The 69,933-nt window shown below is 37.2% G+C and overlaps 1 protein-coding gene across 1 annotated transcript; it reads left to right on the forward strand.

Moving 5' to 3' along the window:
- Nucleotides 1-48,420: 48,420 nt before the first annotated feature.
- Nucleotides 48,421-60,733, forward strand: MDFIC2 (MyoD family inhibitor domain containing 2). Its single transcript, XM_035703123.2, has 3 exons — nt 48,421-48,496; nt 49,388-49,609; nt 58,082-60,733. Exons 1-3 carry the CDS (start codon nt 48,421-48,423, stop codon nt 58,339-58,341), a joined length of 558 nt encoding a protein of 185 aa, XP_035559016.1. The 3' UTR covers nt 58,342-60,733.
- Nucleotides 60,734-69,933: the final 9,200 nt, after the last annotated feature.

The following is a 69,933-nucleotide window of genomic DNA, read 5'->3' on the forward strand; positions in this document are numbered from 1 at the left end:
CTGTATCTTCAAAGCTAGCACAGATCCAAAAGACTCAATCAAGAACTTTAGATCAGCACCTGCTCATCTATGTAGAATGTTATTTTGAAGATACTGATTATGGAATCAGAATTCAGTGCACTGTATCAGTTGGATATTGCCATAATAATACTGTATAACAAATCTCCCCAAATTTCAATGGCAAGTGGCAAAGTGCATTTATTTCTTGCTTGCATATCTTTGAGTCACCTGCAGTTTGGCGAATATAGGCCAGGTGCAATAGGGCTCAAGTCAGAGCTGCAGAATGGGTCCAGGTCTGCCTCACATGTCACTCATCTTTCTTGGACCACAACTAGTTACACATGATATTCTCAGTGCAAAAGGTAGGAATTCATATTTGCAAGTATACTGCTCTTATTATAGTATTTATCTTGGCCACATCATTAGACAACACTAAATTCCCAAAAAGAAGCAGGGATGTACACCCCACCCAACATGAGCCAGAGCAAGGACTTGCTATTTGAGGGAGTGAAAATTTTAGACCAATACATCAATCTAATATACCAACTATTATATAAAAGCAGACAGAGACCTGATATATCTATATTCTTAGACCTCAGAATGCATGGTCAGATAAAATAAAATTCTGGTGGTGCCCCTAATATGGCAAATATGAACTATCAATGTTGGATATGTAGATCGAAAACTGTGGTAGATCACTTTACCTTCTGGACATTAAGTTCTAAGAACTCAGATGGTAGAACTGAAACTCTACAGAGCACAGGCATTTCAAAATCCTGAGACAGCAATAACCACAGAACCTGAGGAGTCATTTTGTCTCCAAAGATGTGGGCAGAAACCACCTTTTTGCAATTTCTCTAATGGAATTACAATTAACCACAAGCTTGTTGTGGAATAAGGCTCCACTGGGTATTACTAGTTTGGCTTAATGAATACAATTCAATAGTGTACAGCATATTCTCTACATCTCTCTGACAAGGTATTTAAATGGTGATTTCACAAAATATTACTTTTGATCAAATCACATTGGGACATGTCATTATTTTATAGTTTATCTTTCTCTAAATAGACTAAAATTTATTAAAGATCACTTTTTCAGCCAAGTGTGCTATAAAGTTTTGATAAAGCCTTCTTATTATTTGACAATATGCCCATTAAACCTAAGCTTCTTCTGCAAAGAACTGTGCGCTGAAGAAGAAATGCATATGTTTATGTTGATAAATCCAAAGGGAACACACTATTTTCTTGGTCCCAAATTGCAAGATGCTTCCAGGACAAACAAAGAATTGCCAGTGGAAACTCTGGATATTGGTATTTGAAGTGTTGTGAGGAAGCTGGAAATTTTTGTGAAATAAAAACATACAGTAATTTAAAATTACACACATTCACAGAACAAACCTTTGCCAAACTGGCTGCTCAGAGACTATTTTTCCACCCAAATAGTTTAATGGCTTTTAAGTATTAGTTGAAAATATTTACCACCAAGTTTAAGGAATGTCCCAGAATTGATTAAATTTGGTTGGAAAACATTTTCAGTTTTTGAAAAATTTATTCATTATGAAGGAAAAACAATGTTTTCTTGTGAATAACAATAAAATCTGAAACAGGCTATGGCTTCTTTTCAATTACCTAAAAAATGTCATTGACCTCAACAAAATTAGAAATTATTTACAAATTGTGGACTAAGAAGAATTTTAATAAATGAGAGATTTAGAGCTTTAGCTATAGAAGATAAGAAGAATTAAGAGACCCAACTCAAGAAATTGTGAGAAAGTGCTAAAACTTCAAGTTCTTCAAAATATTTATTGAACAGAAAAGATTAACTAGCAACAAATTGAGGAGGAAAAAAAATCCCTTGGCTTTAATCTCTAAATAGAAAAGGGGACATAAAATTTGCAGAACCTGATCATTCCCTCTGTTTAAAAACAATAATTTAATTAAAAACAAAAACAAAAAACCTCGAAGCCAGCTCTCTCTTGATTTTCAACTGAAATAGCTCAACATCAGCTGGACTAGTAGATCTAATTATGTTCTATAACATATTCCACTTGGTGTACTGTTCTTTTTTTTTTTTTTTTTTTTGCCAAAAACTCCCCAGCCCCCTCAAGAATGTTTTTCATTAGAGTTAGCAAATAAAGGAATTTTAGTTCTTTATTTTATGACCACTAGCATCAGTGGTTACAATTTAAATAACTACCGTATCTTAGCAACTCTAATCTTAACAAAATAAATACAGCAAGGAGCAAACAGGCTTCATGCCACACTAGTGTCTCATCAACATCCAAAAAAGGGAAAGGGGGAAATAAACGGAGGATGACTCTCATCGCACTGGTACTCTGGGCTTGGCAGCTTTCCCTGTGACCAAAAACATTACATTTTTTTCCATTTTCACAGCAGGGGCACCTGCAATGATATATTTTAGGAAAAAATGTACTTCGACCTATAGGGGCAAGCATGAAAGAGGTAGAGAAAAAGGATGATTAATCAAAAAAGAGAGATGGGAGGGGGCTGAAATTTAATTATTTTCTTCTCCCTTTTCTTCTGGGACATGGTTGTTACAACAAGGATAGCATCTGGTAGCTGTCTCCCACAATGCATCTACACCAATGCTCATACTTGGACAGCATGTTAAGTTCCTTCCCTTAGACCCTAAAACCTGAAGTAGCAACAAATTATGACTAAAATAAGAAAGAAGGCATTTAATACATCTTGAGTGAATGAACGAATGAATGAAAAACAGTTATGTCCTTTCAAACTGGTTAGGAAATATAAAGACACAAAATTCTTGAAACCATTTCCTAGTCCTGGATAGATTACTTAAAGTGTGCCTGGTACAGAATTAAATCCTTGTTAACTTGGTCCAAACATGCACATCAGTCTGAAGTCAACCTGGTACTATGCATTTTAAAGGGAAAATCAGGAACTTTGTGCTTTGATGGGCTTAAAAAGAGACCTCCACAGCATGATTTCCTAGCTCTGTGAACTTATGACAGTACATTTAATATTTCAGAGATTCAATTTCTTCTTCAGCCAAATGGGATAAAACTTCATAGGAAAAGAAGATGGCTGTAAAGTTATCCATTGGAACAATGTATGTAAAGCTGCCTTGTCCACTTCCTTATAAGTTGATTTATCATCAGAAAAGTTAGCTCACTTTCCTTATCTTGATTTCCTGTTATCTGAGTCATGAAGGCCACCATCAGCAAACACATCACCATATAGAAGCCACTCAATACAATCCTGTTTTATATTAACCAGGTTTATCACCACTCTCCAGAATGTTCAGCTGTTGAATTCCTTGGTTCATTAACTTTTGAATCTGTTACATCCAGTCCATCTCTAATTACAAATTGACACTTTGCTTAAGCTTTCATTACCTCTTGCCTGGACTACTGATTGTAAGAGTCCAAACATTGCTCTTCTAATCTAATCTTGTCCCTTCCGATCTGCTGCCACCATTCTCTTTCTAAGATTGCCCATATATTTTCTTACTTCAAATTCTCCTTTTTTATGAATGTTCAAGGTCTCCAAGTTCTGAGTGATTTGTATTTCTCAAATTTTATTTCCTGGAATTCTTTCCACTCTGACCTTTACTCTCTAGTCAAATGAGTCCGCTTTTAATGCTGCTTCTCGACTCAACACTCTGGTAATTGTACCCTCTATATAAAATGTGGTTTGTTTTATCTTTTTACTTTTTTTGACTAGTTGATAAATTCTTTCTGAATAAAACTCAAGCATCATCTCCCCAGTGAAGACCCTTCTGCAGTTGCATTATAAGCTTGATAGCATTCTACCTGAGACCATGTCCTCACAATATCCTGTCTTCATAACACTTTGTTAAAATTCATTGCAAATCATTTACTTCCTAGTGTGTTTCTCCCATTAGACCATGAGTCAAAAAGTCCTGAGGTCATGGGCCACCTAGCTGGTTCAGTCGGTAGAGCATGTGACTATTGATCTTGGAGTTGTGAGTTTGAGTCCCATGTTGGGTGTAGAGATTACTTTAAAAATAAATAAATATTAAAAATTAAATAAAACAACAACAGAGTCCTGAAGTCAGAGATATGGTTTAGTACTCTCACTGCCTGGCAAAGTGCCCAAATATAGGAGATGCTTGATAAATGTTAGTTTATCTCCCCTATCAGTCTCCTCCCTACTCTTTAAATAATAAAAAGATGGATTAACTTGGCTCTTTTGTATGTTTATTTAGCTCATTTTAACTGAAAATTCTACTTTATTAATGTAAAGTCTAATCTAAAAATAAAAGAATAAACTTCTCTTCACCACACATACACAAAAACAAAAATTTACACTTAAAAAACCACAAATTTGATGTTATTTTTGTGCTTGATGAATACTTCTGGTTTCTGCTTTCTTGATAACCATACTCCTATTCTGTGCATTGGTAATCTTGAGTCTTTAAGGATCTATCTCACTCTGCTTCTTGTTACACTCATTCCACACCTCTGTCACTTTACATTTCCTAAGGAAATGTCCACACATGTATACAATAAAAACAAAATCAATAATAATGAGGAGGAGGATGAGAAGACTGTTTGCTATTAAAGCCTCATAAAATTCCAGATTTCAAAAAAGATGTAATTTTATATATCACAATTTTAATACAATGGAGTTGCAGGTTGAATCTGCTCTTCGAAAGTTGGTTCAGTACCTAGGATAAAAATTCTATATATTTAAAGTCCCTTAAGAAAAATTTTAACTCCTTCATATAGTAGATAATATACATTACATAATAAAGAATACATATGAAGTGCACAAGAGTATAGATTAATTTCTCAAGTTTAATGTTTCTATAATATACCTTTCCTGTGGGGTTAAAAAAATGCTTCACTAATTCTCTCCTTATCCAGGAGGATGACTCTCAACCATCCAGACTTAATCTAAGAAATATTTGTAAGAAATACTACCTATATTTCACTGTTAAAGTGGTATGACATTTCATCCTGTGTACAGTGAAGAATATCTCAAAATAGAAATTAAAATGTAGAGAGAAAATTATCATTATGTGTGAAAAGGAGGAAAAGGAGAAAAGGTTAGAAGAAAGAAGAGAAAATAAATTCAATGGTCAGAGAACAAATTCACTGAAGCAATGTGGACTGAGCTCCTACCATCTGCTTGGTACCATACCTGGTTCTCAGAAAAATAAATTTAAATAAATTCTTTGTCCTTCATGGGCAGTCAGAGAGGTACCCAATAATTATTATAATATAACTTGAACTTTATATTGTTCAAGAATATTCTGCCAAGGGCATACACTCACAAACTTTTTAGCAGTTATATATAAATCTAATATTATGAATTATTATTCTATAAGGAGAAAAATATTTTTATAAAATTATAAGTTGGTAAGTTTGTTTTAAGAATTACAAAAAGATAAAATGCTATTGTTTTTTCTCTTAAAACTTTCTTTATCCCAATTACACAAAGTCTTGCTTTTATAGTTAGGATTGGTAGATTAAATAGAGAATGCCTCCTTAAATTTAAATTTCAGATAAATAACACATAATTTTTAAATATTAATATGCCCTACATATTGGATGGGACATACTTCTACTAAAACTTATGCATTGTTTATCTGAAATTCAAAATTAACTGAGCATCCTGTGTTTTTATTTGCTAAATCTGGCAACTCTATTTTTAGGGGTGCCTGTCCAATCTTCAGACTCTTCACTCTGAGTTTACTGTGTGTGATTTTAATGGATACAATGGATCCCACAATGACTGAGATACAAAGCAGGCTACTTGACCTTGTGTTTACAACTGCACTGTTTTTCAAGTATGCAGACTCACACAACTATGTTCCCAGCTTACTTTCCTAAACTGCTTCTGGCTTATCACACAGGTAACAAAGCGTGACCTTTATCCTTTTCTTTCTCCTGAAGAAAGCAGAAATTTTCTAAAGGGGGAAAAATTTCAAAAATTAAAAATGACTATGAACTATTCTAGAATCCTAAGGCTGTCAATACTTTATGCTTTTAAATAGTTGCCATGGTTCACCCCAGAAGCATCTGCATATTTCTGTGGGTTTTTTCATGGTGTGTAGTGAACTTTGATATCTTTGGGGAATAAAAGAACTCTCTGTCTATCTACACATATATATTTAACAATGCAAGTTATTGTTATATAAATGTAGGCTGTTGTCAATTTCAGTTCCCTGCCATATCAAAAGAACAAAGCAGGCAGGAAGAGCAAGAGGATGATCTAATATGCCTACGCTAATAACAAAGCCAGTGTCCTAAATTGGCAATGGCAGCCCTCTTCTGCGGAGATTGTTTTTAACACCAGCAGTAGACATTTAAAAAAATTGGATGGTGACAGGAAGAGTACATTTTAAATTGTCAACCTTCATGATGTCCTTTTGAAGAATAGCAATTACATAACTCAGGGAGCTTTATTTTGCATTTGAAAAAAATATATATATAAAGCAGTTTGCAGTGTTATGCAAGACTCCATATTCAGAATTCTTTGTAGAAATCAGTTACTTATTCTTTACTGTAATCATTTGTCCTTTTATTATCCAATTGTTAGTTAAGTTGGAAATCAATATTAAGTATTAGTACAGAATGAAAATTGTTTTCTGTTTCAGTTATTAACAAATTTACTTAAAGAGGCTGTCGACCATATGGTATTTCTTAATTATAGTCGAGGTCCAGTTTGTAATTTCCTAAGGGTCACCTACCTTTCTTCTTCTCTATGACATTAAAAGAGTTTGCTAATAATATTGTAATATTTTGTTAAAGTTTTAAGTTGCTTCCTCTTAAGCAGTGAGAGGAAAATGTTATGCAAAAGTAATTTTATATCACCAAAATGTCATTTGGTCTTTTCTTTTTCTAATTCTCTTCTTCTTTTGAAATAATTTTAGAAAAAAAAAAAAAAACTCTTATAAAAATACAGACCTAATGCCAAGAGAAGCGCATTGCAAGTACCCTAAATAGTTAATGTATTTTCTAAATGAATGATTTAAAATAGCTATTAAAGGAGAGGAAATGAGCTTAGGTTTCTAGTAATGACTTCTCCTCTTCAAAATGAAATCTGTAAATCCCTGATTGCAATTCCAAATCCCCAAAGGACCAGCAGTTCTGGGACCAGGGCTCACTGGCTTTATGTCTAATAGCACCAGATAAGTAGCATGATTTTTATATATGTAATTTGGGAGAATATTCGGAATTTATAGACCTGGAGACAATTTATGAATGAATTTCCTTTTTAAAGTACATTATTCTAAAAATCAACTTTTCCACCCAAATGGTAAGCAGAGCACGCACATAGGAATGTGAGAGGCATGGATATATACGTACAGAGACATATGTATATGTATTTATATATGCATGCACACACATGCACAAAATATAAGTAGCATCTTATTCATAAGAGCATAATGATTCAGGCTGTGATTGTTAATAAAAATGCATTTCTAACCATCAACTTTGAGTCTATTATTCTAAGTTAATTGCATTTGCCCTAAAGAGACTTACAGCTGGCTGCCAGCCTGTTTGTGTCAGTTTCATTTTATTCATCAGTCAATCTTGTCTTTTTACATCCCATATATTGATCAAATAGATTTGTTAGCGTACCTCCCCAGCTTTCACAGCATTTAAAAAAATAAAGAATAATCTCGGTTTTATTATCAGATGAGTTTGATTACTTCATTCGTTTGCACGTTATCTTAATTGCTATTTCAGTAGCACATAGATGCCCTTCTGACAGGCATATGAGATCGCCATTAAAGTTAACAGATGTAACACTCAAGGAGGCACTGAGAAAAAGTTAAACGAGAGTTATGTATAAGTCTACACTGCAGTGGTCAGTGTCATCCCAACTTTTCAGGTGGAACAGAGCGTGCTCATCATGGCAAACATTCATTCTCTACTGGAGTGCATCGCAGAACAGAAAGCATCCTGTTAAAATTCATCCTCTGAAGAGGTGTATTATTAGTTGGAGAAGTGGATTAAAGAAATAAATGGGCACCATGTTCCCATTTGAGCCAAAGAAAACGGGGAGGGGGGAAGAGCAGGGAGGTTAGGGTAGAAAAGTAGTTAAGGTGGAAAATCTGAGAAGAATTAGAATCTTCCTTATGTGAGTCAAGTTGCATAGAGGGGAGATAAAAGGCATCACGGGGTGAGGAGATAATTAGCAGATCAGAAGCAAAGCAGTTAAAAGGTGACCCTTACCTCCTCTGTTACTCAGTCTAAGAAACTATAGACAATTATTACAGTATTTTCTCCAGGGATGTGTGATACAGTTCCTCCACATATCCTCCAAGATACAAAGCTCTCTCAGCATTGTCATTGCATTGCTTGAGTTCAGTGCTTTTTATGGAAATTCCTTTACATCACACTAGCCTTGTCTTTCAACCTTGCTTTAGATCAGTGATTCTCAAATGGGGTGATTTCACACACACACACGCACGCACACACACACACATACACACACACACACACACCACCCCAGGGGACATTAGGAATACCTGGAGACGCTGAGGGAAGGTGCTACTGGCATCTGGTGGGTAGAGGCCAGGGATGTGCTGCTACACAGCCCACAGTGCACAATAAAGAATTATCCAGCACCAACTGACAATAGCGCTGAAGTTAAGAAACCCTGCTTTAGATGGATGACTGAAATGCACTTAAAGCTAAAAAACAAAACTACATCACAGTTCAGCAGCAGTGCAGTGAGTAGGATTTAAGCAACTCTGAGAGGCAGAGAGCAGTACAGCTGCTGCACAAAGAATTTCACACTTGCCTATTAAATAATACAATTCATTACCTAGACCCCAGGAACAGTTGAGCAAAATACAACCCCAATTTTGAGGAGAACAAAGAAAAATGAAAATCATTGCTTGATAGAAGACATTTCAAAGACCTCCAAGACAAACCAACTGAAAAATCCCCAATAAAAAGACTCAGCAAGAAAATTGTGTCACAGCCCCTAATCCTCAACAGACCTTAACAAGATGCTCATGAGCCAAAGACTCATGTCTGCAGAAGACAAAAGACATAGGAAGCAATGTAGTCTGGAGAAGGATTATCATTAAGAGGCAGGAGAAAGATAAAACAGATTCCTAAACCTTACAATTAGAACTCCTAAAAATAATAACCACAAATGTGCTGAAAACCATGTCACAATAACTGTTATATCTTTCTGCTCCTAGGGAAATTAATATTTAGGTTAGGCCTGGGGCAATGTTTTTAAAACCTTTATTTTTGATGGATGCTTTTTACCCCACCTGACTAGACACCCCTGCCACCAAACCACTCCCTGGCACAGATGGCCAAGACATTTGCTTTTTCAAATACTCCATATTTCCACAGCCACCCACCAGACAAAAATTAGATTACCAATGCTTGTGTAAACTTTCCAAGCTCTGACACAATAAGATTCCAGGAAATGTACATGCACAGCTAAAAGCAGCATTATACATAATGCACTGTAATTCCAACAGACAAGTTGCTATCTTCGATAGATATATACACATTTTCCATGCCAAACACATGAACGTCAATACATTTTTCTCAAGTTAAAATGGAAACCATTTAACAGATATAATGGGCACAATGAATTTCATTTTGCATTACTAATGCAGCAGCAGTGAAGGAGGGAAGCTCTGGCAAGGATTGCAATGAGACCAAGAAAAACAGGAAACAACTTAGAAGCTGTCATTGCTGTCCAAGTTATTGCCCCAAAGCATGGTCATGGAACCCAAGGGATACTGAAATTTCATATCCTCAAAAATACAGTTCCATATAAACAAATTTTCTATTTATGAGGGGGGAAAATGTAAAAAAGTGGACAAAATAGTAGCTACATTTACGCAAAAAGAGCAAGAGAGCATCCTCAGGTATTTTCCCCACTGTTCCTGAAGAGATGTTACACTCTATTCAGGAGGATAAAGGAGAAACGTATCCCCCAACACTCCTATTTCATCGCTGTTAGAAAAATTGCCAAAACAGCAATACACATCATTGGTCCTTACCCTTATTTCAAGTCTTACTGGCATCTTACTTTATTTAGTCAATACACAATGAAGGATTTCGGGACGGGGGTTATTATCTATTACATTTAGGTAATAAAGCTCTAAAGCCCTAAAAAATGTTATCATGCCATTTAGAATGAAGGTTTTGAGCATCTGGTTATTGGAATCAGGCAAATCTCAGTTGTAAGCCCATCGCCGCTATTGACAAATTGAGTGAGCTGGGGTAAATGACTTTGACAAAATTACGGTTTTTCCATCTGTAAAATGGGTACATGATAGTTTCTAGGGAGGATTAAATGGGGTCATGTGTGTAAAGCATTTGATATCTTAATGTCCAGCAGCAGCAGGGACATGATTAAATATTCTGGCTTTTCCTGGGTTCAAATCCCTGCCACCATAGTTTACTGACTCTGGGAACTTCGATATGCTAGTTAGCCACACTAAATCTCAGTTTCTTCATCCCTGAAATGAGGATAATAATAATAATAATTACTCAGAGGATTGTTATGGGGACTGAAATAATAAAAATAAAGGGCTTTGTAATCCCTAACACATTTTAGTCATATCCACTCTTTCCATCATATTTACAAAGGGGATATAAACATCTTTCATATTAGACTCTGCAATAACCGGGGAAAGTATCTCAAAATGTAAATGTACATACAGAGAAAGACTTGGAAAGAAACCAACTGGATGAAGAGCATGAGCCTTTCTTCATTATATTTATCATGAGTTCCAGCAGTGATTTGCCTTTCTCGGATTTTATTTTTGCCCTTAGAAAACAAAAACACATCCCTCCACAGTCAAGTTTTAAAAGTGGAATATGACAATATTCAGGAAGATCAAACTGAGCAATAGTTCCAAAATATCTCCACTCCCAGCAACTGATGACTTTTTCCACTAATGTGCCATGTGGTACCTCATCTAATTACACAAGTCAATGCCATCACAGTCAGTCCAGTGGTTAAAAACATTATGACAGCAAATTGGTTTCAAAGTGTAAAAAATTGTGGATGCAAAAAAATGAAGAACATCTTTGGCTGTGAAAGGTCAAGATGAGTTAGTAAGCTATTAACTTAGCTCATTTTTCAAACTTTCATGAGAAATATTCAGTGTTTCCAAGCTGCTTATCAAGATCCTAATTCTGTCATTTTCAGGCCTATATTACTGAAATTTTTAGAACACCACTTAATCTTAATTGTTAAATTACAGTGAGGTGCCCTGGAGGATGAAAATAACTCAAACTTTTAGCTTGTTTCCATCTTCCCATGCAGAATAAACTTTTCAGAATGAGGGGCTTCTGAGGTGCACCATGTTTAGCCAGATGAAAGATAAACCAGATTGGTATGACAGTCAGCAACAGAAAGACAAACAAATTAAGTACTTATAATTAAAGCTTGAGGAATGAAAGAATTCACACTTTCTTAGAGCTATTATTTCAGACAGTCTGGTGTCAGAATTAAAAGCCAACCAGTGCATCTGTTTATATTGCCAAGGATTTTCACAGTAAGAAGGGCTAGGAAACACATATTTTTTAATTAGGGTCCAAATTCCAAAGAACACCAAAAAAATAGTATGTCAAAAATATATGTTCTTGTGATTTGTATTGTTCAATGTCTAAACAAAGACAAAAAATTATGTTTCTTCCTTCTCCTTCACAAACACAAGTGAAAGAATTAAAAAAAAAAAAAAAGTAATTCTGTTGCTTTGGCCACAGACTCCTTTTTCTGTTATCCTGCTTGCTTCTGGCTTAGCTACTGCTTTTCTTTCCCAGGAAGAAATAATATAGGAAAAGCCGATTAAGGAAGGTTTCATTCACACAGAAGGTTCACCAGGATGGCTCAGTTACCAAGCCTTAAAAGCTGAATTACAATGGCCACCTAAAATGACCATTTTACACTTTAAAGGATGTCTTTTATTTTAAAAATTTGAGTTTGCTCTTGGCTTATATTGAGCTTTCAATTCAAAGAAAGTCCTCTTTAAAATCTATGCTGATGTATACCACATTGTAGTACTCAAATCTATCACTAACCTATTTTTACCTCTCACCAGCAAAACCGGAAGTATTTTAATTATCACTCTTTTGGTCAATTGGGGGGGAAAGTCAAAATAAAAAGTAGTATTCTGTACACAAAAGTGAATAAACTTCATTCCCTCACCTATTTATTCAATAAATATTTATTGATCATCTACTACTGTTTGCTGTACTCTGGGCTTCCTGTTGGGAAATACTGAATTGAACAAGACACTACTGCATCTAGCATATCATCATCACACAGGGTGATCCGATTTCCAACAGAAGTGTTGAATTCTAGGGAAGCATTTACCAGGAGGAAGGTGCTGGCAAAGACTTGATAGATGATTGGCCCTTATCTTTTACTTGATGGAAAAGGAAACTAAGATTTAGAAAGCTTGGGCCATTTAATCACAGTGCTCTTTAGTGGAAAAATTGCAGGACTAGAATTCATGTCTCTAAATTCAAATTTCATACTCTCTCTATAGCATATACTCCCCCCTCCCAAAAAAATGACTGCTAGCCCCCAAAACAATAATACCAAGCCATTAGTGTCAAGACAGTCGACCACAAGTTGGAAATGTGCTTTGAGAACAGAGAACAAAGTTAACATCCATCCTAATTTTACAGCATTCCAGATGGTGGAGAAGGATGGTTTAGAAGTCGGACCCAACTGGATTCTAATCTTAAATCTATTAAACCTAACCAGCTAGAGGACATCGGGCAAGACTGGAATTGTGAAAATCATTTGGATTTTTAAAATTTTTTTCCAATCAGGTTAACAATGTTTACATGAGAGGAGTAAATTTGATGAAATAGTGGGATTGAGTAGATGGTAGTCATTATATATAAACTCCTGTGCCCTCTTCTCAATGATGTAAATTGAATAAAACTGATAAAAGACCAGGTCAGCAGAAACCACATTTCAGTTTCTTGATTTCTAACCAGTCATTTTAGCATAAGATCCAGCCTCCAATTTTAAGCCATTTTTGGAGATCATTTTTGGCATACCTTCACAAAATTAAACATTTCCATTCTGTGAACATTTTGGGAGTTAGAAAGCAGAGACTAAACAATTAAATTTAGAGAATTTCATCACCATACATCCTCTAAAAAGAGATGGGAAGAAAATAGAGTCAGAAGAAATATTTAAAATTAATTAAACCTTCTCTATCATTTTCTGAGTCTCTCTTCATTAGAAGGCATTCAAATTCAACTAGCCTAGGTAAAGGGAATTTGGAGGCTTCGCTTACTTATCTAGGATGTCCAGGAGTTGACAAGTGTCAGGAGTAAGTAAATCAAGGGACCCAAATGATGAATTAAAGGTCCCACCTGTACCTTCTTTTTTCGTCCATCTGGCCCTTCTGTAGGCTTTACTCTCAGACTTCTTACCCATGGCGGGAAAGTGGGCTTCTGTCAGTTACAAGCCTACATTATCTTTCCACCTTACAAAAGAGGAGGGAAAAAAAAAAAGAGGAGAGAACCCTCTACTCAATGCACTTATTTCAAGTCCCAGGGAACATCCTCATGGGTACAACCTGACTCCCATAACCAGCCCACAGCAAACTGCTGTGGCTAGCTCATGGAGAACTCGGGTTACCACATCACGGTGCATAGACCAGGGGCAAGGCCATTCCACTCAAGCTACCCGCTGTAGGTCCTCCACCAAAAGATGGGGTTCTCTGAGGAAGGATTGTGGAAAGGCAGAAACAATGGATATCTATGTGAATAATCCCTTTTAATTTTTTGTTCTTTAGGACTATCCAGCTCAATTCAAAATCCTCTTGGAGATCCTGGTAGGTTCTTCCCTATTTCTTTATAATGGCTTCCTATATGGACTGGTGGACACTTTGGATACATGATAAGGGAAGAATTCCATCTTTGCCCACATCCACAGTGCAGTTAATATAGCACTGGCATGCAAATCATCAAGTATCTGCATTAGTCAAGGGATGCTGAGATATGTTCTTGCCTTGAAGGTGCTCAGAGCCTCTCTGTACATATATGTTAGCTAACAAAAAGTTAAAAATCATGTATTTGTTTATGCAATATGTGGATTCAGAATCTCCCATACATAGGACGCTATGTTTAGCTCTGTGGAAGTATAAAAACCTCAGCCTCTGTCCTCAAAATTGAGTAATCTCTTAAAGATATTGCTTTCGGCTGGAGTTAGCAATAGAGGACTCTGTGTGTAAGTTTGCATATGAACTGGGCTTTGGAGAATAAGTAGAAGCTTCATTGCAAGGAATGGGGAAAGAATAACATACACAAAGAGGCCAAGAGAGAAGTGTGAAATGTGTTTTCTCGTTTGGTTAAAAGATGATATATCTGAGAGGGATGGGACATAAATTGCAAGGTAGCTTTTAAGGATTCATCAATAAAATCTGTGTTATGGCACCTCTGTATGAGGCAATACTATGCAGTAGATTTCGAGATCTAGACGAGCACTCCTCCAAGACATTAAAAGAGGAAAATTCACATTAATAAATACCGTAATGTGCACTTGCATAAAATAAAAATCAAACACGCATGTGTTCATCAATATAGGCAAAAGGTCTATAAAAGAGTTATCCTGAACTGATAATAGTTCTTTATTATTCTGTAAAGAATAGTAAGACTGAGGCAAGCATCAGGTTGAGTGAGGATTTTGCTTTTAATTTTATACTTCTGAGTAGTAAACATGTATCTAATAGTAAAGATGTATCTACATGTTGCTTCCATAACAAATAAATATTGTTTACATAAAGGAAAGTTTTCTATTAAAATAGGTCAAATTACTAGCAGGCTAAAGAGTCTGGTCTTTTAAAAATTAACATTTTTCTTTGTTTCAATGGGAGCAGATAGCTAAAAACTTGAGGTACAAATTAGAAAGAATACTACTTTGCAGGTGGCATTATCTTAGAGCCAATAAGCAAATAAACAGGTAGAAGTCTTTGGAGGTTATTACAAATATATAATACATATATTTTGTATGTGTATATATATAGTGATAAATTAAATATACAAGTTAGACATATTTTTATATAGGAGGCTATTCTAAATGTACATGTATAGTAAATATAATAATTATAAATATATACTGAATATATATGAATGAATAATAAAAGAAGGAAAGAAGGCGAGTTCTTCTTAAACATAGGGATTTAAGGTATCAAAAAGATACCTTGAGGATGTTCTTTTGGGAGTTATCTTAAAGATAGGAAATCTGGATCTGGGGTCATAATGAGCTGAGTCTGGTTTCAGTTTAGATTTGGTGGTGGCCTACGTCAAGATGGTTGGAAAAAATGAATGTGGTCCAAAGGTCCTCAGGGATTAAATGAAGTCAGCAAGGGAAAGGGTGAAGAGAACTGAAGCCACAGCTTTGGGAAAGATCGTTCATTAAGAGGAGAACAATGCATTTGCTCACTCATTCACAACTAATATTTTTCAAGAACCCCAAACTCAACACTGCCAGTTTTGAGGACAGAAAGAATTGGAGAAAAAAAAATGGCATGGAAACTGCTCACAGGGAGCTTATAGCCATTGGAATGCAAATACTAACATTAAAGGAGCATTTATTGTCTTTGCAAGGGCATTAAGTGTCACATCAACCTCCAGAACAACACTATTATCACCTCCTTTCTATGGATGAAGAAATGGGCTCTTTGTCTTACATCTTAACAACCATGAAGTATTAGGGACTTGATTTGCACCCTAAGAGTGTCCTCTACCACAATCCAGAAACATGAGAAACATTGCTTCCAAAAACGTGGCCAGTCAAGCATCATACAAGAAACATCAGAATGAGAGAAAAACCAGAATTCTGTTCAAGAGAACAGAGATGGAGTCATAGGCCGGACTAACCATGTATCAAGGAGGAGGAAAACCGATTAAAGATCATGGATTTGGTGATGAGAAAATCATATATTCTTTTGTTTATTCATTCTATAAAGATTTATTAAGCACATAGCATGCAGTTTCAAATGAGCTTTGAAAGAGGAGTTTCATTGAAATGGAGATGGAAGTCAATTGTGAGGGATGAAGAAATGAGTGAATAATGAAGTAGTATGTGTTAAGGACTTCTCTAAGGAATTAGATGGAAAAATTCATGCAGGAAGGATTTGAGGCTATGGTACATCTAAGCATGCATGCAAAAGGAGGAAAGTGGCAGTAGAGTGAAACTCAAAATATAAGGGAAGGGGATATGGTGGATAAAGATATGTCCTCAGTATGGTGAAGAGATAGGGATGCAATTCCCTGATGCATGTGTTCACCTTTAAAAGGCCTCTTCTCTCATAAGGTATAGAAAATGTAAAGGAAGAGATAGATATGGCAGTTAAATACAGTCATAGCAAATTGTACCAATAAGAGTTTATTTACATACTTTCATTGAAGATTTTATGGTTTTAATTTTTTAAATATATTTTTGTTTTTTACTTAAGAATAAGTGACATATGACACTGTATTAGTTCCAGGTGTGCAACACAATGCTTCTATACGTATATACATTATAAAAGGGTCACTAAATAAGTCTAGTTACCACATGTCAGCATACAAAATTGTTACAATATTTTTTACTATACTCCCTATGGTGTACATCTCATTAGCATATTTTATTTGTTTTATCACCAGAAGATTGTACCTCTTAATCCCTTTCACACTATTTTGCCCATACTGATACCCCTTCCTCTCTGGCATCAGTTTATTCTCTGGGTCCATGAACCTGTTTCTGTTTTGTTTTGTTTGTTTGTTAGTTTTGTTTTGTAAATTCCACATGCAAGTAAAATCATATGGTGTTTATCTTTCTCTGACTTATTTCATATAGTATAATATCCTCTGTGTCCATCCATGTTGTTGCAAATGGCAAGATTTCCTCCTTTTTTAGTGACCAAGTAATATTCCAGTGTGTATGTATGTCTCCGTGTGTGTGTGTGTGTGTGTGTGTGTGTGTGTGTATATATATATACTACATTTTCTTTATCCTTTCATCTACTGATCGATTTATGGATTTTTAGGTTGCTTCCACATCTTGGCTATTGTCAATTATGCTGTAATGAACATAGGGGTGCACATATCTTTTCAAAAGAGTGTTTTTGTTTTCTTTGGAAAAGAAATATATATGTATATATATGAATATATATATTTATGTATACATATAAAGAACTGCTGGATTGTATAGTAGCTCTGCTTTCAATTTTTTGAGGAACTTCCATACTGTTTTCCTTTGTGGCTATACCAATTTATATTCTCAATACATAAGGGTCCTCTTTCTTCCACATCCTTGCCAACATTTGTTATTTTTTGTCTTTTTAGGGATAATAGCCATTCTGACAGATGTGAAGTGGTATCTCACTGTAGTTTTGATTTGCATTTCCCCGATGGCTAATGATGTTGAACATCTTTTCATGTGCCTATTGGCCATCTGTAAGTCTTCCTTGGAAAAATATCTATTCAGGTCCTCTGTCTACTTTTAAATTAGATAGTTTTGTTCTTTTAATATTGAGTTATAGGAGTTCTTCATATATTTTGGATGCTAACCCTTCATTGGATATATGTCATCTGCGAATGTCCTTTTCCAATCAATAGGTTGCCGTTTTGTCAATGGCTTTCTCTGCTGTGCAAAAGCTTTTTAGATTGACATAGACTTATTGCTTTACTTTTGCTTTTCTTATCCTTACATTGGGAGACAGATCCAAAAAGTGTCACTCAGATTGATAAAGAGCTTACTGCCCATGTTTTCTTCTAGGAAACTTCATGGTTTAAGGACTTACATTTGAACCTTTAATTGATTTTTAGTTAATTTTTGCACATAGGGTAAAAAAGTGGTTCCATTTCATTTGTTTGCATGTAGCTGTCCAGTTTTCATACCGAGGAAACTATCTTTTCACCATTGTGTATCTTTTCTATTTTTGTTGTAAGTTAATTTATTATATAAGTGTGGGTTTATTTCTGGGCTCTTTTCTGTTTCATTGATCTATGTGTCTGTTTTCATGCCCATACCATACTGTTTTGATTATAACTGCTTTGTAGTATAGTTGGAAGTGAAGGAGCAGAATACGTCTAGCTTTGTTCTTTCTCAAGATTGCTTTGGCCATTTGGGGTCTCTTGTTATTCCATACAAATTTTAGATTTACTAGTTCTAGTTCTGTGAAAAGGAGGTTGATATTTTGATAAGGATTGCACTGAATGTGTAGACTGCTTTGGATAGTATAGACATCGTACAATATTAATTCTTCCAATCCATGAACATGGGATATCTTTCTGTTTATTTGTGTCAGCTTTAATTTCTTTCATCAACGTCTTATAATTTTCAGAGTAGAGGTCTTTTACATCCGTGGTTAAATTTATTCCTGGGTATTTAATTCTTTTTGATGCAATTGTAAATGGGATTGTTTTCTTAATTTATTATATAGTTATAGTTTGCTGTTAGTGATATAAACACAACAGATTTCTGTATATTGATTTTATATTCTGCAACTCTACTGAATTTATTAATTCTAATAGGTTTTTGGTGGACTTCTTAGGGTTTTTATTATATAGTATATGTCATATGCTAATTATGACAGTTTTACTTCTTCTTTTCCAATTTGAGTGCCTTTCATTTGATTTTCTTACCTTATTGCTGCAGTTAGGATTTCCAATACTATGCTGAATAGAAGTGATGAGAGGGAGCATCTTCGTCCTGTTTCTGAACTTAGGAAAAGCTTTCAGATCTTCACTATTGTATGTAATGATGTAATGATAGTTGTGGGTTTGTCTTACGTGGCCTTTATTATGTTGAGGTACTTTCTTCCTATACCCACTTTGCTGAGAATTTTTATCATAAATATATGCTGAGTTTTGTCAAATGGTTTTTATGCATCTATTGAGATGATCATATGATTTTTATCCTTTGTTTTATTAATGTGGTGTATCAGGTTGATTGACTTGCATCAATATTCAACCAATCTTTGCATCCCTGGAATAAATCTCATCTAAGCAAGGTGTATGATCTTTTTAATAAATTGTTCAACTTGCTATTGTAATATTTTTTGAGGATTTTTGTGTCTATGCTCACAAGGAATATAGGTCTATAGCTTTCTTTTTTATAGTGCCTTGTCTGTTTTTTGTACAAGGGTAATGTTGGCCTTGTAGAATAAGTTTGAAAGTGTTGCTTCCTCTTCAATTTTTTTGGAATAGTTTTAAGATAGTTATTAACTCCTCTTCTTGAAATATTTGGTAGAATTCACCTATGAAGACTTCTGATTCTGAACTTTTGTTTGTTGGGAGATATTTTTAGTATTATTTTTACTAATGCAATCTAGGTTATCCAGTTTGTTATAACATAATTGTAGTGGTCTCTTACCATTCTTTGTATTTCTGTTGTATCAGCAATCTGTTCAGTTGTATTTTTTTCTTTTTTATTTCCAGTTTTATTTGTTTGGGTCCTCTTTATTTCTTCATGAGTCTGGCTAAAGGTTTATCATTTTTTTTATCTTTTCAAAGAATCAGATTTTGTTTTGTTGATCTTCTTTATTGCTTTTTAGTTTCTTATTTCATATATTTCTGCTCTGATCTTAATACTTCCTTCCTTCTAACTTTGGTCTTTCTTCTTCTTTTTCTAGTTCCTTTAAGTGTAAGGTTAGATTGTCTAAGATCTTTCTTATTTCTTGAAGTTAGCCTTTATTGCTATAAATTTCCCTCTAAGAACTGCTTTTGCTACCTCCCATGGATTTTGGAACATTGTGTTGTCACTTCCATTTGTCTCAAGGTTATTTTTTTATTTCCTCTTTGATTTCTTTTTTGATCCACTGGTTGTTTGATCTAACATGTGATCTGTCCTGGAGAATGTTTTATATGCTTGTGAAAAGAAAGTGCATTTCAATGGTTTTTTAGGAAATACACATTCTCTATATATCTATTAAGTCCATTTGATCTAATATGTCATTTAAAACCATATTTCCTTATTACATTTCTGTCTGATCCACCCATTCATGTATATAGGCCATTAAAGTCCCTTACTAGTATTTATTTTTGCCAATTTCTTTCTTTGTGTCTGTTGACATTTGCTTTATATATTTAGGTGATCCTATGTTGAGTGCATAAATGTTTCTTAGTGTTATACTCTCTTGTTGGATTGATCCCTTTAAGGGTATTCATTATGCGATGACTTTTTTGTCTTTTGTTATGGCTTTTATTCTAAAATCTATTCTATCTGATATATAAGTATTACTATCCCAGCTTTCTTTTCATTTCCATTTGCATGGAATATATTTTCTCATCCCTTCACTTTCGGTCTATGTGTTTTTCAAGCTGAAGTGAGTTTCTTCTAGGCTGTATATACATAGGTCTTGTTTTCTGTTTTTTATCCATTTAGTCACTCTAGGTCTTTGGAGCATTTAGTTTATCTACATTTAAAGTATTGATAGGTATGTATTTATTGTCATTTTTTCTCCATCGTTTTCTGGTTGTTTGTGTGGTTCATTTTTGCTTCTTTGTTCTTCTCTTGTTCTTTTTCCTTGCAATTTGGTAACTTTCTTTAGTGTTATGTTTGGATTCCCTTCTCTTTATTTTTTATGTATCTATTATAGGTGTGTTTGTGTGTGTGTGTGTGGTTACCATGAGATTTATATATAACAACCTATGTATATAGCAATCTATTCTAAGTTAGCGTTCATTTAAGTTTGAATACATTCTAAAAGCATTACATTTTTACTGCCTCCTCCCACATTTTGATTTTGATGTCATATGTTAAATTTTTTCATTTTGTGTATCCCTTAACTAATTATTGTAGATATAGTTGATTTAAATGACTCTGTCTTTTAACTGATATACTAGCTATAAAGTGGTTGCTCCATTACCTTAACTCTATGTTTGTCTTTACCAATGTGATTTTTTTCTCTTTCATAAGTTTTCTTGTTACTAATCAGTGCTCTTTCTTTTCACTTAAAAAAAGTGCGTTTAATATTTCTTATAAAGCCAGCTTAGTGGTGAAGAACTCTTTTAGTTTTTGCTGGTCTGAGAAACTCTTGATCTCCCCTTCAATTCTGAATTTTATACTTACCAGAAAGGGTATTCTTGGTTGGAAGTTTTCACCTTTCAGCACCTTGAATATACATGCCACTCCCTTGCCGTCTGCAAAATTCCACTACATAATCAGCTGCTAGTCTTGTGGAGTTCCCTTAAATGTAAGTAATTGCTTTTCTGTTGCCACTTTTAAGACTCTCTCTTTATCTTCAATTTTTGACATTTTAATTATGACATGTTTTTATGTGGATCTCTTTGATTCATCTTATTTGGGACTTTCTGTTCTTTCTGGACCTGGATGTTGGTTTCCTTCCTCAAGTTAGAGAAATTTTCAGCTATTATTTCTTCAAATAATTGTTCTGCCCCTGTCTCTCTCCCTTCTCCTCCTGGGACCACTATAATACAAACGTTAGTATGGTTAATGTTGTCCCATGGGTCCCTTAAGCCATCCTCACTTTTAAAAATTCTTTTTTTTTTCTATTTCTGTTCAGTTTAGATGATTTCCACTACACTTCCTCCCAGGTCACTAATCTTTTCCTCTAAATCTTCTAGTTTGGCATTTATTACCTTTAGTGTCTTTTTCATTTCTGTTATCATATTCTGCAGCTCCAATTGGTACTTTCTTATATTTTTTATCTTTTTTTATTGAAGGTCTGTGTTCATGCATTCTTCTCCTAAGTTGAGTGAGCATTTTTCAGACTAATATTTTGAGCTCTTCATTGGGTAGATTGTTTATCTTCATTTTGTTTAGCTCTTTTTTCTGAGGTTTTGTCTTGTTTTTTTTTTTTTTTTCATCTGGGACATATTCCTCTGTGCTCTCATTTTGCATAACTCTGTTTATTTTTATGTATTAGGTAGTTTAGCTATGTCTTTGAGTCTTTTTTTTTTCTTTTTTAATTTTTTTAATTAATTAATTTATTTTTATTGGAGTTCAATTTGCCAACATATAGCATAATACCCAGTGCTCATCCTGCCAAGTGCCCCCCCCCAGTGCCCGTCACCCAGTCACCCCAACCCCTGCCCACCTCCCCTTCCACCACCCCTTTTTCATTTCCCAGAGTTAGGTGTCTCTCATGTTTTGTCACCCTCACTGATATTTTCACTCATTTTCTCTCCTTTCCCCTTTATTCCCTTTCACTATTTTTTATATTCCCCAAATGAATGATACCATATAATGTTTGTCCTTCTCTGATCGACTTATTTCACTCAGCATAATACCCTCCAGTTCCATCTACATCGAAGCAAATGGTGGGTATTTGTCGTTTCTAATGGCTGAGTAATATTACTTTGTATACATATACCACATCTTTTTATCCATTTATCTTTCGATGGACACTGAGGCTTTGTCTCCCAGTCTTGAAGGAGTGACCTTATGTGAAAGATGTCCTGTGGGACACAGAAGCACAATCCCTGTGCTATCCGAGCCAGATGCTTGAGGTGTGCCCCCTGTGTGGGTGGCATGTGCCCTTCTATTATGGCAAGACTGTGACTGTTGCAGGGACTTTGGTGGGCAGTATTGGTCCCTGGCCCTGCTGTCTTCACAGCCTGGCCACAACTTCTGTGGTTACAGTGGTGGGCAGCATTATCATCCTATTAGCTGTGAGGCCAGCCAAAGTGCAGGGTTGCACAGGGCTCTCAGAGGAGCAGAGCCCCTGGCATTCACAGTTTACAAAGACGATTCCAAAATGGCATTCACTAGTGCCAGGATCAGCACAAAACAAGATAGAAAAAGAGGCCCAGCTACCTCTTGCCTCTTCAGCAGATGCTCCAAGGTTAGTAAGTGGGTCTCCTTCATCTTTGGTCTATGCACTTTTCAATCTGGTGTTTTGTGCTGGTTTCCAGGGTGAGTGAGTCTGCACAAACCCTTTAAAAGCAGCTTTCCTTTCTCTACAGTTCTGTAGTTTTCCTGGATGTATTCCCTGTTGGTTTTTAAACCCAGATGTTTCAGGGGTTCATTTCTCTTGTATAGGATCTAGTAGTTAGGAGGCCTGACATGGAGCTCAAACCTCTTGCTCCTCAGGAAATCTTTGAGACCTCTCCCACTCATAGGATATTGTTCTTCAGGTCTGGCTTTTTTTTCTTCTTCTTGTGACCATGCTCTGGCTCTACCCATCTCAGTGCTGTCCCTTGTGCAGGCTCTGTTCACCCAGCTCCTACATCCCCTTCAGAGGGAATTATTCTATATGAGGCTGTAGATTTGTTGTGTCCACAAGAAGAGCTGAGCTCAGGATCTTCCTACACTGCCATCTTGAACTCTCTCTAGATGTCTACTTTTGGGTAGTGGTTGTCAACCCTGGCTATACATCAGAATCATCTTGGCAGCTCTCACAAATTGTGATGTACTCCAGATCAATTGAATAGAAAAAAACCTTCAGGTTTCTTTGGGTGGAGGATGTCCAAGACAGGTTTTAAAGAGAGACTGGAGGATTTAACTAGGTGAGAAGGAGGGAGGCATTACATATGACAGTGACTTGAGCAACATTTTTAAGATTACTAGGAACCAATGAAGAAATTAATTCACCTAAAACAAAGGAAGCAAGGAAGAAGTAAGGAAGACAATAGAAATGGGAGTATGTGGGCAGATCACATAAAATCATTATAAATTTCTAAATTGCTGCAAGGTAGATATAGGCACATCCCATTATTTATGATGATAAGCTGTATTAAGCACAGAGATCTTATCATTACTAGTCACTTTTGTATTCTCAAATCACTATCAGGGTCCCTGGCATACAGAAGATAGTCAATAACCACTAGTTTAATAAATACACTTAATAAGTAAACAAATATATAACTCAGATGTCAGCCCAGGAATCTCTTCAAATATCAAGAATCCTTGAGAAAAGAAGAACTGCCTCCTATCCAATCCCAAGTTGCTCATTGCAAACACTTTTCCACACCTCACTTAGACCTATCTGGGTCCTCAGCTGGCTTCACTGGATTTGATTTCAATCTCTTTGTTCTTAATGTCATCAATATTAGATTGTATCTAATAGATTTGTACTAAAGTTTGACAAAAGTGAAAAAAATAATAGGGATGAGGTCTTTGTGATCGAAGTACCCACTAGCAAGCAATTTTAAATGATCTTAGATAGCCATATAGTTAACTGTGTCACTTGACCATTCTTCTTGGCCATTATGCCATTCTGAGATCTTGTCTCCTGCCGTATTATTGCACTCCAATAATGTCTCCTATACCATGGCTTAGAGGAAACTCACTTTTAGTATCCAACTTTCTTAGAAATTATTCTGCCAAACCAAATTTCAGCTATTAACCTCATCTCTCATAGGGCCTCAAACTGTTACAGCCAACTATGATTTTAAATGGCAATTTTTCTGTCTTTATACAAAAGAATGAATCACCTAGGGAAGACAAGTAGAAAATCTCCAACCCATTAACAAATGAGGACCCATGAAAGAGTAAGCATTCATTATCAGTAGTTCACAAAACAATGTGTCCCCATTATTGTGGAGAATAACCCTTCCCTTTTTTGCTAAGGAGTCACAAAATGAATGTCTTTGTCTTAGAATGTCATCACTATATCCAGTCACATGAGTGGTGGTGTGAATACAGTGGGCACTCAACACATGTGCACTAATCATGAGGATAAAGGGTAAAGATGAGATACTCTCAGAGATTTTATACCTTATAATAATAGTGGTAATAATAGCTACTTTGTATGTCCAAAGTCGTTTAAAAGCATTAACATTTCACATGGTGCACATCCTCAGAAAGCAGATCAATATTTATTCTTCCAAGTGTGTCGAGTATACAGTTGGGGCACCTCGAGGTGAAACCGTCACCCTGCCAGTGTCAGCCTCAGAACTTGGAAATCACATCCCCAGTTCATTATGTCAGAATAATAAAGTGACCCTGGCCAGTTGAACATATTCATTAACGGTTAAGGGGAAGCAGGGCGGAAGGAGCAGACAATAGGCTTTGGGAGCATCCCGTGCTAACTAGCCTTCAAGAAAACATGACTATTATTCAGCATAGCATCAGTTTGGGAAGGGAAAAAGCCATGAACACACACACACACACACACACACACACACACACACACACAACCACAGCGGGCCTGTTTAGTCCTTCCAGATGAGAATTTATTTTTGTGACTCCTGGTCCAAGTGATTTCATTGCCACTAATTGGGAAGGATAAGAGAGAGTAGTAGGGACTACCTTTTGCCCCATCTCCTTTCTCTCTGTCTGTCTCTCTCACTCATTAGTGTGTGTTTAGCAAATCAACCTTAATTAATAACTAACTAGGAAAGAACTCTGCAAGGTTTAGTTAAGCAGCATCAAACCCACAGCCTGTTCTCAGAGCCCATTAAGAAGTAATCATCCAGCGCAACTAACAAGTCACTCAGACCATACTTTTGTAATTTGGCTCTTTTGTTCTGTCAGTTTGAAGAGCGCTGCGCATGTGATGCAATTTAGAAGGGAGCTCTTTTAGAGCTTTCACTCAGGAAGGCATCGGGAGCTCTGGGGGTAGAGCTTAGCTCAGAAAAAGGGAAAGAATTCAAGTTTGCGTTGACAGCTTGATCCCAGAGAGAGATGACTGGCTGCTTGTCTAGCAGGTCCTTTGGGTGTGGATGAGGCAGGGGCAGGAGTCTTAGTCTTAAGTGAATGTGTGCCGCCAATGTTAAAGGCACAATTACTGTCCTGTGCACTGCTCACTGTTTGCTACTGCTGTTTCCTTCAATAAAACCTCTTTTCCATTGCCAAGTGGAGCCTGTCAGGCAATATTATTTTTCATGCACGATACACATACTAAAATGCCCTTGTGTGTTTTTAATAGATTTACAGCTGATAACAATAGGGCTGTTTTGTCGAGAAAGGTAGAAATGTATTTGTTACAAATGCAGAGCCATGGCCAGTGTTGATGTGCCTCACAGCTGCTAGTCCCTCATAAGGGTCAATCCATCTCCTGTGAGCAGGGAAAAGTAGCAAAAGTAATCAAGTTGAAGGTCTTTTTATTCAAACGGAAATTCACCTTTTTAATAAAGAGCTTTGTTGGTTGAACCCCTCTTCTCCCACCTGGGAAGAGGATGATAACACAAAGCACAGTACGGGGGACATGCAGAGTCCTCCTATTTGAATGCATACTTGGCCCTTATTCATCATGGAACATTGTCTTCAAAACTCAAGGAGGATGGAGGGATGGGATAAATTGTTCTATAGAGCAAACCACGGAGGAAGTATCCATCCAAAAATGAGAATCCTAGACTAAAAATTTACAGCTTGCTATTATCACAGCTCAGTTTTGTTTTTGTTAAATGAAACCACATATTAAACAGTAAATGATAAATAAATGACTTCTATCAGCCAATTCCAAGAGAGATTTCTGTTGTTATTCAAACATCCATTTGGCTAGACTTAAAAAGTGTGTGTATATAGGATTTCTCTATTATTTGCTTAATTATAAAATGAGTTGGTAGAGGTTTTGAGAACCAACTAAAATCCTAGTGGTCAAAAATAAGGGTTTGACATAAGTCTATAACCAAATACATAATTTTATGAAAGGACATACTGGTGAAAAGGATTTTTGTTCTAATGCTCAGAGTGAAATGGACCTTCTACATTATTTTTCAGAATAAAGGGAATTATGTGGGTTGTTATTCAACTATGTTTACTTATAAGAAATAATATCAGATGTTAGTTGTTTGACACATATTATATCTACCAGTAGGACACAATGCTATTAAGTAAGCAACTCTCATGTCTAACAGTATGGATTTAAAACCTGACCACACTATTGTTAATTCTATGATCTTAAGTAAATGTCTCCAACTCTTGAGCTCCAATTTCTCAATGATTATAGTGGGGATGGCAGTAATAGTACCTACTTCATAGCATTTCTTATAGGATAAAATTATACAATAAATATACTCCATTAAAATCCTAGAATTCAATATGTGTTAAATACTTTTAAAATTATTATTCTATAATAAATACTGAAAATATTCATTAATTAATTCACATCCGAGTTGTACTGCATATTATTAGCCAGATTTACTAAGAGCAGTAAAAAACAAACCCCACATTTCAATGGTCTAACTTAATAAAAGCTCATTCTAGGACACTCAAAGTTAAATGCAGGTAGACACTTCTGAGTTGCTATCAACCATGGAGTGACTCAGGGATCCAGGCATTTTTATCTTTTGGCTCTGCTATCCCCAGGGGGGCTCCTCAGTTTTTTACTGCATCCTTTGCTTAAAGCTATCCATTAAATAAAGAATAAAATACAGAGAATAATGTGACATAGTTTAGTAGACAAACTTGCAAGTGTGGCACATCATTTTTGCCCACATCCCTTCTGTCAGAACCATTTGCATGACCCCACCTACATGCAAAAAGGCCACTGGAAAATATTGCTTAACTGTGTGTCCAGAAAGAATAAGTACGTTCAACTCAGTAAGCATCCAAGTCAGGATGTGTCACCAACATAAATCTTTATGAGCTAAAGATGGTGTAATTGAGAGTATTTTCTTTGGCCACATTTGAAGCACTGGATACACCAATATATGTAAAGAAGAAACTTTCTGAATACATAATGTTCCTATATATATGCACTAGCACTGTTGACCATTAAATACTTTTACACCCTCACCTTACTTGGCTGTCTCTGGTTTTTCTTCCTTTCCTAACTGTTCCTTCTTACTGTCCTTCACTGGTTCCTTTTCTACATGTATCAGGAAGCTGGTAACAGAAAAAAAAAATTTGCCGAAAGTTTTATACTTGCAAAAGAAAATGTGCATCGTTTCCAGGCTTCCTCTAGATTTATATCATGATTACCTTCTTTAGGAAGACCTTTTATCATGGAATCTGTGAGCATCCCATACTGATATCCCCACAACCTCTGTCATAGCATTTGGTACATGGGATTCTCAGGGTCTCTTTACTGGACTTGGATTTTGGAAGCTATCTGAAGACTGACTTGGGTTTTTATCCAAGTTTTTCCTCACCTATTACAGGGTCTGCCTCATAGCAGACACTCCATACCATTTACCAAATGAATGAAGGAATTTTGGGGTATAACCCAGCTGTCTATTTTAGTCCATAAGGAAAACCATAATACAAATAAAACCTAAATACTGTCTATCAAAGAATAAATGACTCATGAGAAAACATCAATGGGAGGAATATACATTTTCCTTTATAAAAGTATAAAACTTTTTGTTTTTTTATTTTCAGTTTTCAACATTTAGCACCATACTTTTAAAAAGTAAAAAATCTTGACTGTTTCACCAGGGTCCAGTACATTGACTTGGGAAATATTTTCCTTTCCTACATATATTCATGTATTTTAACTAGAAGACAAGGACAAACAACTGAGAAGAAGGATCTCAGGAATACTTCTCCCAGAACTTCTGTGCTATCATTAAAAAACAGAGACCATCTCTGAATCTCTATTAGTGAAACATTATTTTTTTGGCAGCTTAACATTAGTCATAAGACAAAGGGTTCCTTTTGAGGGGTAAGACTGCATACTTAAGCTGTAGATAGTTTAATTTATTTTTCAAATTAAACTTTCATCAGTGGGGCACTTGGGTGGCTCAGCGGTTGAGCATCTGCCTTTGCCTCAGGTTGTGATTCCAGGGTTCTGGGATCAGATCCTGCATCAGGCTCCCCCATAGGGAGCCTGCTTCTCCCTCTACCTATGTCAATGCCTCTCTCTGTATGTCTCTCATGAATAAATAAATAAAATCTTTAAAATAAATTCATCAGAGACAAAAATTCCGTCGAGGTTTATACCATATACAGTGAAACACAACATGATACAATGCTAGGTTTCTTCAGTATTTTTGCATTATTGTAATATTTTAGATCTTATTATAGATAGTCACCTTTGAAAAATATCTTTCTTCATATCAAAACTTCTAAATCTTAAGAGCACTAAAGACTACTGCTAGCACCTTATCCAGTTCCAAATAGTGAAATATTTAGCACACATTCTTCTAACAATAGTGGCAACCTATTCAAATTGACATTAAAGTTTCTCCTTTGCATATAATTTATATTGCTCACTAATTACTTTCATACTACTACTATATTATCAATATTAACCCATGATGGTACATGTACTATGAATGTCACTATTTACCTATAAAATCTACTTTATCAGAGGCAGTGCACTGTAGTAGTTAAGAGCACATCTTTTCTGAAACCAGACTTCCTGGTTTAAATTCCAATGCTGCCTTTCACTATCTGTAATTTTAATTCACAAACGCCGGGACACCTGCACCCCGATGTTTATAGCAGCAATGGCCACGATAGCCAAACTGTGGAAGGAGCCTCGGTGTCCAACGAAAGATGAATGGATAAAGAAGATGTGGTTTATGTATACAATGGAATATTACTCAGCTATTAGAAATGACAAATACCCACCATTTGCTTCAACGTGGATGGAACTGGAGGGTATTATGCTGAGTGAAGTAAGTCAGTCGGAGAAGGACAAACATTATATGTTCTCATTCATTTGGGGAATATAAATAATAGTGAAAGGGAATATAAGAGAAGGGAGAAGAAATGTGTGGGAAATATCAGAAAGGGAGACAGAACGTAAAGACTGCTAACTCTGGGAAACGAACTAGGGGTGGTAGAAGGGGAGGAGGGCGGGGGGTGGGAGTGAATGGGTGACGGGCACTGGGGGTTATTCTGTATGTTAGTAAATTGAACACCAATAAAAAATAAATTAAAAAAAAAACAACTCATATTATCTTTCTGTGCCTCAGCCTCTTCATATGTAAAATGTGGACAGTAATCATGTCTAGCCCATAGGGTTAAGGTAAAGATTTAGATCAGCTTATACTTCAAGAGCCTTATGGAACATTGGCATATAAAAAGTATCTAGAAAAATTTAGCTATGATTATCTATTGAGAGAGTAATAGATGTTCATTTTTTCTATGTTCTTATTTCTGCTTTGCCCTCATCCTAAATTAATCTGTCTTCTATCCTTACCCATCTATTGAAATTTTCTAACACATATCACCAAATTGCTAAATGCGGTGTTTTGTTGTCCACTTGGAAATATTGCTGCCTTCTTTGTAGCATATGGTCCTTTTGTCCAGAATCTTTTTCTTAAAATGTTCTCATCTCTTGAGCAAGAGAAGGGATATGAGATGACTCAGAAGAGACAATATCACAGTGGCTCAGAGAAAGACACAGCAAGTAGAAGATGGCTGTTAAGGAGGGCATGTGATGTGATGAGCACTGTTATACTATATGCTGGCAAATTGAGCTTAAAGAAAAAAGAAAATAAATACAATAAAATAAAACAAGAAAGAAGAGAAGGTAGTAATTGGTTTACACATTAATTCGAAGAAGGGCAGTCGAGTAACTAGAATCCTGGACTTTGGTCTACTTTCCCTATAATCCATCCTTCATATTGGCCTTTCTGAGACAAAGATAGGATCTTTTTTTATTCCTACTTAACATCTTTATTTCAGGCTCTTCAATAGGAGTTAAGGGAATTTGGATATAGCTTGTATGTTTGGAGAGTAGCAGTGGATCATTTGTATCATATGTCTGAATCCTGAGCATTTTTTTCCAAGAGAGGATCCATATATTCCCTTGGGGTCCATCTCTCTTAGATCAAGAACCACCATCCCAATGGCTACATTTTAAAATCCTTAAGAAAAGATAAAAATCTTCACTTTAACTCTCACCTGTCCCTCTCTCTCCTCCACCTGCCCCCACCATGATCTTACCATGCTCTGCTAAACACTGGTTTTCACACTTCCAAGTTTTACAAACTTTTTCTATTTCATAGAATGTCCCTGCTTTTAATTGCCAACTGGCAATTAAATACTAATTCTTAAAGACCCAGTGAAAATTTTATCTCTTCTTAGACATTTTTCTGCATGACATCTAACACACAAATTCCTGAATTTTACACCTCAGAACAGTGTACATACATACCTCTATTACCTGCTTATCATGTGCTGTTGAAGTTGTCTGAATGCCTGCTGCCCCAATGAATAGTGAACTCTGAAGGCAGGGGTCAGGTCTTATTCATCTCTGTGTATCTACCAGCACTTAGCTTATTGCCAGTTACTTTATAAAGAGCCTATAAATGTTTCCTGAATGAGTGAGTGAATTAGTGGTTGCTGTCTTGCTTCTGATTCACCTGTTAGGTGAAGTATTATATGGTGTCTTCTGAGGGATTTTTACTTAAATAAATGTTGATTAACCCACATGACTACCAGACCCTTCCATATTGAGAAGAATTCAGAAATAAAGTGCTGTGTTCCACACCACTTTGAAATTGTTTTAAATCAAAGCAACATCACATCAAGAACCAATCTGGTAGTTGGTAAAGAGCAATGATCTGATGCCATGGTTTTTAAATTTAAGGAGGCCAGCGCTCTCTCCAATGACATTATGTGTCAGATTGGGGCTCACGATGATGTTATCTCAACAACAGCTCCATTATATATCCTGAATTGTTAGAGAGGAACTGTACAAGTCACATACATAGCTAAAGAGGGAGAAACTGAGTCGGGAGCAAGTGAAAATATTTTAAAAGACATAAATCTAAAGTACTTTTGTTCTTAACCTTAAAATATACTTTCACGCCATTGTTTCATCTTTGTGGACTTAAAAAACATCAAACCTCTTTTGATCCGGAGGAGTTACAAAATTTTCTTATGAGGGTATATAAGGAAGTTAGAATTAGGGATGCTTCTGGCATCTCCACTTCGTACAGAGGAAAAGATTTTGAAGTAGGGAGAATATAAACAGTATACACTAACTCTTGACACACCATTGCTTTCTTAAACTAGAATAATAAAAATTTGCAAATGAACAAAAGAGTGGGAGGTAGATATCTGATTTACAATGTTTTTTGAGATAAAGAACACTATAAAAAAAGATCAATGTGAATAATAAAGCATTGTTAACTGAGTCATGACATTTCTATTCTAGTGACAATTGAACAGCAGAACTGCAAATGAGCACCTCGTGCCACTTTCAAAGTGGGAAGAAGACATATAATTATAATTCTTACACTGACGAGAATTCAAGAAAATCTGGGGAAAAGTTTATTGAAAAACATATTGACATATCAGTATTATAAATTACTCTCTCTTACGAAACCAAAAAAAAAAAAAATTCTTTTGTTGGCTAGCTCATCATGGTACAAAAGGTGTTTCATGAAAAGACATCCCTGCCTTAAAAATCCTTTTCCGAACTTGAAAAATATCTACCATATATTTATTCTGTAACTTTCTCAACATGCAAGGTCTATCAGAGAAATATTTTTTCAAACAGTTTTAACCTCCATTGTCTTGAGCGCATGTATCAACACTGTCATGTCACTTAACCACAAATCCTCATGGAAACCTTGTATTTAGTCAAAACTAATGAATCTGTTTTAACACCCTTTGCGAAAGTAAAAGAAGATATAATATTATGTTTTCACGTAACATACATTTTCATCCATCTCTTTTCTTTGTTGGATGGTTCACGGGGAGAAGAAAAACTGCAAAAATTACAGGGACGTTATCAACTGTGGTGTTTTAATAGAGAACAGAATAGAAAATGGCATTTTGCTGAGTGAACTTCTAAATGAATTAAAAAAAAAAAAAAAAAAACAGAAGGGTGAATTTTCTCCTGATGTTTAACTCCACTGAAGTCTCAGAGGGTAGACTCCCAAGTGCTGAAGGAAGCTCTCTTACTGACCCCATTACTGCCTCTGGCACTTGGGAAGGCAAAGGGGCAGTTGTAAAGTCAGACACAGAGTGAGCATCGCAGAAATTATAGCGTTGCATTAAATGTATCCTCTGCAGGGTGCTTTCCTATCTTCAGAGAACACACTCATTAAGTGCTGCCAACAAGAAAACTAAGCGTTTTTCTTTATAAAAAAAAAAAAGTGCCACCTTTTATGGAACATCTGGAGCTCATCCAAAGGGCTTCCAGAATAGGCAGTAGAACGTGATAAAGCAAAACGACTCAGCCATTGAGGTGTTAACATCAGTTGCAGCATGGAGTCATGGCTCCACGTGAACTGGGGTGATTCATCTGTCATTATAATGTGCTTGGGAGACCCAGGAAGAATGCACTGTGTCTGGTCCATGTAAAATCCTTAGCTGGGACTTGGAATCAGTCTGCAAAAGGTCTACTTACAAACTTTGAGGAAATTCTGTTTTGGCGATTTATTATAGTTTACTAATTCAGTTTTATCCACACTCAACTATTTTCTATTAGTGATAAAGACACATCCGAGGATTTGGTTTTTATATTGTTAACCTGGTACTTTCTACGTGTCTGTTGTGATAGAGAACAATGATTAAGACATGTGGGAAATATATAGACTATCGATAATGTATTCTTGTGGATAGCCAGTGCAGATAGCATATCAGTTTATACTCAAGAAAGAAAATCACAAGGGTAGGGGGAAAGGTGAGGGTGCAAAAGTCTTGATTGACTAAGATTGACTAAAGATTGACGAAGAGTATCAGAGAAAGAGCACAATAAAAGAGGAAACAAAGATTAGGTTTAAAAGAGTGATAAAAACAAATTCACCTGTGAGGAAAAACAAAACAAACAAACAAAACAAATAAAAACACTGCAAGAGCCCCAAAGCAGCCTAACTTTCATTTGTATGTGAATTAAACTGAATGCATGAAAACTTGTCCTTGGCATGGTTCTGTTCTGTGTGCTCTTAAAGTTGGCTAGTACACACTGGGAAAAAAATTTCTTAGACTTAAGTTTTGGAGATGACCCTGGGACAGGGCACCAGCCTTTACTACTCATTATGACAAGTCCAGAGTCCAAGAACTTGCCAATAGATTCCTCATTTTTCTAGGGAAAGAGAACTTTGATCTTTCTGAATTGAGGCATTACAATTGGTTTCCTTGAAATCTAGATTTAAAAAAAAAAAGATTGCTTATAAAGGGAATGGGAATCATTTCTTTTTAAAAAAAAATCATTTCTAATTCTAATTAAAACTCCTTAAGTATCTATGGGCCCAAATACTGGACACGGGTGTTTTTTATCTGTGCTTTGCATTTATCTCAGTGGATTTTAAGGAAATCTGTGCAGAGATAGATGATAGCAAGAGTTTGAGCAAACTGGATTTGAGTCCTGGCTGTGTCACCTTGGGCACAAGGTCAGTTTCAGTTCTTCATGGCACAATAAATGAAAACTTGAGCCAGAAGTCTTGCTTTCACATATTAACATCCTGCGGCAAATAGACTAATACAAATAATGAGAATCACCTGAAGCAGGTGGCAGACGTTTGGCCCTAAGACGTGCCAAATTTTCCATCATTCTCTATTTAATGGAATTTGCTTGAAATTAAACACAGACTTACAGTATCAGAAATTCTGAGAGTATAACACAGCGATCAGTGTTTTAACACACACTCCAGATGATCCCGATGAATGCTGAAGTTTAAGAATCGCTACCTGGGTAGGATAAAACAAGGTCTAGGTGAGCTATGCCAACATACTGTATGAAATGTTCACATATGCCAGCTGGGCTCAACCAGTTGACCACCTGTAGAGGTATTCCTCTCAAAGCAACCTTGACAATAGCAAATGTACTTTCTTTAAAACATCAGCAGTATCTTCTGACTTACGGAGCTCTCTTAAAGAAAAAAAAACCTCTTTCAGTCTGGCACAATTATTGAATTGGAATCACCTGGTATATTTATACTTGTTTGTATCACCAAGGGACAACTTCAAACAAAGTATGGCTGGCTCATTTCAGGTTTAAATATTCCATTAGCTAAGTAGTAAGTAAGTTCATGTAACCCAGGAGGCCCTATGGTTCCATTTTAAGTATTATTCCTTTAGAATTTCTGTTACTGTTTTCAACCTTTTGAGCTTCTGCAAATGTATTTGGCATTCAATTAAAGTGTGATTAATCCAAAGCAGATGTAGCAGTAGTAAAGAACTGCTTTGTTGAAAGTCTAGCCATCTGAGGCACTAAATTACAAGCACACAGACACAAACAAATCCATAAATATCAATTATTTAAAATTATTTAAAATGCATAGTTTTATATAACTCATTTGACAAAAATACAAATGCCAATGAGCTCTTAACAACAAACTATAATGACTAGTTTTACCTTTATGGCAACATAAAAGTATTTCAGAAACTGAAGACCTTGAATTTCAAAGTCATCATCTCCAGTTGCCAAGAATTCCCATTTTACCCAAACCTCCAAGACTATTGCTGTGACTGTACTCCTACCTTAGATCTTAGATTTCCAGAAAAAGAAACCAGCAGAACTTCTTTGTCCTGTCAGCTTGAAGGGTGGGTGTGGTAAATATTGTTATTTACTACACTGGAAAAAGCCAAACCAGAGCACTTGTCTACTAGACACACAGGGTGTCGGCCAGGCTCAGAGGTGTCTTTTTTTATGCAAAGTTAATTGATAGAGCCTCTTAAAGGGAGAATCAGGTGATTAATCTACCCAACTGATAGGATGAGAATCAATCCCCATCATCTCATTTACTGAGGTTCTGCAAATATGGAAGATGGCCTTAACAATGATAGCTTGACATAATCATATGCATCAGAGTCCCAGAAAGTGGGACAACAGCCAAACTGCCTTATTTAGCATCATACACAATCTCACTGTCCTTTTTTTTCCCTTCATTTGAATCTTGGTCTCACTGGGGAATTCTGACCAGCCATTAGCATGAAGTGGAATTACCCTGACACAAAAATTAGGTTACAGGTGGCATAGAAGAGTTGCCTGTGGGCAATCAACCTGTTGACATGTTTGGCTTCTTTAAATATACCATAAAGTCCCCAGAGGCACAATTATGTCTTGCTCACCTTTGTATGCCCTACATATACCACAGTGGTTAAGAGGAAAAACTATAGCTGCCAAATACTTAAATTTAAATTCTTACTCCGATCTTTATTAGCTTAGGAATACAACAATGAATTAGGCACGGCCCCCTTCCTCACTAGGAAAACTGAACTTATAATAACTTCCTCATTGGGTTATTGTGAGGATTAAATGAGAATCCATTCAAAGCTTCTCAGAGTGTGAAGCAAATGTTAACTATCATTACTTTTATTATTACAGCAGGTGCTAAGTGAATGAATGAATGGATGAATTGGTGTGTGGGAAATGAAACTGACTGACATCTACAGTTCATTCCACATCTAAAATTCTATACTTCTATTTAGTTTCCAAAGAGCTCCATCTCTGAAAACTTCTTATCTGAAAATAAGTACCAAAGCTGGCTATTATCGTACTTGATTTGGAGGTAATGTGATATAAGAAAATGCACAGGACTAGAAGCCAAAGAACCATATTTAAACATTTGATTACCTGACATCTGGTAAGCTGATACATACGTACATTCATTCAACTTCTACGCCATGCACTGTACTAAGCTCAGGACACCAAGGCATGGGCCCCTTCCCTCAAAAGTGGGAAAGATGCGCTTATCACAGAATGTTAACAGAAGCACAGAAATGACCTTCTTTTTCACCAGTTAGGAGGGCTGAAATGTCTGCGAGGGCAGAAATGGGTTTCATTTATCCTTGTATTTCCCAGTACTCGGTAGGATTTCCTAGTACAGCAGCAGTTGACAAATAGTCGTTGAGTAAAGTACCAGTTCCTCTGAGTCTTGAGTGATGATCAGGAATTCAGTAAGGTGAGACAAGAAGCGAACTCTAAGTAGAAAGAATGACCTTGTAAAGGGCATTCACAAAATTGGGAGGTGCAATTGTACTTGTGTGAGGAGAGTGCTGTTGGTGGGGAAGGAATCCTAGATAGACCAGACAGTGGCTATAGAAGCAAAGTGAACTGAGAGCACACAGCTGTTTTGTTGCTGTGTTGATCTCTGCCCTCACTGTGACCTCTCTGGCATCCACATAGTTCTGTGTCCCTCATTCACCTGCTCCAGTGTCCTCTCCAGAATACCTTCATTCTCCCTTTCTTCTTTTTTTTATGAAAATATTTTAGAAGATCACTTGATAAAAAATATACAATACTTGCCTTCATCATTTCTTTCGTTAAAAAAAGGAAATACTTCTAACACTTTCCAAAAAATAGAATTATACCAATGTCTCCACACTGACCACTCTAGCCACTAATGTTTCCATCTGACTGTCTCCGTTCCCAATCCACATTGTCACGTTAGCATGTTTTAGCCCTTATTTTAAAGATCTTCATTTTTAGTTTGTCATTTTTAAAAGGATTATTTCTTCAATGAAGAAATATATTCTTCTGAGCTTTTATGACAGTCTTTTGCACTGAATGCTCATTTAAGAAAACTTGAAAGATTCAGAAACCTGGAAAATTCATACTTATTTGGAAAATTCAGTAAACACTTCTGTGAGCAGAGGTTTTATCAGAGAATCTTTCATACATGTAATTTCCAGGTTACTGCCACAAGAAAAAAAATTAATAATGCAAAGGTTTCCTTACTCTACACCCAGCTATCATCCTAGAAGGAGACCAAACACTTCCACACAATTCCTGGTTTCTGGCTTAGTAGTTTCCAGAGTTGGTTATCAGTGCTGAAATTCACCCCAACCCTGTCAATTGAAATTCCTCAAGATAACCTGTCACCTTTCCTTACCTCAGCTTCTCAAAACTGGAGTTCCTGACTTTGTTTTTGCTCTTTCACAAAGTGAAAATATGACTTTAAACAGTTTTTTCAAGAAAGTTTTCATTGCTTTTCTTGGTGGTTGGACATTTTCTTTTGACAATGATGAGAATGCCTTACTGGACTTCCACACAAAAAAGTCGAGTGGATTGAAGATAAAATGATCAAGGTGTAACTCCATTTCCTCAAAATTGAGAAAATGTTGTTCTGCTGTTTTCTGGCACTTAGTTTTGTGCAAGAAGGAGCAGGGGACAATCTCAGGACAGTTCTTTCTACAGTTTTGCCTGTCTGCATGTTTGAAAAAGGTCTTTATTTTTGTAATTTGAAATACTTTCTAGGATGGTAGGTCTCTTTTTCCTAAATTTTTGGCAATGAGGTACATATCAAAAATGATTTCTACTCAGAACATATACTTCAGGATTATCTTTGAACAAAACTTATGTTTAAATTGCTTTGGTTTCTTCTTTGGAAAATTTATTTACTAGGTGACAACTCTGTGCTCCAACCCATGCATCTAGCAACATTTTGTTATTGTAGTTTGAATCCTGTGTTTTTTTACTTTTGAACCAAGGGAAATTTTTTCATATTTGCTCTCCACATTACTACTGATATTTTCTGCAGTGTCAATTCTGTGTTTTGCTGCTCCTAAGGCAGATTTTAATTCTTTAAGTACAATTTTGACTTTTTCAGAATCTTTAATTTGACCATGTCCCTTTGGATCTATCCTGTAGGCTTTTCATCTCAATTTGTCTCTTAAGACTATCTTCTCTTTTCTTCTCGGAGCTCTTCCTGCAACCTAATGAGATCCTTGAACACTTTTTGAAAGTTTTTTTCTGTTTATTGAAACAATCTTTATCTGAATTGGTTAGAGTGATAAAGAATTATAGCTTTTTGGTCAGGTCACAAAACACACCTCTTCAAAACCCACCTAGTTTTGGGGTTGACAAAATATTGATTTCTGAGTCAGGAACAGGGGAATAAAGGCAGTTCATTTGCCTCTCAGCATAAGTGCCAGACTGATTGAATTCTTCAGTTCAATTATAATGGGTTGCTATGTAGTATAAATACTCCCCAGGTCAATATAATATGTATCTTGTGGATGTGAGCATTTTTCTTTTTCTATATTGTCACAAGTATTTTAGAAGGAAGCTAGCAGAAGGTGCATCAAGGATTGCTAAAAAGATATTTTAAACTGGCAGCCTAGATTACAATGACTATTTGGCCTCTGGAAATTATTTTTAAACCTATCATTATTAATAAATAGAATAATTGGACAGTTTTTCTAAAGGAGACTTTTTTCCCCTTCAAATGGCCCAAACACTTCATAGAATGGTCCTGTTATTTTTAAGACCTGAAATTTCAACCTAACTTTGTGTTAGCTTGTTTTAACACTCTAAAATATATTCAGAATAGTCTACCTTAGCATGCTTGAATGTTGAATATTTTATGCTTGGACAAAGAGCAAACTGTAGGTCTTTCGCCAAGCACAGTCAATGCTCTTGAGTATGGGTTACCAAAAACGCTGGAGATTTTTTTTTTCTATTTATTGTTATAGCTCAAATCCTTGTGTCTCTGGTAGGCTTTAAGTGACATAAATATGCATTTCCATCTGCACATCCTTGTCAGGAATAGTTCTGCTGGGAGGTGTTATGCCACCCAAGTACTTCCAGAATAGAGTCTGTTAATCCTGTTACCACTATAGAAACTCAGAGGAAAAGTCTACTCAGGCCACTACTGCAGCTGCTGTGGCTGTAAATGTTCCAGCAACCACACCCTGGGTACCAAAAGGAAGCATAAGAAAATTGATTTTTCTTCAGGTGGAGGAGAATAGAGAGATACTTGACCTTAGTCTATTACTTAGACTACTGGTCTCCAAAGTTTTCAGTATAAACTTTTATTAGCAAAAAGGGAGGGGGGGAGACATAGTGTGCCCACCATACACATTCACACACACACACACAGTGAAGACATATGCTGCTTATATTAACTGCTATATACATTATAAAATATGCAAAATAGCTATTATATCAGGATTTTTTAAAGTCAATTAAATAGATGCTCTAACTCCATTGGATAGTTTTGTAATTCCTCTAGGTATATATATGCCACTTTGGAGACCACAGGGTTAATTTCTACCAGGTAGTTCCACCAGGAACATAAATCTTAACTCCTCAATTAGATTCCTAGATTCCATAATACATTGGGCAGACGCTATGGGCAAAAGGAGTTCTGAATAAGCAAGATGTTTGCTTCTCCTGGTTATTTCTTGCCCTTCCTTCCAGTGTGGCTTGACTTCTGGCCTCTATTCAGAGTCTCTATTCTACATTTATCCAGGTGTATCATGGATGGATACTAATTGATGAAGGCCTAGAAGTAAACAGGGTGCTTCTTCCAAAGTTTGCCAAATGAGATGTTATCAAAGAGCCCCTGTGACACAGAGGCAAGAACCAGCTAAATAAACCAAATTCAATTGTCAGTCATCCAATGAACATGTTTCATTCACCAAAATTTTATTGATCTACAAAAATTAAATGAGTGTCTTTACCTATCTAATCCATATAATGCAAGAGATGTCAGAACTACCCATGAATCTAGTCATGGAACAAAGATTCCTCAGAAAGGCAATGAATATGAGAAAAAAAACAAAACAAAACAAAACAAAAAACAAAACAAAAAAAAACCTTTTACCTCTCATGATAATGAAAGACTATCTTTTCCGATGTAGAAAATTTGGAGACTTGACTCAAAGCTCTTTTCAAACTGAAAAAATAAGTTATTTCATTGGTGGAACCTAGAATTGGCCTGAGAACAACAAACTTCTTCCAATCACTGTTGATGTAAGTATAAATTGACATGATCTTGCTGGAAAGCAATAATTAGTACATTATATTCTGAGCTTTAGATATCAGGCCATTAATGCAATAAGTCACTCTATGAACTCAACCAATATAAACAAATAGATATACAAAAAGAATCATGAAAATAATGTTTAAGACTATTTCAAGTAGCAAAAATAGAAAATAATCTATGTTTTTATTGAATGATGAAATTGTTAAATAACTTATGATACATCATGCAAGAAATACTATATATTCTTTGACTTCTAAGTCAAAGAAAGTCAAAGTTCTAAGTACCAACTATACTAAGTACCACATATCCAAGTCCTCTTCAAGGATATAGCAATTAATTAATATAGATAAAGCTCTGATAAAGGTGATGTTTTAGCAAGGGTAGAAGAGACTTAAACTTCATAAGTGAATCAACAAACAGATAAATTAAACATTTTCAGAATACTAGAAAGCACTATGAGGACAATGAGACATAGAATTGGCTGAGGGCAAGAGCCTGGGACCACCCTATATGTGGATTTCTCAGCCTCATCACTACTGACATTTGAAACCATAGTCTTTACATTTTATTTGGGCAGGATGAAAGAGAAGGAAGGCATTCTTGTGCCTTGAAGGATGTTTAGCACCATCCCCTGGGCTACTCACCCTACCAAATGCACTAACCCCAGTCATGACAATAAAACATGTCCAGCCATTGCCAACATTTGCCCCCATTGAGAAATATCACTTTAGACTTAGTATAAGAGAAGGCCTCTCCAGGAAATGATATTTGAGCTGAGATCTGAGGATATTTTATGTATTTTTTAGGTTATAAAGAAATGCTCAAGATATAATGGTAATCTATGTAATGTATTCAATAAAATCCTGTCTCATTTTTCTTTTTAAATTTCTATCTAGAGGACAATATAACATCTTATTTAGAAGCATGGACTTGGAACCAAATAGCTAAGTTAAAATTGCAGCTTCATCCCTTACTATTTGTGTGACCTTGAGTAAGTTACTTCATATCCCTGGACTTAAGTGTCTGCATCCAAAAAATGGGGATGACACCAGTAGTACCTACTATAAAGTTGCTGGGAGTATTAAATCAGTTAATACAGCAAAGTTCCTAAAAGAGTGAGTGACACATCTTGGAAGTAGTATACATATGATATATGTATTATATGAGTATATATTAAAATTAGAAGAGAAACAATATATATTTATTTAATAGAAACAATATATAAATGTTATATTTATATTATATATTTATATTGTTTCTCTTCTAATTTTAATATATATAATATACACATATTCCAGGGATGACATATATAGAGATATATAGACACCAAATATTTCCATTGTCTTTTTTGTGAAACAAATACAATAATGTGTTAATAATGGTAGAATTATAGGGGCTTTTATTTCCTTTGTGCCTTTTTACATTCTTCACAGTTTTACAGATATAAATGCAAATGTTGCCTTCAAATAAAAATAAAAATTAATATGTGTCTTAGCACAAAAGAGAATTTTTAGACTTGCTTCAGGATTAACTGGCATATCAAGAGTGGGGGAGGAAGGCCGATGGAAAACCTGTCCCAGGGAAAATGAGTCAATTGTCAACTAAGAACTGAGACACCCCACATTCAATCTGTCAGTCAGTTCATCAGTCATCTGAAATTTATTTAACACTTGCTTTCTGCCAGACACTGTGCTAGGTGCTGGTAAGTCAGAAATGAATGGAGCATGCATTTCCTCAAGGAGCTCACAACAGGAAAGGGAAGAGAAATACATCCACAATCAACTACAATACAAAAAAAAAAAAGTAGGCTATCAACCCAGACCTCTGAGGACTCCCAATGGGAAGAAGTAATTTCATTTGGAGTGGGAGGCATTGCAGGAAGCTTCACATAGAAGATGACTCACTTTGAGCTCTGAGGGGTATAGAAGATCAGTCATTTGTTGGAGTTCTGGTTTTGAGCACACACACTAAGAGCCTCCCTAATCAACTACTAATGAGGCCAATTAACCTGGACAGAGAAACGTCAGAAGGGACCCAGGAGTTGTACTTCACAAAAGTATCTTGATCTCCTATCAGAGCGCCTGGTTTCATAAAGCGATTTACAAATGTAAAGTTTGACTGTCACAGGAATTACAAGACATTAAGTGCAAGTACTAGCTCTGCCCCTTACCAGCAGGGTAATCTTGGGCAAACCACTAAAATCTCTGACCTTCTATCCATTTCCTCATTCATATAATAGTGATAATAATACTTTGTAAAACTGTTGTGAGCCTCAAATGAGATAATGCAAGGAGACTTTAAGTGGCATTCGCTTCGTTGGGATGAATAAATTGTGATAGTTTTAACATAATAGAGAATATTTTGAATAATTATAGCTTAATTTTTAACATTTATATTTAAATACTGACAATAAAAAAGCGACTGTATATGTAATAACAATTAGGCATGAGTTTATAGCCTGATTGGCTTCACTGAGTTTTTTAAAGCTCTAAACCTATTACTAATCCAAGTGCATCAAGCTATAAAAACTGCTAACCAATTTGTTTTTTCCTGAGATAACATAATCTTTATTTCTTGAGACACTTTATACAAACATTAAACTGAAGGTAACTGCATACAAATGAATTGGAGACTCATAATCGCAAACTGTTCTCATGTCTGAAGAAGATCCAACCACCTCCTAGGACAGAATTTTTCCTTTTTACAGGCTTAGGATCTGGCTATAAAAGTATATCACTTAGCCTATGTCTGTCTACAGATGCCAAGTGTACTACAGGGGAATAGAAAACAGATAATGTTCTAGAAGCGTTAGGCCAAAAACCCCACTTTAGTCCCAATTGGTTGAAGATGCTTTGCAGGTGTGGAGGAAGCTCGGCAAGTGGGCCGCATTCAACCTTATTCTCTCGGTTCTCTTCCCCTCTCTCTAATCCTTTTCACCTTGAACACTCACTGCTATTATGTCAGGACAAATAATATTCTTTTGCTTTTTCTCTCTTTAAAAAAAAAAAAAAAGATTTACTAATGCTGATTGAAAAGGCTTAAAGTGTCCCCTTGTCATGGCCCTCGATAAACATTTCATCTAACATTTTTTGAGGCAGGGTTTTAGTAGAAGCACCACTGAAGACAAAACAATCATATATAAAATGACTGCTTTAACTTGAAAGTCTTTAAAGGACATCTTCTCACCAAAGCTGGCATTTGAAAATTACAGAAAAAAAGTGTCCAATATCTTTACCTCATTTATTCTACTCCCCTCCAGAAAAAGAGATTTAATGAACCCAAAGTGGTTATTGTTGGTTTTTGTTGTTGTTGTTGTTGTTGTTGTTTAGTCTAATAGGAGATCACAATGAAACATGCCATGGATAACTTACTTCCATTCATTTAAAAAGGCTGGAATATTTTCATCCCCTGGTCTGAACAAACTATCCCCTTACTCAGCTTCCAAAAAGGAAAACGTGTTGTTTTTTAAATACAGCTTAAATAACAATCATCTTTTATATGCATTTGTCAATACTGAGAAATCCTCTTCTTCCTGATTTTGTTCTGTCTCTAGTCATAAGTATCAGTTCCCAAAATTTCACTCAGGATAAGAATAACAGTACTCACATCCCTAGAAACTGTGATTCTAGCTCTTTCTAATAATTTTCAGCAAGTTCCATCATGTCGAATGCCCTTCAATTCTGTGTTCTTACCTACCACACTATGGAGAATACAGCCTATATGTTCTAGTAATAACAAAATTCATTTCTGACTTCTGTGTGAACTTTATAAACTTTCCATACAAAGGAAAACATGCTTTTTCTCTTTTCTTTGGTGTTTCTTCAATTAACTACATTTACTAACCATAATTATTTGTTGATGGTTCAGTAGTTTATACCTTGAAATGTCACCTGTCTGCTTCAATCTGATTTCAATCCCAGATAATTACAGTATTAAATTCTAAGCTAGAATATAGTTTAAATCCAAGGGAAAATATATAATGTATCATGATAGCTTTAGAAATGGCCCGTACGTTTGAAATACACACTCACTTTAAACATTTCGGTCCAGAATTAAAATTAAAATCACCCTGTATTAAATGCTAATCTGACAACATTCGCATAGGCTTCTGGAGTTTACCACTTACAAGAAAAACTTAACAATAAGCTACCTTTTTTCTATTGGCAATAGAATGTATAGATTAATTCAGAACAAGAGAATGGGAAAATATTCTGGTATTAAAGGACTATTAACATTTGGTGTATGAGTGATGTGTGTGTGTTTTGTTTTGTTTTCTTGAGTAATATGATGAGAATATTGCTCAAAACATCATTTCGATGATAGTGTAAAAGATGTCTTGGGGAGGGTTGTCACTATAGGTGAGATCAGTGGTGACAGAAATAGTACAGATTTAAGAACAGAGAGGATTCATCTTGAGTGGTAGAGATGGGAATGAAAAATCAGAGAGTCACTTGTAAGACATTTAAAAGGAAAAGTAAATAAGAACTGGTAAATATTTGGATGGAAGGATGGGGCACTTTGAAGCCCTGGGAAATTGTTAAAAATGACACTACCATGAGAAGAAATTGAATTGTGGGTTCTCCAGGGATATCCAGAATTACCCAGTTTGGGGAGAAGAATAGGGCGTTAGTAGAAAGAGATACACTAATTGTAAAGATTAGCTGATAACTCAAATAAAATATCCAATCATCAGTTACAACTGTGTGACTACAATTCATGAGGACTGTGGACCTCTTGAGGACTGAGACTATTTGCTCTTCTCCTTTGAATCTCCCGGCAACCAGTACAGGGCCAGACACATAGTTATACACTCAATAAATGGGGCCCAGCTGGCTGATGAACCACACAGAGTTCTGGGAGCCAGCTTCTCCAAGAAAATAATTAAATTGTGAGCATGGACAAATATGACCTTGAAGGGTAGGGTACAAAGAAAGGAACTAAGAGGACAAAGATAGAAATAAAGGAATAAATATATTGAAGGAAGTAGAATAAGAAAAAAAAAGCAATAACAGAGACAGGCAGGTCAGGGAGTTAAACTGAGAGAGTGGAAGGGAAGGGTAAGGAAGGGGATGGGGGAAGGGAAGGGAGCAGAGAGGGAAACAAGAATAGAATCAGAGGAGCCAGGGAAGAAGAGGTGCTACTTATACACAATTGGAATGCATATATATGCATTCAAACAGAGAATGCAAGGATGCAAAAAGTATAAAGTCACATTTAGTGAGCAAAAATGAAAATCATTAAAATGTTTCCTCAATAACTTAAAGTAAATAAATTAATAGCTCCTGTCATATTGATTCATCTATTGCATGTGGGTACTCAATAAATGTTAATTGAATTAAATTAATAACATTTGCTCAATGGTAATAAAAAATTAATTAACTGTCTGTCTTTTCTGTTACTTAAGTTTATGCCTATTGGTTCTGCAATTACTTCTAGCCCAAACATGAATTTTCTATTTCACTGACTTGAGATACACTTTAATTTTTTTCCCTAAGAAATAGAGTTGAGCTTCTAATTTTTGTCCTAATTTTGGTGTTTTTTTTTCTGTTAAAAAATTATTTTCTCTGAGTTAATGTCAAGAACTATGTATAACGTCCCAAATATAGTTTCACGAGTTCCTTATTTAATTCCAAAATCGTTTTCTCTGCAGGAGATGTGATACCACTTTTTATATGTTTCTCCTTTTAGCCTATGCTACTTTATAATACTTTGGATACAATGTCAAATAACACCGTGAAAGAGGAATCCGGGGAAATTTATTGTTAGCTTCCCACCTATAAAAGATGGAAGATGTCAGTAATGCTCACCCAAAAATTGTGACTCATTTCAGATGTCAGAATTCTGGGTCGAACAGACCTGGGTCGGAAACGTGTGTATGTCAGATGATTTTCTAATGAGCAACAGATAATTCCCACTGGGGAATGAAAAAAAAATAAAAATATAAACAGAGATATAGAATTAAAATAACTTTATGAATGGCAGTTTAACTTCTCCACAACATTCTCTCAGTACAATCCCAGTGGCTCCAAATGGTTGCTTAATGTAGCACACCACTTAGACTCAAAATGCTATACTTAAAATTGTCGCAAAATTAAAAAGAGAATCATATACCACTTGGCTGTATACAGTATTCTCCGCATGTTCTTATATTCTAGTAACCTCTATCCAACATTTTTTTTTGTTACTGAATTACTTTGTGCAAAAGCAATTTAAATTACATGCAGCCTGACTACGTGTGATAATTTGAACTGATTGTTAATTAATTCCGTAAGTAAATAGCTGCTGCAATCTCTATACTCATCAAGGTTTCGTTCTCTACCGGCTCTGAGCTGCTCTTTAGTGTACAGTATGAAGCAGCTGTAACTGAAGACGCAGGATTCCCTGAGTGTGCAAGAAGGTGGTCCTGCTTTGCAGAGACTAAAGCGAAGTAATCTGCGAGGCTGGATTTGGGGTAGGTGACACATCATGGGATTTAGGGTTCAGAGGGGTTGCTGAGGTGCGGTCTCAGCAGCTAGGAAGCAGAGATAAAAAGCTCAGAACAAGTCAGAGATAATACTACGGAGACAAGGATGAGAGCAGAGCTCTTGGAACACACCAAGCCTGGATTCAAATTCTAGCTCTGTTACTTGCTAATGAGGAATACTGAGGCAACTTATCTAAATAAACTATCTAAACTTTGGTTACACTCCTTCATCTATAAACGGGAAACCGATGCATACATTCCCCTCAGAGAGGCTGATGGTATCTACCTCCTGGAGTCTTTGTGATGCTTCAGGTAAATAAGGTACCTACGTGGTACTATGCCACTTGACATAAAGGGTATGCGAGGGCGTATGCAGGTGTGCGTATAAAGCAGTGGTTTGGACTTCCACCTAGGTGACTTTGCCCCATAGTGCTGTTGGTCACAACCTAGGAAAATGCATGCTACTGGCATCTAGTAGGTAAAGGACAGGGGCGCTGTCAAACATCCTACGATCTCCCCATGACAAAGAATTCTCGGTCTCCAAATCTCAATACTGCTCCAAGTGTTCTAAGGCATAATTTGAGGCTGTTTGTAATATTAGCAGATTGCCAGACACTTCGATACCCCAGAAAAATAAGGCTATTATTTTTCTGTCATCATCATTACAACATGAATTTGGTGAATCTCTCTGGGGTTAGAGGAAGTCTAAAGGTTTCCCAGTTGGTTGAGCTAATTCCATCTATCCACTGTTACATTAATTGCTATTAATGATAGATGTTTTCATGAACCCCAATTTCCACTGGTTCAATTTAGAGTGAATCAAGCCACAACCATTTAAAGCCAGCAACATAAGGGGTAGGGAATAAAAAGCAAACTTTGTTGAAAGCCAAGGCTGTCTGGAGGCTGAGAAAGAAACAAGACAATTGTGTGTGTCAGACTGACAGCTCCCATGCCAGTCAGGAGCCTTCGGAGCTTCATGTAGAGAGCTTCAGAAATCCCCCAGGGGCCGTGACCTAATCTGCTGAGGGGTAGGAGGGGTTGCCTAAGCTTGAACAAATTCCAAAGTTTTAAAAGATGTCCCAGGTTATTTTACTCTTTAGAGAAGTCTGGGAACCACTGCCCCATGAGGCAGGACCCAGTAGAGATTTCCATCCGCCAAAAACAAAGATGTAACTTTTGAAAAGGTGATAAAAATGGATGTTGGTAAGAATGTACTTCTTGCACTGAGCTGTGTAAGCATGGAAAAAAAAAAAAAAAAAACAGGTCTTGAGTTCTATTGTTTATTCCAGTCGCTCAGTGAACATTACTGGATCAACCAGGCATTGGAATGGCAACAAGAAGGCAAGTCTCCAGAATTCATCTTCACTATCCCCCAGTAGGGCTGCCAAATGACCAGGGTTACTGCTTGTTTAGGACTTATGGTGTCCCTAGGAATCTCTGGTCTTCATGTTTGAGAGTACCTTCTGTTAACTGTTTTCTTGATCATAGGATTGTGTGATGGGAATAGATAAGTTATGACCCAGACTGGTGATGACCCAGACTGGTGATGACCCAGACTCTAATGTGGTTTCATGGAATGTTGCTCTGTCCTACACACCTCAATATTGTGAGTTAGCTACTTCTTTGCTAAGTCATTGCAGAATCTGGGGACCATGCCTGCCTCAGGTGCCACTGTCTTCTCTGTACCCAGCCAGTGTACCTTATATAACAGACCCACAATGATTATGTGGGAATGAATGGATGGATGGATGGATGGATGGATGGATGGATGGATGAATATGGGAGCTCTTAAAATACATGAGGCACTTAGGCCTTCTTGGTCTTTTCTATGCCTCGCCAAACCAGAATCTCAGTTAATGGTCAAAGACTTTGCTAGAGGTTCCCTTCCAGGTGGTTATATGGAAATAAAATATATTCCAAAAAGCACAGCCCCAAAAGCCATATAGACAGTCACCTGCATAGGAGCCTAACAAATACCAAGGCAGGAGAAAGGATGGCAACCAAGAGTCTCTGAGGGAGAAAGATGTATGAGCTTATAGACGGTTCATTTATAATCATTTTTCTTATACAGAGGAAGAAACTGAGGTTTGTAGAAACAAAAGCAATAAAACAATCTGATTGAGACTACGTACATATTGAGCAACACTTTGACCATAAGCTGACAACAAACTGTGAGATTTCGTTGATCCAATTGAATGAATTCTTTGATTTTCTCCACCCATCACTTAAAAAAAAAAACCCACAGTAGAAATACTGTTACAAATTAGTGTGATAGAGAAACTTGTAACGTATATAAAATTTTATAATTATCGCACTTTTCTATTCTTATATTTTTATTCAAAATGATCACGTTCAATGATGTTTCATTCTCTTAGATAAGACCTTTTTCTCACAAAAGTCTAGGGAGTGAAACTTTTGCAAATGTCCATTTTGAGATCACTAGGTCATGTCAACTATACTGGGTTTGTGTATGTGTTTTCTTTTTTTTTTCATCTAGATACGCAAGTCACAAATGAAAAGCATGCAGACGAGAAACCCATTAACGCTATCATTATAAATTCAGTATCCGAATTCAATATCACAGATGGACCAGCCAAGGAAACCCCCAGTGAGAAAAAACTGTCAGAATCCAGCACATCACTGTCCTCCCTTGAAGAATGCCAAACGAAATGTTCCTACCTCCAAACTGATACTTCAGTTCATCAGAGAGACACTGATGGTATGTTTCTCAGAATCAACCCATCTCTAAATAAAGCTTCCCAACCCCCAGCCCTTGTAAAATCATCACATATGCTGTTAGAAAAAAAGAGCCTTTATGAATATTAAACAGGAAGACTTCGATTTGAAAACCCTGGTGAATGACACATGTCAAGGTCACTCTGCAATTATGAGGTGCTTGGCAGATTGTTTGCTCTCAAAGCTGGAAATCAGAGGCAAAGTGTTTTAAATAGCTGGAGTGAGGTATAATCATTCTTGCTATGGAGCTATGAAGTGGATAAAGAAAAACGACAAACTTTTCTAAAATCTGAGACTATTTCAGCCCATGACTCTAGGCTGAGAAGAGAAGAAGGCAGAGTAGAATGGTATTCAAATGCAGGAAATGTGTAAATGTGGACTGTGAAAAATATCAAGATGCTAACATCAGCAACCAGGGTTGGTTCCTGTAGGTGATTATCACCTCCTGGGCAATCTGATCAGTACCAACCTACACCAAACTACCCTTGTATATGACTATAAAAGGCACATTCCTTTTGCAAAGCCAATATCAAATTGATTTGGTGCTAAATGGTCATCCCAGTCAAGTTCAAAGTCATGGACTCCACACCAAGACATATGTAATTTTACTCAGGTTGACTTTGTAAGAACTTTACCGGAGACACAAACCATTCAAGAATTTTGTAGTGTTCCATATCTGCATTTGCATTTAAAGAAAGCTTGTAGTTTCTCAAAGAAAAGACAATAGGGTATAGTTTCTGGTCTGTATTTAAATTAATATTTACTTTTTGAAAAGAAGAAAAAAATAAACAAATGGACTTTGTGTAACAGGAGCTTTGGAGTCACATCAGTTTAATTCCTGGCTCTGAAATTTATTAACCATATAAACCTGGATAAGTTTTTTACCATCTCCAAATCTCAGTCTTTCCATTATATAATGGAGCTAGGGTGTTTTGAATAAATGAAATAACATACATAAAGGATTCTATACAGAACCTAGAACATAATAGATATTTGATTTTTGCTTTCATTATGGTTATGGTTTTAGAAGGCAAGGGGGAAAATTTCCAACATGTGTTATATATGATCTCGTGCAAACACTGTCATGGGTGCTTTAGACTGGAAGCTACAGGCATAATTGCATACAGGTGCCAGTGCCAGGAGATAATGTGAGTAATGAGGTAGACTGACAGTGAACAAGAGGGATTGGTGAGGACTGTGGCAAGGTGAAGAGCACTGCCTCTACTCAGCTCCAGCTAACTGTTGCCAGTAGGAGATAGAGGCTTAGAGCTGCCAGCTCCAGAGTGTCATGGGAAATCTCCAAATTGTTTAGGTGTTGGCAATACTTCTATTTCTTTTATGAAGCTCCACACACTCGCAACGATACACAGCTTGGGACCAACTTTGGCCAGTGGACTGCCAGGTTAGAACCTCAAATTCAAGATGATGCCCAGGTTTCTGGCTTTGCTAGAGTTTGATGCCAATCAAGGAAACAGGAAATACAGGAGAGCTCTCTGTGACACTAGAAAGCACTAGAGCATTCCATCAGATTGTATCAGGGATGCCTGTCATGGATCTTGGTTGTAATGATCCCAGAATTAGGAATTGTCACTGTCACATATCCATGCAGTACAACACAATGCCCTCCAGAACCACTCTGATTTGTCCTATCAGGGATTCTGGGAGAATGAGAAGGGCAGGTGCAGCTAACATGACACCTGAACCCTTGTATTCTCAGGGAAGGGCCAAATAACCACTCCATTAAAATGGCAACTGATACCCAGGAGTCTCATGCAGGAAAAGCACCACTTATCTTTTCTCAAAAGAGCAAAGGAGATTCACAAGGACAGTTGAATTAGACTGTTTTCCTTAAGCCCTAGTGAGAGGCCGGTACAACCCAGAAAATTATGATTTTAGATTGACAACACAGGTAATAGCCCCACCGTTCCTCTTCCACATGGTGAAAGATCTCCCCATTGAGGTAAGAGTTTTGGTACCTGGATAAGAGAGAGAGCGAAACATCCAAACTCAGGCCCACAAATGTGGTTAAGAAGCTCTCATTATCTTAAACAGCAAACATCAAGCATATCAAGAGTTAAGTCAGAGAATTTTTATAGTAATTAATTTAAGGATGCAGAAATTGAAAGCTGGGGTCATTGTTCGTACTGAGATAAATACAGAAATATCTTTCAGGAACAGCAGGGGAAACAGAAGGGAAAAGAGAAGATTGCATCCACTTTCATGTAGTTTGTGGTTAATTTATTTTCAAATGTATAAATGAGTGCATAGGAATGGATGCTTAATTGCTAATATCTATTATTTATATACATTGCCCCACTTAAAACAGAATGGAAAAGCCTCACACATGCAGATTTTGTAAAATGTGTTACATCCATTAGCACAGTTCATGGTGTGTGCTCTGATGGGAATTTAAAAGGATCTTTACTGCACATCACACACTATGTGCTGCAACATTACTTTATTATTAAATTGTGGCTCATCCTGTGTGGTCCCTTTCCTGAATAAAATGGAAAAAGTCCAGAGCACTATCTGTGTCTCTGCTTCTGTTTCTACATTCTGATTGCAGAGGCATCCCTGTGGGTAATAAAATCAAGGCTACGCACAAGACTCGAAAACAGACTCCTTAAAAAGAATCCTGAGACTATACCTAATTGATGTATAATTTTGAATTTGAGACGTCTCATCCAGGTGGAAGAAGAAAATCATAAATACAAGATACCTCAAAAGAATAGTCTTAATTACACCATGGACTACTGAATAAAATGATTACATTTTCTACACTGTAAATTTCATACAATTAAATGCAGTAGTGTCACCTTATAAAATGTTTCAATTTTATAATTATTTCAGTTCATTTGCTCAGAAAAAAACATAAGCACAAATTTACTAAGTATCACCCAAATCCAGTCATCCTCATTCTAAAGAACTGACTTGAACGTTAGTTGTGCTTGTCTGAACTTAAATAGATTTTGACATATTTAAGTAGCTATTAAAATTGATAACATCAAGGATGATACCCCCGCTAGAGAAAGGCATTCAGTCGCACTTTATTTATTCCTATTCTACATTACAGACTTAAAAAAAAAAAAAAAAAGAAAAAGAACTTAATGTTAGAGGAGTGGGAACCAATTTTTAGACTTTTTGACCAAAAACTTGGAGCAATTAGTCAGGTCACGGTGTCACGAATCCCACGATCACACTGAATCTGCTGGGATAGCACATTAACCAGTAACATATTAGAACACTGGGTTTGAGCCAGGTTGATTTACCTTTTCTTTTATTACTTTGTGGGGAAGGGAGGGGAGATGGTTGTTTATCTGGGGCCCCTTCTGAAGGAACCCATGTTCTTGCTATTTTGGAGAGTGATGCCCAAACTCACTGGTGGTGTTTCTGGAGCTGAGGAAAGCTGTAAGAACTCCAGTGGACAGCTAAATCCACCTCTGTCCCTCCCCTCTCTTAATCCCAGGCATGGTGGTGACATGATCGAAAGCTGGGAGGGCAAATGCAGAGACCGTGACTGTGAAGCTGACCTCAGGTACACTGGTGGAAGCTTCTTGGGTTGTTACCTTTCCACTATCATTAAACATGACCCTTTCTAATGAGACAGATTCTCCCTCTTAATTAGCCAATCCCCAGCTGTCTATTTAGCACCTTTGGAGGCTGCGTTAATCCTTCAGTATCATTAGGGTATCACTTAGCACATTACAGTCTCAATGCCTTACCCTAGGGGTGTAAAGAGGAAATGAAACAACCCTAAGAGGATTTTTGTCATGGCTTCTTGCTCACAGTCAAATAGCATTTTTGGCTGCTTGGCTTGCAGGCCTTGGCTCCCTCTTGAACTTTCCCTGATCTAGATTTAACAAGGTAAGAAGAGGGAAAGCTAGATGGGCACTCCGAGAGCAGTGATTACAGCCCAGGCCGGGATGACGGTGGGGGAGGGGTGGGTGGGGAGTCAATAAAGGGACTTCACCATGCAGAGACTTCCTTACATAGATATTAGGAGAGGTAAAAGGCCAAGTAAGGGAACAGGGAGGCCACTCAGACTTTAGCAACAAGGCTCTTTCCTTGGTCTCTCCAGGCCACTGGTAGGTGACTAGTCCTGGCCTTCTCTTGTGGGCCACCAGTAACTAACCATTCCTAGGCAGACTACTAGCAAGTAGCAGTAACAAAAGCCACAGGACGAAGAATGTTCAGAAAGAGGTCAAACCAAGGAGGAGATACAAGTACTGCCTGAGATACCACTCAAAGCAGAGAGAGGCATTCCCTCCTTCCCACTCTCCCATCTCCTACCACTGTTTCCCACTGGCTAAACCTAGCAGGAAACCACTCAACAGAACCTGGGGAATAGACAGTGACAGTCTAGGAATACAGAGTGGAGCCGGGTAAGAGCAGGGAGCAAAGAGGACAGCAGGCCTTCCATGAGCTGGCCTCATACTGCGCCGTGTTGGATTGTGACAGAAGAAGCATGAGCCTTTTGAAGGACAGGCCAGCTGCAGGGTTCAGAGCTCTGGAGGGGATAGTTAGAGTCAAATCATGGCTCCACCATTTCCTGTGCTTCTTAATTTCCTAAGCCACAGTTTCCTTGTCAAAAAAAATTCCTTGTCAGACATGTCAATAAAAATAAGCCACAGTTTCCTTGTCAATAGCAATAGTACTATTTCAGGAAATACTATTTAGATCCAGAAAGATTGAGATTTGAACTCCACCCCCTACCCACACCCCCTCGCAACCACCTTACAGTTGAAAGATTCAGGACAGTCAGGGACAATCCCTGAGCCTTAGTCCTTTCATCTAAAATATGAGGACCACTTTATTTATCACCCATCATTCAATTATTCACTCATTCACTGAACAACAGATATGGCTTTCTTACAACTAGGTTCTAATAGGAGGAGAAACTCATTAATAAACTCATTAGTTTCATATCATCCTATGGTTAGTACCAGGAAGAAAAAGTAGACCGCTACGAGAGTTTCAGCAAGGATGGGATTTATAGAGGCAAGGTGTTTTAAGCTAAAGACTCAGAGGTTGCGTAGGAATCTAGTCAAGCTGTGAGGTGGGGGATATGGAACACAGGCCAAAGAGCATGGGCAAAGGCTGTGAGCTTGAGGCCTCCCAGGATCTGAAACTGAACCATTGTCGCTGGAGTGCAGTGAGCCAGAAAGACAGAAGAATGCGAAGCCAGAGAAATAGGCAGGAACCTATCACACAGGCTTCTAGGCTATGGCAAGGAGGAGCTAAGGCTATGGAAGAGTGAGCTCTTCCCATCTACAATGAAAAATATCACAGGAGCTGATGATTTGAGCTGGGACTCCTGTAAAAGCTATGTGATAGGAGGCTATCACTGTTGACCTGACAATGGCTGATAGTGGCTGGAACTAAGGTGGTGGCCCTAGAGGTGGGTAGAGGCTGTCTCGCATACTTGAGACAGAATGAGCAGAGCTTAGCAAGGATCTGGATGGGGGATGGAGGTATGACCAGGAGAAGGGAAATGATAAGAATGAGTCTCAGTTTTCTGCTGATTTCATCTGATCGTGCAGGAACCATTCACAAGAGAAAGCCAGAGGAAGGACAGTTGTGTAGAATGTAGAAAGAGGGAAATCTGAATGCAGTTTGGCCTCGATAAGTGGGAGATGTCTTGAAGACGTTGCCAAAGAGACATGATATAGGCAGATGGACACATAACATACTTTCTTGGCTAGGCTGAGAGCAGGGGTGCTAATCATGGGCTATGACTTTGGATATTGTGTGTATTGAACCTGAAAGCCCCAAGAAAATGTTCAGGAAAAGAGAGCACACGCATTTGGGAGAAAGGGAAGCCCAACTCTCTTCTCAAACTCTTGCAAATTTCCCTTCTGAACTGCTTTGTTACTTTTGTGCAAACAAAAATTGCCATATGCAAAACAGTTTTGCCTGCCCATGTGGAATTATGTAATATGCCTTTTAGGAAAAGTTTTCAACACTCTTGAAAGTTCGGAAAAATCTGTTTTCAATTCACCAATGTTGCCATGTTTTTTTGGGCAAGAGGCTCTGCCTTTTATAACCAAATAAAAAGGACTGACTTATACACAGAAAAAAAAAAAAAAAAGAGCTTTATTCTCAAATACAAAATAGAGAGGTAGAAGAAAACAAATGCCAGTTTGGCCAAAGGATTAGGCCAAACATTTTTGTGTGTGTATAAATAAAATCTATGGTGTACACCAGAAGCAGAGACCTCCTGAATCTGCCAGCTTGAGAAAACGTTGGCAAGAAGAATTAAACCAAAAGATTATATGCCCTCAGGAAATTACAGGGCCATTTCACAAATAGGTGTTTCACACTCTGATAGGAAACACCAGCTCGTATCCCCACGTCACCAGCTCCTACCCTAACTTGCCTACAAACCAAACTTTCAGCCTCACATCTACATCCACAAAGGATGCGATCCACTGAGATCATTTTTATACGAATGATCATAGCCCAAGTCAGTCTCTTGCACCTCCAGCCTGAGGCATATGGAGCATTTGCTTGGAATATTTTCTACTGAGAACTTCTTCTTTGCCGGGGCTGCTAAAGTAGCCTTCTTGGCATTAATAAAAGTTGATGAGGTTTTATGCTCCATATCTTTGACCACCAACATGCCCTCTTCAGAAACACAGACATGAAATAGAGTCTAGGTACTCTACTAACTAACTCCTGAATTTTTGTGGGTGGTTTGTGGTAATTTATATGGGTGAGTTGGCCTCATGCTAGAAGCTGGCCATAAGTGAATAAAAAAATACACCCCGTCTGGCAGAGAGATGAGTTTATACGCCCTAGAGGTATTATAGGATGTGCTGCCTATACCAGAAATATTTAGTAATGGCCACAGCACCTGCAACAATATATGGCAATTAAAATCATCATAAAAGTCACAGTGAGGTTCTTTATGATTGTCTTACTGGGAAGAAAAAAAAAAAACAAGGGTGTGAGGCAGGGATGGAGGGCAGGACAGAGGCAGGAAGGAAGACTTTTGTTTACCTATATGCAAGTTCACTTTAGGCCTTTATATAAGGATTCTAAAAGAAATCTTGAAAATATTTGTTCCCTTTTAGAGCAAGTTTCTATGTTCTCCCTCCTCTTAAAAATTAACAAATAAAAGTAAAAAAGCTGTCTGGAAAACATTGTTGGAAGTAAATGAACAGGGCTCTAAGAATACTCAGAACCCTTTAGCAGATGACTCCAGGAGCAAAATCTCTCCTGCAGGCTTGTACCGTCTCAGCCAACTTCAGTCTGAAAACTAAAAGTTATTAACATAACATTCTTGTTGAAGAAATAATAAATCCTTATGAAAATCTAACTTTAATTGATTGATAAACCCATCAGGAGGAGGAATTTTTTTCTCTAATTCATGCCAGATTGTTACTTTCAACCATCAACAATTTTTAGGATACTGATTTTAATTAATTTGATGATGTATCATGTAAACACTTACCTACTCATTTATAAAACGCTCACATGTTTTTGAGGCTTTTTTAACTAAAAGAAAAAAAAGAAGTTATAATTTTAACAAGAGAACTGCTGCATCTTCTAACTAATTCCCTTTATGGAAACAAAAAAAATACAATAATCTATAACCCATCACAGCTGTTTGGCTAGAATTACCAATTACCTTCAATACCTTAGAGATACTTTGCAGATTTTCACAAGTCTGCGCAGTAAATTTTTAAACCAATTTTCTTAAAGGGGATTGAGAAGACCTACTCTTTTAGGCATATGATGACGTATTCCATTTAACATGAATATAAAATCAAGGCTTCTCATTAAGTGGAGGACAAAGGACACAGGGATTAAAAACAAAATATAACTAAAATCAAAACTATGATTATTTAAAAATCATTCGTAGGAGTTTTTGCAATGTGCTTTTTGCTTGCATTTGAGTATGGGAGTGGCTGATTTCTGGGAATCCGTGCCACACCAATGACAAAGCCTCCTGACAGAAGCCGGAAGTTTGTACAGTCACTCTTTGTCCCCAACACTGATTGCTCCCAAAAGCTTTCTCCACCAGGGGAGGACCTGCTATTTTTCAGAGTTGCGAGGTTTGCAGATGGGTAGCTAATTGTGTGGCTTCCCAGCACCTCTGCAGGCAAAGTAAATAAAGGAGTTTAGAAAAGTGACAGCACTTTAAATAACCAGATTATGTGGAATCAATAGAAATGCTCAGGAAGTTAATAAAGCAATTACTTAAGTAGAGTGAGTCCTGTGCGGGGATGGGGAAGCTTGAGAGAATAATGGTGTTACATTACCCCTAATATGGACAATTAGGAGTTGGCTCTGAAGTTCTCAAGCGCAACGCCGCACCTGCCTGTCCTTCAGAGATGCCCCCATTTGTTCCACTCTTAATTTTTTCTTCTTCTTCTTCTTCTTCTTCTTCTTCTTCTTCTTCTTCTTCTTCTTCTTCTTCTTCTTCTTCTTCTTCTTCTTCTTCTTTAAACAGAGGAGTGTGCCTCCCTTATCCTCACCTGTCTGTTTTGCCAGTTTTGGGACTGTCTCCTGATGCTCCCCGATACGTGCGAAACGGTGTGTATCAACACATGCTGCCCCTCTCACAGGTATCACCACACCTCGGATGAAAGCCACTCTCGCAATGATCGCAACTGCAACTGTGACATGGACTGCAGCCTTTTTGAATCTTGCCACGAGACCAGCGAGTGTCTGGAGCTGGCCATGGAGATTTCAGAAATCTGTTACCGCTAGCACAATGAAGTCACCCACATTCCAGCAGACCCCTTGGCCCCACGCAGAAATTCCATGACAGTAAGACCGATTTCTATGTGCCGAAATGTAAGGACTGTACGTGTTTCTTGGATGCTATGGACCATTTTGTTCTGCACCTGTCTGGCAAAGTAGTACCGTCAACTCTATGGTCTTATTCCAAATTTCGTAACTGCATGGCTCGCTGAAAAATAAGATCTTGATCACATGTGATGAACAAATCTTAAATACCTCTTAAATGCCATAGGTACAAGGTGTTCCATGACTGTAAAAAAGCATGCTGAACCACTCTGTGTTATTGCATTCATTGGCTTGCATCATGGATCCAACTTCATTCACAAATTCAGGACAAATTAGTGCATTCTTTTAGAATTGACATACATTAGCTCGTCTTTGTAATGGACTCATGCATAAACATTATGCATTGTTGGTTATTATTAATAATGTATTGTATAACATCATTTTGTAATTAAAAATTTATTTATACAGTCTCTTAAAATTCACTTATATGTACAGTTTAGGTAGGAAAGGGAATTAAATGAATTAGAAACCATGTTCCTGTAATTACAACAGATGTCTCTAAGACATCTCCAGTGAATTTTGAATATGATGTACTTCGAGAGAGTACTATAATTCTAGACCATATTATTATACGTCTATGACTATGTCATAACAGGTTATGCATGTTCTTAATTTGTTACAGAAACTCTCTTTATTCCAATGAGCATAAATGGGAATTATATGCAAGTTTCAAGAAATGACCCTAGATAATCAATTCTTCATTTTCCTCATTTCTGTTTGTCAGGTACAATAAGCAATAGGATATTACAACAGAATCAGTTCATTTTACTAAACTATCACTTATATAGGAACCAAAAAAAAAATACATGTCTAGGTACTTGCTCAGCACCGAGTTTCCTAATAAAGCATGTGCTTCAGAAGTCCTATTTTTTTTCCTTTCTGATAATTAAAGTAATTCATAATTACACTGAGCACCTCCTCATACATACAAAAAAATATTTTAAAGATGTGGTACAAACTTGGAAAGGGATTTTGAACTCAAACAAATTAAAACAAACCATTTTGGAGGAAAACACATCTAGGTTGAAGTTCTTTTAGAATATTCTTTCCTTTTAGTAGGCATAGTATTGCTCATTAATACTATTATTAATACAAATTAACATGTGTTTATATATTCCCATGGAGATGCCTTAATATATCCATTGAATATTAAAAAAACACCCTATATATATAGATATATAGATATATCTATATATATAACAAAAAAAAACCCACAAAAGTGAAATAAAGAGTAGAGGGAACTTTACACAATCTAGTCAAACCACAAAAAAATTCCAAAGTATTTGCTTTTGGCCACCTTAGGTAATTTCAGGCAAAAGCAACATTTGTTTTGTTTCTATAGTAAACTAGCACATTTTTCTACTCTGCAATAAATTCCTCCAAACATTGAAAACTATTAATCTTTAAAAACTGTGTTTAAGCTGCCTACAGAAAGATATCAAACTGTTCCTGTCTTGCTCTTGACAGCACAGTGCATCCAGGGTCAATATGACCTCGTTCCTGTTTGACAATCACCTTATCCACAAACCACAGAGCATGACAGTGCCCTACACTGTCTAGGAAACCCTTCCTTCTCTCTACTTTTCAGAAGTTCGAGGACAACTCTATACTCTATGCATAGAACCTGCAGATTGTTAGTGAGGAAAAGAAGTCGATTCTTAGAACAGGAAGAGAACATAGGACTGTTCCAATCCAATATTCTCCTTCTCCATAAGAGAAAATGGAGGCCCAACTTATCCAAGACCACACAGTGAGTTACTGGAAGTGTTAAGAACTCTAACTGGTGGTCTAATTTTCTAACTACGCCGCACCACTTGTTGGTTCTGCACTTGTGAGCCCAGCTGGTACACAGTGGTACAACTGTTCCAATGGTTCAAATATTAAAATACTACCAGACTGACTCATAAACAGTTGTTACCTTGTACCTCCTGAATGTTTCCTCTATGCCCCCCAGGCACCCTGGCCCCTCTCTAAGCACCCATCCTACCTCCCCATGGTCAGTCACTAAAAGACAACTGGCACTGCAGGATCTCTGGAACCCTGTCCCAATAAGATGGTAGCTGGTGTCATTGATTAGGCCATGTCATATTACTGTTAAATATTTTGACCATCACCACTTTCTTCCTAGCCTACATACCCTTAAATAATGCAAGATTATGCATTTCAAATATGAATCAAATGCTTGTCAATTAGAGACATAAAAATTGCCAGGTCTGATTTTATAATGTGGTCAGAATGCTACAAGATTTTTCTGTGGTCTCTCCATGGTTAGTTAACTTGTTCCTCACTTTCAGAATTCACCGTGCTATAACAGAAAGGATTGGTTATACAAAGTACGAAATTTCTTTTCTTTATAACCAATAATAAAACATCATCCTTTTTGCAAACATGAATGGCTCCTTCAATTGAATTCTTACAATAAAACATACGCAGCTGGGAAAATGCACTTGTAGAGGTAAGACAGATGAAAAAGGAATGTGGTTATTGATTAAATACAGGTATCAGAATCTGAGAAGGCTCAGATTTTTTTTCATGATGATGAAGGCTTATGATTACAGGTAAAAACAATGTTATTCTTTAGAACGGGCTTCTTAGAGAACAGAGTATTCCCATTTAAGAAAGCATATTAGATTAAAAAAAAAAGATTTGAAAACACCACATTTATAGAAAATCAAGAACAGAGATTTTTTCCCCCCAGCAACATAACAACATAGTTACATTGTCTTTGCTTTGCTCAGTGGAGTTTTATAAAATCATTGCTTCTCTAAAAGCCTACAGAATATGGAAAGTAATGAAGAAACAAAGTTACATTTAACTTGCTGATGAAATTTTCCCACTACATAAGCTGATAGGCCTACAAAATTAATTATCAATGCTGGACAAAGTTAATAAAGCAAAAGTTGCTTCAGTTTTTTCCAAGGAAGTAAGAAAACATTCAGGCAGGGGAACTTTACAAACAGGAAACATCAGGCCTATCAGCATGTTTTTCAAAAATAAATGTGTAGGTGGAAATGTCTGAAAGACAGAATTCATTATCCAATGTCTCCCAATTTCTCCCTCTACAAAATGGAGCTAAGAAATAATAAGTACACTTAAGTAAGGTAGTTTGACTATAAAAGTTTTGCCCATTAAATGGTAAGTTTGCTCAGCCACACAAACTGATGACCCATGATCAAATGTTAAGCACTTGGTTTAATCGTTTGTTGGGCATTCTTTGAAGAAGATATCTGAGCTAAAACCTAAACGGTTGCCATATACAGCCTCATGTGAGCTGTGTGGAGAAGTAAAGTCAATACAGAATGATTGTCTAGTGATTATAATCAGCATGGGACTAAAATTATGTTGTTGGGCTTCTCTACATAGGTCTGGATAGTCCCTAACATTTCTGGGAAGGGGCTCAAAATACGGGGAGAGGGTGAGGAATGAGGACAGAAGAAGGATCTGCATCATTATTTGGATATGTAGTTGACTCTTGAACAATGCAAGCGTCAGGGGCCCTGAACCCCTGCCCAGTCAAAAATCCTCATATAACTTTTGATTCCCCCCAAAACTTAATAACCAATAGCTTACTGTTGACTGTGGAAGCCTTACTGATAACATAAACAGTTGATTAATACATATTTTGTAAATGGATGATGTACTTATTCTTATAATAAAGTTAGCTAGAGAAGAGAAAATGTTACTAAGACGATCATAAGGAAAAGAAAATACATTTATAGTACTGTGCTGTATTTTTACAGTACTACACTGCATTTATTGAAAAAAAAATCCACATATGAGTGGACCCACACAGTTCAAGCCCATGTTGTTCAAAGAGCAACTGTAAGTGCCACCTTCTGGTCTACCATCTTCACATGCTTAACAGTCTTGCTTTTGCCATTATCTCTAAAGCTGTGGTTCTCACTGCTTAAGGGGTTTGCCCCCCAAGAGACATTCGATAATGTCTGGAGACATATTTGGCTGTCACAATGGAAGCAGGGGCAATTCTACTAGCACCTAATGAGTAGAAGCTAGAAATGGTACTAACAATTCCACAATACACAGGACACCTCCGACAACAAAGAAAGAGCTCTGAAAGCCTTCTTATCAAGTCTCGATGAACCATCACCAAACTGACTGTTAAACATCGCTGGAAATAGAACTGCCAGATAACCCAGAGGATGCCCAGTTAACTCCAAATGTCAGATAAACAACAAATAATGCTTTGGTACAAGCACGTCCCAAATATGGCATGTGACACACTTCTACTACAGAAACGATTTCTCGCTTATCTGAAATTCAAATTTAGCTGGTTGTCCTATATTTCTATTTGCTAAGTCTAACAGCCCTAGTTCAAAAGATTCCACATTTTGAAAGGGTGCTATAGAAGGAATGATCTTCTAGCTCCTTCCCTGTCTCCCAGAGAGGAATTGTTTATCTCTTTGGTCAGAGGCCAGGACATTCATCGGACCCCATTTTATAATGTGGTATAATTTAGGTCAGAGAGCTTGGCTTAAAGATCAGCTCCAAAGGAGACTCATTTACCCTTCTGCCCCAAGCTTACACTATGACCTTCAACTAAGCTGGCCTCATCTTATTCTCTCTGCTTCACATTTCTGAAAAGGGACCTCAGCCAAGGGCTCTCTGGATTCAAGGGGTAGAATGCAGTGGTCCTTACTTATACCTTGATATCTAAACCACATATTCTTGTTTAGTCTTGACCAGAAATACGTGTCTTGATTGATGCTTGCACACCTATAAGAGAGTATTTTTTTTCCTATCTAGTTGTTTTCCTTTTCATATTGCTTGCTCTGTCAAAACTCTGTGGGGAAAAGGGGTGAGTGAGCATTTCCTGGACTTGGATTGAAATACCATCCACTAACACATGAGCTTCACCATGCACTTTTAGTGTATATTTAGGGGTTGGCCAGAGAACCTGAATATGCTTCCTTTACTACATTATTCTTATTTATCTTACAGATGAGAAAAATATCCAATAGAAAATATTTGATTAAGTTCTTTATATACATTACCACAGTTCTCTAAGCAGCTCTTAAAATAGATTCTATTATTAATCCCATTTTCCTAGAGGAAATAGAGACTTAAGGAAATTAAATAACCTGTCCGAGGTCACACACCAAATAAGCAATAGCCACGATGTTTAAACTCAGGTCTGCTTACTCCAAAGCCCAAGCTTTCAAACACTGTGCCTAAAAGTTGTACATATGAAGAATGATCAAGCCAAGATAAAGTTTAAGTATTCACTTCTAAAGCAAAATCAATCAGAAAAATATAATGACTAGATTCAAAGAAAACCATTCACTGATGTAAATGTTTTAAAAATTGTTATCCTGTGCAATGATTAGAATTTGGAACATCTTCAAAATGCTTTTAAGATATGTCCCCAATAAGTAATAAATGCAAAGTCAATGTATTGCAATTTAATCTTTATGTCAGTAGCTTTGCCCCATTCATCTACAGTTATGAAGGCTTACCTTTTAGTGTTCCATTTTAGCCAAGCAACTTTGATCTCTGCCTCAAAAATCCATCCTACACACAGCACCCAGACCAGCCCTCATCAGCATTCCACAAGGGGTGCCAGGAGCATGAAGGTTTTTAATCAGTCAACAACACTACAGTCAACCAGATGCATTCTGATACTTAGACCTTTTATCTCAAAAGCTATGCAGAAACCAAGGTCATGGTAACCTCTTTTATGGTTCATTGTTTCTCAAATGTACTTAGAGTGAATTTACAAAGCCACAACTTATTGTGTGGATGCAGAGCTTTCACTAGGTTCAGTCCTCTCCAACATCCACTTTGTTTCCTCTTTCAGCACTTTCTGCCTGTGGTTCCTTATTTAATTTCAAGTTCCCGTAAATTTTTTAAAAAATAAAACAAGAATATCGAACAAGATTTTCCCAGTAGCTAAGCTACTCATCATTTGTAATTGAGGTTCCTCAGAAGCTGCATTCACATCTCAAATCACTGCTGACTAGCTTTGCAATATCAGTGCAAGTCCCTCCAATGGGGTAGGATGACAAAAGGGGGGGCAGTGTCATAACTCTACCACTGTTACAATCAGGTAATTGCCAAAGTGGGCGTAGCAGGAAACCACCTTGTTCCGGAGGTGAGTTTGTGGACATACTGCTGGGAGGTGAGGTGGGAAGGGGGTTCTTAATGTTGTAGAAGAGCTGTTTATAGTTTGGATCTACAAGTGACACTTTTACAATAATGTACTAGCGACGCGTTAGAAATAATTCTGAGGACAGAGGTATCCGTGTAGCAACAAAATCAACCTTCATGCTACCACTAGTACTTGTATCATATGCTGGAACCCTAGGTGCAACGAAAGCCAAGAGTGAGACCAATTCAGTGACTGCCCAACATCAGGTAAGACTTAGTCCGGGAACCGGACAGAGGGTGGGTATGATCTGAATAGTTGGGGAGGAAAAGAAGGGGCAAGAGCCATGTCAGAATGGCCTTGAAGACTAGTTTGGATTTTATCTAGGAGCAGAGGGAGAGCCACTGGTGAATGGCAGGGGATCCCATGATTAAAGTGGTGTGCGAGGGAGCCCAGCCACACAACAATGTAAGGCAATGAGGGATGGGAGAAAGGAGCATTTGCAGAAAGGCATGGGGTGATGAAGGCCTGAAATAGGACGGTGACAGAGAAACCAGGAGGGAAGAGATGGATGGGAAAAAAATTAGAAAAGGATCATTAATCCTTTCTCAAACTCTTCTTATTTTAAGACTCAAATATTCCCTACTGTCTATCACATATATGAGTCATGAAGCCATTATTTTCATTAGGGAAGAAACGGGTAGGGGAAGGGGGGAGATCTCTTCCAAGTGGAAAGTCAAGGTATATTTTTAGCTACATTAAGCCAGCCTTCTGCTGCTCTGCACACTGATGTAATTCCAACATAAAACATAATCTATAATATTCCCGGGGAACAAATCCAATTCTGGGTCATATAAATTTTCATATAAGTCCATCACAATTCATTCCCAAAACATCTCATTCTCTTTGAAAGCTGGAACTGCAGCAAGTGATCAAAAAGAGTAGCTTAAAATTGCTCTGGAATTTCCAGAGATGCTAAATCTAACCTGCCTCCGGTGCAAGACCAATCCCCAAAACTTTAAATCAGAGGTAAAGCATTTTATGTTTTAAAAGATATATTCCTCAAAGTTTATCACAGTGTATTAAAGTCAAATGTGAGTTATTGCTTACCAAATCTGGAGCTGATGTCTCCTCTTGATTACCCTAGGTGGGCGAGAATAAGTATCTTCCAACCAACATATTTTTTACCTTTTCATCTGCCTCTTGCTATTTACAATAGAGTGAAAAATAATAGCCAAGGAGTGACTTTGCAGGGTTGGACGAAGTGCAAATCCCATCTGACTATAGCCTAAATTGTATTCCAGGTCCCTGGCAAGTTCTTCTGCACGGAGAAGAATTATGGAAACGGACTTCTCAATAGCTAGATTGGTCCTGTAGGAATAATCAGTGAAAAGTCATCTGATGAACTTTCAGCACATTTGCATTGGCTTAGAACCCAGCGTATATATTATTGGTCATGCCTGAAATGTACTTCTTTCTGCCCTTGCCGGGGCTTTCTGCATGAGGGAGACAGCTGGACCATGAGCAGGATGCCCCGTGAAACCCTAGAGTGAGCAGAAATTTTATAACTAGTACCTTTTATACAAGGAAAAATCCCTGCCAATTCTTCTGATTTTATCTGCTGTAAACATAGCAATTGTTGGTAATTCAAGATGCCCCCTAGGTCTTGAGAGAAGTGGGAGAATGAAGGACATCCTTTGGTTTAAAGCTATCTTAGAAAGGTCAGACTGCTCTGTGGGTGTGGCAAAGTATCACCTAGGCAGCCTCCATCAGAAGAGTATCCAAAGATTCACAGTTTCAATCACCTTCCCTTCTGGCCTTTGGGGAGCTTGGGCCATTAGGAAGATCCTGCTCCAGAACACTCCATTAGAATGCAAGTGTATTCCACAAAAAGACTTCATGTCAGCCTGTATTAACAGGTAAGAAGGTTGAGGCCTACCAACAGACTTAAGGTCAAATCCTGACTCCCCCACTTACTAGCTAAATACATTAAATTAGTAACTAAACCTCCCTGAGCTTCAGATCCCTTGTCAATAAAATGTGGTTAATAACACCTGTCCCAGAGGGCATTGTGAGGAATCAAAAAGATAATTCAGCAAAGCTTTCAGTGCTGGTTGAGTACATCCAGTACACTCACTAAGTTTCAGCTACAATTATTGTTAGCATCACGACCCAGTTCATTTGTTTTCATAACACATGAGAGATGTCTACCGCTTTCTTTCTGCAATACCTCGCATCATACCAATTTCCTTCCAGGAAATGAGCACCTCTACTATTCATATCTCTTTATTTTTCTTTCTCTTATGATATAGTATCCTTTTCTCCAAAATTAGGATAATGCTCGTTATAACAGGTAATCTTAATAACCACGCATAGGTGCCATGCACTGTATGAATGCCCTCTCATGCATTATATCTCCAAATCTTCTCAACAATCCTCGAGGAAGGTGTTGAGATCGCCACAGTACTGATGAGGAAAGTCAAGCCTGCAGCACTTAAATAATTTTTAAATGCCAAGGATACATGATGGCAGAGCAGAGATTTGAATGTAGGAGGTTATCTGATTCCAAAACACACGTTCCTAACCACTTTTGCACCCCGCTCTTCAGTGGTTCCTAACCACTTAAGCAACTATGGCTGAAGGCCAGGCTGGCCAATTCAACACTCTGCAACACCCTCCTCCTTAATCTGGTGAGAAGGACTTCAATGTGACCACATAGAGAGCTTGACACATGCCCTTGTTTTATGGGGAAGGGATGGACAGCATCATTTCCCATCCCGGAAATGAGAGGGGTGAGCTGCTTTGCAGCTGAGTGAGGGAGAGTGGCCTCACCCAGAGAAAGCGCCACATTCCAGAGTGAGCACAGGCAAGGAGTTGTATAAGTTAGGCCCAGGGAGTGTTCACAAAAACCAGGGCATATTCAGAACACTCAATCAGCTAGAGGGAGCCAACCAATACAATTTGCCAATCCCTTACCAGTTGGAAACTCTGGTGAATGGCCCCAGACTCCTTTGGCAGTTGGCTTGGGATCCCTTTAGGATATATGGGACACATTATTGCACTAAGTAAGTCTCCTGGTTACTCCAAGGTCAATATGACAACCTTGGCAATACTCCATACCACAGAGGCACAATGGTGACCATTTCTGCTATGCACCCAATCTGCTAAATCTAGCAACGGGTCAGTTGCTAGAGCTCACAGCTGGGCTCGGGCATCAGCTTTCCCAGTGCCAGGGAGTATCAGCAGGTGAAGCCAAATGTCCCAATGTACATCCTGATCTCACAAGGGCCACCTGTGATTATTTACCCTTCAGCTTCCTGTGTCTAAGCCATAGGGTCAGTCCTTTTAACTATTTTTTTAAGATTTTATTTATTTATTCATGAGAGACACACACACACACAGAGGCAGAGACACAGGTAAAGGGAGAAGGAGGCTCCCTGCAGGGAGCCCGATGCAAGACTCAATCCCAGGACCCCGGGATCACACCCTGAGCCGAAGGCAGACCCCCAACCACTAAACCACCCAGGGATCTTGGGTCAGTCCTTTTAAAACAGCCCAACTATAGCCCAATAGCAAAGGGTGACTGGCCAGGGCTAATAAATGATTTCCAGCCAACCTACTCCGAGTTTGTCCCGCTGCTGCTGTGGTTTATTTCTTCGTGAAAGACTCACCCCAGAGGAACCACTAGGAGCTAGTGTTCTTGTGGGATGTATAAGGTTTCTGCTCCCTTCCAGAGCTAGGACCAAAAATCCTAGGCGTGCTCGTTTTTTCTGCGCCAGCGCTTGACCCACATTTTTGAGTCACAGACAGGAATATCTAACTCAAACAGTAGCCCTGCTTGGGAGAAGCCTAGAGCTATTTTCTGTTTCATTGGTATTTCTGCCTTCTCCAAAGTAGTTTGCTGGTCTGATCCCCAGTCACACATGTGACCTTTCTTTACCAGGGGGACATAAGGGATGGAGGCACTGTGCCAGGTGGGGAATAAAAGTACTCTACAACTCTAAAATCCCTACAAAGACTTCTTTTACATTCTTAAGGGTTGGATAGGGTTGGATAAACTTGGACTCTCTAGATCACAGTTTTTGAGACGTGTGTCTTACCCTAACCAAAGATTCCCCAAAACTTTATGAGGGTCCTTGAATTTTCTGTGGGTTTACTCCTCATCCTCTCCTTCAAAGATATTCCAGGAAAGACCACAGAGCATCCTATGACAGAGGCAAGTCTTCACGTGTGAACACTACATAACCAGTGTAATGGGCCCATTTCACTGATGTGAAGAAAGAGAACAGGCAATGGGGCCTGGGCTACCATCCTTTGTAATTAATTCCTCCTCAGTTCAGTGGTATGATCTTAGTTATCAGAAAACTACATTTCTCAGAGTCTTTTCCGTGACTCTCCTGGAAGATGAAGCACATCTGCAGGAGCATTTTTTGCAGAGGCATCAGAATGAAATAAAAGCTGTCTGATGAGAGTTTATAATAATACAACTGACAAGGGAATTTGGTTAGTTCTATGACATACATTTAAAAATACATTAATTAACACATTAATTATGGCTGATAACATACCAGGGCATGTCAGATTTTTAGGAATTTCATATAACTTCTGGAACACATATTAATAATTTCCATACAAATATTTCCTAAGGGAAGTTTAACACCACTTACTTGATAATGCTTCCCATTTAATGTAACATGTCAAACAAGCCCTAATGAGTTAGTATCTCTGTTTTATAAGGGGGAAAAAAACAAATCTTTTGAGATGTTCCGGGAACACCCTGGAAATCCCAATGTTAGTTCAAGGTCAATAAGACTTCATTAGAATTTGATGTGGGGGAAGTTAGTCAAAAATATCAAAAGGTTTTTAAAAATGTTTGGTTAAACAGGATTACAGGTCACTGTGAAACAATGCTTAGTTATCCATTTAACCAAAATGACAAAGATTTCAAAGGCAAATACAGAAAGTTACATGGTTGTAAAAAAATAGCTTAGCTCTTTTAATATAGAAGGCTCTGTTTTCTTTAGTAATCAAAGGCATGATAAAGACAACATGAAGCATAGGAAATTATTTTGATAAAACACAGAATCTTTGTTTGCTAGGCAGATTACTTAAAAGGTAAAGAAAAAACCTTTTACTGTCCCATTAAGAACAGACCAGTAGTCCAAGAAAACTTTATCCTCTTGGCAGATGAAAGAAAATTGTTTTGCTTTTATATAAAGTACACTATTGATGTTAAAGCTTATTTTCCTTTAAGACAGTTAAATAGAGCTATTTCACAAATTAATTTTGGCACTCCCCTCTGGAGAGAGGAAAACATCAAAAACACGTAGCACATCTCCAAAGACAGACAGACAGACACAGAGACCCTGTAACTTTCATTCCAAACTGCA

This window comes from Canis lupus, chromosome 20, assembly GCF_003254725.2.
Source record: "Canis lupus dingo isolate Sandy chromosome 20, ASM325472v2, whole genome shotgun sequence".
Lineage (NCBI taxonomy): Eukaryota > Metazoa > Chordata > Mammalia > Carnivora > Canidae > Canis > Canis lupus.

What these genes read in the sequence shown, in the direction of transcription:
- MDFIC2 (XM_035703123.2), top strand. Translation starts at nt 48,421, where the DNA reads ATGACCCAGACTGGTGATGACCCAGACTCTAATGTGGTTTCATGGAAT. An exon ending in GTCCTACACACCTCAATATT is followed by an intron (nt 48,497 to 49,387) that starts GTGAGTTAGCTA and finishes TTTTTCATCTAG; the next exon opens with ATACGCAAGTCACAAATGAA. An exon ending in TCATCAGAGAGACACTGATG is followed by an intron (nt 49,610 to 58,081) that starts GTATGTTTCTCA and finishes TTCTTTAAACAG; the next exon opens with AGGAGTGTGCCTCCCTTATC.